Source organism: Pantherophis guttatus, chromosome 1 (genome assembly GCF_059756535.1).
Source record: "Pantherophis guttatus breed Tessera chromosome 1, ASM5975653v1, whole genome shotgun sequence".
Taxonomy (NCBI): domain Eukaryota; kingdom Metazoa; phylum Chordata; class Lepidosauria; order Squamata; family Colubridae; genus Pantherophis; species Pantherophis guttatus.
In genome coordinates this window covers 232644068-232716156 of record NC_142063.1, presented here as the reverse complement: position 1 = coordinate 232716156, position 72089 = coordinate 232644068, and the positions used below count along the sequence as shown (strand labels likewise).

The 72089-nt window shown below is 37.3% G+C and overlaps 1 protein-coding gene across 1 annotated transcript; it reads left to right on the top strand.

Moving 5' to 3' along the window:
* The first annotated feature begins 22002 nt into the window (after positions 1 to 22002).
* ELOVL4 (ELOVL fatty acid elongase 4) lies at positions 22003 to 64717 on the top strand. Its single transcript, XM_034431853.3, has 6 exons — positions 22003 to 22507; positions 41513 to 41700; positions 45542 to 45622; positions 60154 to 60325; positions 62157 to 62284; positions 63829 to 64717. Exons 1-6 carry the CDS (start codon positions 22423 to 22425, stop codon positions 64114 to 64116), a joined length of 942 nt encoding a protein of 313 aa, XP_034287744.2. The 5' UTR covers positions 22003 to 22422; the 3' UTR covers positions 64117 to 64717.
* Positions 64718 to 72089: the final 7372 nt, after the last annotated feature.

Below are 72089 nucleotides of genomic sequence, written 5' to 3'. Positions count from 1 at the left end.
GTTTGCAGTAATAATAGGTATCTCAGTCTCCATTGTTTTGGTCTAAAGCTTTCACTATACAGCAGGGGTGTCAAACTCAACTTCATTCAGGGCCACATCAGGGCTGTGGTTGACCTTGGGGGGGCAGGTGGGTGGGGCTGACTGGGTGGACATGGACAGCTTGATGCCACTCACTGGGCGTGGCCAACTGGGTGGGCGTAGCCAGCTAGGTGGACATGGTCAGCTTGCTCCCCAAACTGCTGGCATGTTTCCTCTTTGTACTGGGTAGACTGGGCTGAAGCGACGTGGGTAGATTGGGCCAAAGTGACACGGGCCAGCCCCTTACATTTTCCAGGGCAGTCCTGCAGGCAGGATGCGACCACATTATAGGCCAAATACGGCCCATGGGCCTTGAGTTTGACAATCCTGCTATACAGTCTTATACTTGCAGTTACATATTATAATCTCCAGAAGTCATGAAAGATGACATCTACCTCTGTAACCTTGGTCAATAATGAACTGAAAGTATAACATATGTTTATTCTTGAAAACGTTTTGTGAATTTAGGAATAATAGATGGATTCTTTCTATAAAGGCTACAGTATTTATGCTTCTGTGCATCTGAAAGAGAAAGTAGTTAAAGATGATCTAAAGCATTTTTCATACCAATTGCTTTTATATAAATTATAAATTACAAATTATAAATATAAAGATTTGGGGGTGGGGGTGGAGTCAATGTCTCCAAAACCAAAACATCTCTCTCAGCAATTTCAAAGTTGAAAAATTAATGGGAAGCCATATCATACAATATCTGAATGAATTAAAGATCAAGATTATCAGAAGTAAAAAGATGGAATATAAAGTTAATTTGTTTGATGGCAATTAAAACAATATGTTTTTATAAACCTTTAATAACCCTTGGTTGACTTTTTGTTGAAAAATTGATGATGTATGGATTTGTATACAGATAAGGTATGGGTTATGGGAAGAAGAGATATTTCTTATAAAATGTGTCTTTTTTTCCCCACTTCTTATTCTTTTTTTGTATTTAATTTGTATTTTCTTTTCCTATTGTAATTAAAATGTTCAATAAAAATTGTGGGGGATGGTGGGAGAAATATATGTGCACTTTTTAAAATTAAAAGTCTTTTAAATAGAAAAATAGGGACTGGGTCATTCTAAACAAGATGGGTGGACAGTTATCAGCAGATAAATAAGGGCAGGGAGGTCTTATGTTTCACTGGCCCTGATCTACAGGGTTAATCCGGTCAGACTAATTTTAACTCTTCCTGCAATGGTGCTCCAGGTTTTCTTCTGGAACTCCATCTCCCAGAATTTCTCAGTAAACTAAGGTGCATCCTGGAATCAGTGCCTAGGGAGAGGCCACATACAAATGATACAATCCAAGGCACCAGCCATCTGCCCACTTCAGGAAACTACAAAACTCTCAGCCAAACTGCTCACCAGAACCTTAAAGAAAACCCCAAGTTCTCTCTGGACTCCATAGGATCCATAAGTCTCCTGGGATAGGCTAATTGAACAGGGCCCATCTCCCTGCAGAGAGGGATGACATCAATATATCAAAAAGCTTTATCACATTCTTTTTTGGTAGTATAGGTAATTCTCATTTAGCAACCATAATTAGGAGTGGCAGCTCTGTCGTTAACTGAAGGAGTTGCTAAGTGGTAAATCATATGACTGTGATTGTACTTTCCTTTTCCCCATTCCCTCAGCATTTGGAAAGCTCACCCCAATGCTAGGATAGCTGGCTTGCAGCTGCTGCCTATAACTCAGGGGTAGAGAACTTCAGGAGGCTGCAACTATCGTAATTTTTGTTTTTGTGCATTGTTTGTATGTATTGGGTTTTTACTTTCGTAAACTACTCAGAGTCACTGAGAGTGAGTGGGCGGCCATATAAATTCTCTTAAATAAATTAATAAATAAATACATGCCAGTTGCAAGTGCTCAAATTTTTATCACGTGACCACAGAGACACTGGGATGGTTGTAAGTATGTGGAGCATTTGTGAGTCACTTTTTTCAGTGCCATTGCAACTTTGAACATTCATTGAACAAATAGCATTATCAATAGCACTTAGAGTTACATACCATCCCATTGTGCTTTACAGCACTCTATGGCTTTTTACAATGTCAACATATTGCCCCCAACAATCTGAGTCCTCATTTTACCGACCTCGGAAGAATGGAAGGCTGAGTCAACTATGAGCCCATCAGGATTGAACTCCAGACTGTTGGCAGAGTTAGCCTGCAATATTGTATTCTAACTACTGTCCTACCAGAGCTCCTAAAGGGTCATAAGTTGAACACTACCTGTAATTTAAGTTGTGAACTCTTTTTTTTTATTATTTTGAATTTGTATACCGCCCTTCTCCCTGAGGACTCAGGGCGGTGAACAGCCAAATAAAAACATCAAATACAAATATTAAAATACAGTTAAATATATATATATATATATATATATATATAAATTTGGCCCCATTAATTAAAACGATAAACAATATCAATAGTATCTCCATATGTTTGGGAATAATTCCAAACAAAGATTCTAATGAACAGTGGAATATGTTCTCAACTTCAAAAGAATTTCTTAAATGTTTCCGTGGCCTGCAGTACATGAGAAATCAAAAAGATTACAAGCAGCTAATGCCTCATCCCTTATGCAATGTATTCAATGCTGTTTCTTAGAAACATCCTGTGTCCCAATTGCAATGAAATACAAAATAAAAACTGTTTCTAACACAAATATAAATGTCTCATGATAATGTTGCAAGATCCAATCTGGGTCGGTCACTTGGACCAGAGATTTAGTCTTTCGAGCTTTGGGTCTCGTGCTGGAGCCCATCTTCAGGGAACTTCTCTCTACTGTGCTTTGGGCTATTCTATTCTATGCTTTGCATTTATGCGATCTGTTTCTAACAATTCTGGTTCTGAGACAAATTCCCTTCTAATGTTGGGCACCTAAGGAAATCCATGATAATAAAACCAATATTAAATTTCTAGGAGGTGTGTAGAAGCTCCAACTTCTGATATCATGTTTTGACTATCTGCAGTGAGGAATGGCATATATGAAGTACTGTAATGAGAGAAAGGTGGGAGGGAGATTAGCAAGGAAACAAAGAGACCAGAGCTGCAATCATTGCAGTATGTGAATGTGTGTATGTATTTATGTATTTATCTATTTCGTAAATCTGCTCACTCATAGTATACTGAACTCCATTAAAAGGATAACACACCTTTGCTGCCTAATGATACCCTTTAAAGTTCCAGAAGCAGCTTGGCTTTTCCTGAGGCTCTGATGGGTTTCAGTGAGGTTTTGGTTACAGCCTACAATTGGCATATAACCAAGTCCTTCCATTGGATTTTTCCTATGAGGACTTTCATTGTTAATGAATCCCGAAGTTGTCCCAAGGTGCTTTTTCAAAAGGCAACTGGACTTTGTTTATCCTTGAAGATGTTTTGCTTCTCATCCAAGAAGCTTCTTCAGTTCAGACTGAAAGGTGGAAGATGGAAATATTTATATTCCTTGGCCGCTAGCACTCTTTCTGAGAGTTGTTGAGGCCACTTTGTGGTTTATCTGTGTCCATGGGGTCACCTGAATAGTGGGTGTGGAACCTTCTTGGAAATGCTGAAAGGATTCTGTTGCAAACAGGAGATAGGTGGTGCCATATCCCTCCCCCTCTGTTGAGAGAGGGCTGTTCAGTCTTAATGTAGATGGCCTCTTTGACTCCCCTTTCAAACAGTGGTCCTCTCTGTTCAGAATGTGGACTTTGCTGTCTTCAAAAGAGTGGCCTTTATCTTTTAAATGCAGATGGATGCTGAATCAAACCCCCATCAGGGTTTATTCGTGTATATTATGTCATGCATTTGTGAAGTGGTTGTTTTGTTTCTCCAATGTACAGAACTGTACATGTCTCACTGTATTGTAATGCATTAGGAAAAACAAAGTCCAGTTGCCTTTTAAAAAAGCATTTTAGGACAACGATGACCTGGATGACTGAGAATCTCCATAGACAAATCCCAAAATACTCTGCGTAATTTGGGAAAATGAAATGTCCAGGACACCTAAAGCACTGTTGGTGGAAGATGAAAAGTAAATCTAACCAAGCAGGAATGAGTCTGCATTGCAATAACAGTAGTAAAACATAGTTATTTCTCCACTGTTATTGTATCTACACATTGTTGCTCAGCGGCCCTCTTTAAAGAGATTTATCCCTTGCTTGGGTGAGACAAGAACCATCTCACACCAGGCTATTGTGAGAAATATTGGTGGATCTGGTAGATAAATGCGAAAGACTTTCAAAAAATTTTTGTTTAAGGAAGAAGGAATGAGTCGTTGGTTGTAGTGGTACAGTTCTCCCCATTATCACAAAAAAAAAAAAAAAAAAATAGGGGGGGTTTAAATTTTGGAGGTTATGCATCTGAACCAATGGTGGGTTGGTACTGGTTCGCCCCAGTAGCGGTGGTGGCAGGAGGCTCCACCCACCGACCCACCTGGACACTTCTGTGCATGCATAGAAGCATCGCACACATGAGCAAACCGATAGCAAACTAAATTGAAATCCACTACTGAGCTGAATCCGAACTTATGTGTCTAGCTGCTATTGCAGGTGTGCATGCTGAACAGTAGAAGTAATAATAGTGTTATTTATTTATTAAAACTCCAGAAGCATTACAATAAAACTTATTTTTAAAAATCAATTACGGTTTTACAAAAAAGGCAAATAGTGGTAAAATATCTACCATATATTATACCATTGTATAATATATACCTGTACCTATACAGTAGAAACTCTGATCATGAACGCTTCTGACCATAACTAAATTGGGTTCTGACCAAAAAATTCACAATTTTTTTTTGCAGCCAATTTCCCCTTTCTCACCATTTTTTTTTTTTTTTTGTAAGTGCCATATTTCCAAAATTAGGTTTGGGTCACGAGCAAATCAGTTTGCGACCAAAGTTATGGAACAAATTACGGTCGTGACCAGAGGTTCTACTATATAAGCAAAAACAAAAAGAATAAAAAAAAAATACTTTCCAAAAAGGGTGGGGGGGAAATCTTACACTAAAGTAAAAAAAAAAAAAAACATGATAACAAAGCAAACCACCTAAGTATTTAATGTACGTGTTTATAAAAGAAAAGAAATCAAACTATTAAAATTACTTTTTATTTGTTTATCATATTTAGAAACCCATCGATCTCCCTCTTAGAAGGGCCCTGAGTTTCTACATGACTTTCTTCCATTTTTCAAAGTTGTAACTGAGTTGAATTGAATCTATATCACATAGAATTATACTGTCCAGCCTTGATTCTCTGTTGATTCAAAAGGTCGAGAATAGACAAATCTCATTAAACCAACATTTAGAGTCAGGGATATAAATATTCTCCCACAAATACATCATTAATTCTTTCCCACTATCCAAACATGATGTAACCATTGTTTTTCACAGCTTGAAAGATTCCAAAATTATGATACATACTGTCTCTTTTTTAAAAAAAAATTATTAATACAAACAAACAAACAAACCTACAAACCAAAAAAACCCAAACAAAAATAGATATTTACATCTTCTTTTCAACATCTTCGCATCGGTAATCTATATTTATTTATTTATTTATTTATTTATTTATTTATTTATTTAGTTAGTTAGTTAGTTAGTTAGTTAGTTAGTTAGTTATTTTATTTCTATACTGCCCTTCTCCCGAAGGACTCAGGGCGGTGTACAGCCTAATTAAAAACACAAAGACAGACAAAATTTAAAAATAATTAAAATTATTAAATAATAGGCCCAATTTATAAAACCCTGAATTTAAAACCCCATTTAAAACCAATTAAAATCTTTACATTGATAGCCCAGCCTGGCGGAACAACATGGTTTTGAGGGCACAGCGAAACACACAGAGATCAGAGATTTTACAAATTCCTGGGGGCAGATCATTCCAAAGGGCAGGGGCTCCCACAGAAAAGGCCCTCCCCCTGGGTGTCACCAGCTGACATAATTTGGCTGATGGCACCCTGAGGAGATTTATACATTTTGTCTTTCTTATCTTAATCTATCTCTTATACATATATTCCTAGTATATCATATATGTCTTTTTTTTAAAAAAGTGGTATCTTTAGCCCTTAACTGCCCTTGAAAAACCTGGTTTACTCCATACAATCATAATTGTAACAGTAGCAGTAGTAGTTCTCTTAGGCACTAATAAGCAAGTGGAACACAAATATAGATTAAAATAACAATTGAAATAATAATAATTTAATTATAATATCATATTATATGATATAAAAGATATATCTTTTTCCATTTTGTAGTTTTAACATATTTTATATGCTGTTTTAATGTTTGATTGGGAGCTTCGTAGAGTTGGTTAGAAGGTGGGCAGGTACATAAATGTTTTAAATGAATAAAATAATATACAGGTGAAACTCAAAAAATTAGAATATTGTGCAAAAGTTCATTTATTTCAGTAATGCAACTTAAAAGATGAAACTAATATATGAGATAAGACTCATTATATGCAAAGCGAGATAGTTCAAGCCTTGATTTGTCATAAGTTTGATGATTATGGCTTACAGCTCATGAAAACCCCAAATTCACAATCTCAGAAAATTAGAATATTACATGAAATCAATAAAACCAATTGTACATAGAACAATATCGGACCTCTGAAAAATATAAGCATGCATATGTACTCAGTACTTGGTTTGGGCCCCTTTTGCATCAATTACTGCCTCAATGCGGTGTGGCATGGATGCTATCAGCCTGTGGCACTGCTGAGGTGTTATGGAAGACCAGGATGCTTCAATAGCGGCCTTCTGCTCTTCTGCATTGTTTGGTCTCATGTCTCTGATCTTTCTCTTGGCAATGCCCCATAGAGTCTCTATGGGGTTCAGGTCAGGCGAATTTGCTGGCCAATCAAGCACAGTAATCCCATGGTCATTGAACCAGGTTTTGGTACTTTTGGCAGTGTGGGCAGGTGCCAAGTCCTGCTGGAAAATGAAGTCAGCATCCCCATAAAACCCGTTTGCGGAAGGAAGCATGAAGTGTTCTAAAATTTCCTGGTAGATGGCTGCGTTGACCCTGGACTTAATGAAGCACAGTGGACCAACACCAGCAGATGACATGGCTCCCCAAATCAACACAGACTGTGGAAACTTCACACTGGACTTCAAGCATCTTGCAGTGTGTGCCTCTCCATTCTTCTCCCAGACTCTGGAGGTCCTTGGTTTCCAAATGAGATGCAAAAGTTGCTCTCATCAGAAAAAAGGACTTTGGATCACTGAGCAACAGACCAGTTCTTTTTGTCTTTAGCCCAGGTAAGACGCTTCTGACGTTGTTTGTTGTTCAGGAGCGGCTTGACAGGAGGAATATGACATTTGAAGCCCATGTCCAGGATCCGTCGGTGTGTGGTGGCTCTTGATGCACTGACTCCAGCCTCAGTCCACTCCTTGTGACAGTCCCCAACACTTTTGAATGGCCTTTTCAATCCTCTCCAGGCTGCGGTCATCCCTGCTGCTTGTGCACCTTTTTCTTCCACACTTTTTCCTTCCACATAACTTTCTATTAATGTGCTTTGATACAGCCCTTTGGGAACATCCAGCTTCTTTTGCAATTACCTTTTGAGGCTTTCCCTCCTTATGGAGGGTGTCAATGATGGTTTTCTGCACAACTGTCAGGTCAGTAGTCTTTCCCATGATTGTGATTCCTACTGAACCAGACTGAGAGACCATTTAAAGGCTCAGGAACCCTTTGCAGGTGTTATGGCTTAATTAACTGATTAGAGTGGGACACTTTGAGCCTAGAATATGGTACCTTTTCACAATATTCTAATTTTCTGAGATTGTGAATTTGGGGTTTTCATGAGCTGTAAGCCATAATCATCAAAAATTACCGAAAAATCATTGTGCAAGCTGCAGAGTAGGGCATCAAGCACATTGTTACAATACCTTCTCTTCTGCCTCCATTTTAGGAAGTCACAAGGATAGATGATGATCCAGCTGAATGCCATCAGAAAATACATGTCAGCCCAAATAATCCAAAACAGGCAAATCTAGAATTTATTTCTCCAGTTTGGCAGTAATAGTGGTGACAAATCATGTCAATATACAATCTGGATTGGTCACCGGGACCAGTGGTTTAGTCTTCTGAGCTTTTGGTCTTATGTTGGAGCCTGCACGAGTCTGAAAGCTCAGAAGAGTAAAGCTCTGGTTCCATTGAATATTGCTCCTGCAATATTATCCTGGGACACACGTGTTTGCCTTCAATCCTGTCATGTTTATTCCCTGCCATAATATAAATTGGAATGTTGCATCCAGTTGTGATCGGCATGATATAAAAAAGATGTTGGGAGTACAGAGAAGATCAACAAAGAAGGCAGTTGAAGAAATTGGATATGTCTATTTAATGAAAAGAAGGACTAGGGGTGACATGATGGCAGTGTTCCAATATCTAAAGGGCTGACATAAAGAAGAGAGGTTCAACCTATTCTCCAAAGCACCCAAAGGCAGGACAAAAAGCAATGGATGGAAACTAATCAAGCAAAAAGCAATCTAAAACTAAGGAGAAATTTCCTGACAGTAACAACAATTAATCCCTGGAACGGCTTGCCTTCAAAAGTTGTGGGTGCTCCAACACGGCAAGTTTTTAAGAAGAGATTGGACAATCATTTGTCTGAAATAGTATAGGATTTCGTGACTGAACAGAGAGTTGGACTAGAAGACCTCCAAGGTCCCTTCTGACTCGGTTATTCTATTATCTGATTCTTGGAATGCCTTGACCATGCCTTCACAAGGATTAGAACATCCGAAAGTTAAAAAGTATTTATTTATATTGTGTGGGGTGTGTGTATGTGGAATAAGAGTATTCTAAGGTTTTAGACTGAGGATGGGAAAGATCATCCTATTGTACACAAGTGTTCCATATCAAGGACGGGACAAAACAGATTGTAATCCTCTAATGACTAAAAATAAATGCTTGTTCAATCCTGTATTATATACTCAACCATTTCATGGCAATAAAAAGTTTTATCTACCATGTAAACATTGCTATCCAGTTCCTTCTTGCCAATCTCCCAGTGAAATCATTATTATTAAAATAAGCCTACAAAAGATTTGTCATGTCTACTTTATTTTTAACAAAACAAATTCTGAAAATAATGGTGGTTGAGTGGGTGTGTTTGATATACAAGGACTGAAAACTGTAGCCCCTCTGGAGATACTGCCATGACCTCTAGGTCCACTTATTCAAAGGGTCTTAGGCCACAGGAAGAGATCTGCTTCTACCTTAAAGGAAGAAAAAGTCTCTAAATAAATGTTTTGCAATGGAATCATATTAGAATTAGAATTCTTTATTGGCCAAGTGTGATTGGACACACAAGGAATTTGTCTTCGTTCTCTCTATGCTCTCAGGGAACATAAAAAGAAAAGATACATTCGTCAAGAATCATAAGGTACAACACTTAATGATAGTCATAGGATACAAAAAAGCAATCAAATCATACTAGGAAACAATCAATATAAATCGTAAGAATACAAGCAACAAAGTTACAGTCATACAGTCATACGTGGGAAGAGATGGGTGATAGGAATGATGAGAAGATTAATAGTAATGCAGACTTAGTGAATAGTTTGAAACTGTTGAGGGAATTATTTGTTTAGCAGGGTGATAGTGTTCGGGAAAAAAACTGTTCACACCAGTTGTTCTGGTGTGCAGTGCTCTATAGGGTTGTTTTGAGGGTAGGAGTTGAAACAGTTTATATCCAGGATGCGAGGGGTCTGTAAATATTTTCACAGCCCTTTTTTGATTTGTGCAGTATACAGATCCTCAATGGAAGGCAGCTTGGTAGTAATGGTTTTTTCTGCAGTTCTAATTATCCTCTGAAGTTTGTGTCTGTCTTGTTGGGTTGCAGAACCAAACCAGACAGTTATAAAGGTGCAGATGACAGACTCAATAATTCCTCTGTAGAACTGTATCAGCAGCTCCTTGGGCAGTTTGAGCTTTCTGAGATGGCGCAGAAAGAACATTCTTTGTTGTGCTTTTTTGATGATGTTTTTTTTTATGTTAGGTATCCGTTTCAGCTCTTGAGATATGATAGAACCTAGAAATGTGAAGGTCTCTACTGTTGATACTGTGTTGTCTAGCATTGTAAGAGGTGGTAGTATGGGAGGGTTTCTCCTAAAGTCTACCACCCTTTCTACGATTTTGAGTGTGTTCAGTTCCATATAGAATTAGCCTAGCCTAGCCTAGCCTAGCCTAGCCTAGCCTAGCCTAGCCTAGCCTAGCCTAGCCTAGCCTAGCCTAGAATAGAATAGAATAGAATAGAATAGAATAGAATAGAATAGAATAGAATAGAATAGAATAGAATAGAATAACAGAGTTGGAAGGGACCTTGGAGGTATTCTAATCCAACCCCCTGTTTAGGCAGGAAACCTTACACCACTTCAGACAAATGGTTATCTAATGTCTTCTTAAAAACTTCCAGTGTTGGAGCGTTTACAACTTCTGGAGGCAAGTTGTTCCACTGATCAATTGTTCTGTCAAGAAATTTCTCCTTAGTTCTAAGTTGCTTATCTCCTTGATTAGTTTCCACCCATTGTTTCTTGTTCTACCCTCAGGTGCTTTGGAGTATAGTTTGATTGCCTCTTCTTTGTGGCAACCCTGAGATATCGGAATACTGCTATCATGTCACCCCAGTCCTTCTTTTCATAAGACTAGACATATCCAGTTCTAGCAACCATTCTTTATATGTTTTATTCTCCAGACCCCTAATCATCTTTGTTGCTCTTCTCTGCACTCTTTCTAGAGTCTCAACATCTTTTTTACATCGTGACAACCAAAATTGGATGCAGTATTCCAAGTGTGGCCTTCTCAAGGCATTATAAAGTGTATGAACGCTTCACGTGATCTTGATTCTGTCCCTCTGTTTATGCAGCTTAGAATTATGTTGGCTTTTTTGGCAGCTGCAGCACACTGCTGGCTCATATTTAAGTGATTATCCACTAGGACTCCAAGATCCCCCTCATAGTCACCACTATTAAGCAAGGTACCACATATACCGTACCTGTGCATTTTGTTTTTCTTGCCTAAATGTAGAACCTTACTTTTTTCACCATTTAATTTTATTTTGTTGGATAGCACCCAATGTTCAAGTCTGTCAAGATCCTTCTGTATCTTAAGCCTATCTTCTGGAGTGTTGGTTATTCCTGCTACCTTTGCAAATTTGATGAGTTCCCCATATATCCCCTTGTCCAAATCATTGATGAATACATTGAAGAGTACTGGGCCTAAAACAGAGCTCTGGAGTATCCCATTGCTTACCTCCCTCCATGTAGATGCAGTTCCATTGAGGACTACATGTTGAGTCCAGTTGGTCAGCCAGTACAAATCCATCTGGTGGTGATGCTGTCTAACCCACATTTTTCTGTTTTATCAAGTAGTAGGTTATGGTCTACTTTGTCAAATGCCTTACTGAAGTCCAAGTAAATTATTTCGACAGCATTCCTCTGTTCCACTAGTTTTGTCACTTTGTCAAAGAATGCAATAAGATTAGTCTGGCAGGATCTGTTTTTGACAAACCCATGTTGGCTTTTGGTTATTACCATATTTTTCAGACTTTAAAACATACCGGAGTATAAGATGCAGGAGGGAAGAGGAAAACAAGGGGAAAAAAGTTTTTGGCCTCCTCAGCCCCCAGGAGCACTCTGCAGGCCTCCCAAACTCTCTGCACATTCCATTTTTGCAAAAAAAAGGGCCCATTTTTCACAAAAACGGGACACGCAGAGGGTTTGGGAGACCTGCAGAGTGCTCCTGGGGGCTGGGGAGGGCAAAAACATGATGTGTGGGGGATTTGGGAGGCAAAAAACAGGTCCACAAAAAGGTTAGCCATCACTGCTCTAGGTGTTTACTACAGGCCACCCAACCAAGCTGAGGAAATAGACAAAATTTTCACCAATCAGTTAACTGAGGTGTGCAGGAAAAACACCACTGTAATAATGGAGGATTTTAACCACCCTGACATCAACTGGGAAGCAAACACTACAAGGAGTGGGAGATCAAAGAGGTTCCTGACATGCCCAGTTGACAACTTTATCTGCCAAAAGGTGCAGAAGGGAACTTAGCTACACTTCTTACTAATAGAGAAAAAATGGTTGAAGTAGTGGAAGTTGTAGGAATTTTAGGAGAGTGACCATGTCATATTAGAATTCACCATAATGCAGGCACAAAGACAGAATAGTATATTAGCCTTTAAGAGAGCAAATTTCAATGGACTAAGAGAGAGAATAGGAAGGATTCCATGGTTTGAAATCTTAAAGGGAAAAACAGTACAGGATGCTCGGGATACTCTAAAAAATGAGATAAACAAAGCAATACCACAGAAAAGGGACAACAAGAGACTCTAAATGAGACCAGCATGGCTGCCCAAAGAGCTCTCTGACGAACTGAATGACAAATATAAGTGAGGAACAAGAAAGGACAAGTATAAAAACATGAAAAGAGGGGTATATTATTAGACCAGTATACCAGCAAATAGCCCCAAAGATGGAGTCAGGAAGCTCAGAATGAACTAAGGATTGTAACAATTGCCAAAGAAAGAAAGAAAAAGAAAGGAAGGAAGGAAGGAAGGAAGGAAGGAAGGAAGGAAGGAAGGAAGGAAGGAAGAAAGAAAGAAAGAAAGAAAGAAAGAAAGAAAGAAAGAAAGAAAGAAAGAAAGAAAGAAAGAAAGAAGGAAAGAAAGGAAAGAAAGAAAGAGGATCCCGGAAATTACAGACCAATCAGCTTGCCATCAATACCTGGGAAAATCTTGGAAAAGATAATCAAGCAGCAGATTTATGTGCATCTAGAACTGAACAAGGCATTACTGGAAACCAGCATGGGTTTGTTAAAAAAGATCATGCCAGACAAACCATATTGCCTTCTGATAAAGTGACTGAACTGGACTTAGAACATTAAGGCAGGGACCCTTGGTCACTCCTCCTTTCCCACCAGCCACCTGCCTCAGCCCATTTACAGTCAGCTTTTCTCCTCTGCTGGCCCTCCCCTGGCCATTCTCCACAGCCAATGGGCCCCTGGCCTTCCACCCCTTGCCCTTTGTCCCTGCCCATTCAGCCAGACACCATTTGACTGTGCCTTTGGCTGCACGGGACAAATAGCCCCCAGCCAATCAGGTGGCAGGCAGAAGCAAAGGTGCTGAGGGGGCAGTGTATGATTGGCAGTGTGCGATCGCAAGGGCTGGTGGGGAGGCAGTGTGCGATGCAATTTTTTTTTAAAGTACTGTTGGCTGCTCTGCAAGTTTTGGGGCCTTGCAGATTTGTCAACAGGACTGGAAAGAGAGGGAGTGGCAGTGAGAGTAGCAACCGCCAGGGCCACTGGGGGGAGAGGACAGACAGTGTGTTGAGAGGGACCAGGAAGGGAGGGAGGGGCACCTCAAGAGGGCTTCACAAAGACAGCTTGGCTTGCAACTCAGTCAGCTCCAACGAAAGAGGGAAGGAGGAGCAAGGCCAGCGCAGCTTCTGGCTTTGCAGGGGGCATGTGGGGAGGGTGTAGGCAAACAGCAAGGCCGGCACAGCCTCTGGCATTGCAGGGGGCTGGGGGGGGCACAGCAGGTGAATGGAGCACATGGCTTGGGGGCAGCTGAACTGTCTATTAGGCCTCAGACCGGAGTGGCAATGGCAGGGTTCCCCCAAGCCATGCACTACCTCTATTCACCTGCCAAAGCTCCCTCATGACCCTGCAATCACAGAAGCCATGCTAGCCTTGCCATTCACCTGCACATCTCCCCCATGCCCTCTGTAATTGCAGACTTGTGGAGAAGCCAGTGTTTTTATAAAAACTCTTGCATCGCACACTGCCCCCCCTGCATTCTCCCATCGCCAATAGTACACTGCCCCCGCAGCAGCATTGCTTCTGCCTGCCACCTGATTGGCTGGAGCCTAATTGTCCTGCACAGCCAAAGGCCAAAGGGGCGGAGGGCCAGGGGCCCATTGGCCATGGAGAATGGCCAGGGGAGGGCCAATGGAGGAAAAAAGCTGCCTGTAAATGGGATGGGGTGGGTGGCTGGGGGTGAAGGAGGTGCGGCCAAGAGTCCATGCCTAAACATCCCATTCTGACTGAACTAGTGGATCAGGGAAATCCTGTGGATATAGTATTCTTGGGACTTCAGTAAGGCATTTGACAAGGTAGACCACAACCTATGTCTTGATAAGATAGAACAGTATTGGATAGACAGAACCACCACCAGATAGATTCACAGTTGCTCAACAACCGCACTCGGCATGTAGTCCTCAACAGAGCTACTGTACATCTACGTGAAGGGAAGCATGCAGTGGGGTAACCTCAAGGTTCTGTCTCAAGGCCTGGTGCTCTTCAACATCTTCATAAATATCTAGATGAAGGGAAACTCATCAGATTTGCGGACAACAACAAGCTAGGGAAAATTGCCAACACTTGGCAACAATTGGAAGGTAAACTTAAAATTCAGTGGGATCTTGTCAGACTTGAGCATTGGGCCCTATCCAGCAAGATGCAGTTTGGTGATGAGAAAAGTGAGATCCTGCACTTAGGCAGGAAAAACGAAATGCACAGGTATAGAGTAGGAGATACCTGGCTCAACAGTAGTAACAGTGAGAGGGATTTACCGGTAGATGTCCTGGTGGATCACTGCTTAAGTATGAGCCAGCAGTGTGCTGCAGTTGCCAAAAAAACTAATGCAGTCTTAGGCTACAACAACAGAGAGACAGCATCAAGATCACATGAAATGATCGTACCAGTTTGGAATACTTTGTCCAGTTCTGGTCACCACAATTCAAAAAAAGATGTGGAGGCCCTAGAAAGTGCAGAGAAGAGCAACAAAGATAAGGAATCTAGAGGCTGAATCATATGAGGAACAGAAAAGAGAACCAGGTGTGTTTAGCCTAATAAAGAGAAGGCTCGGGGAAGACATATAGCAGTCTTCCAATACTTGAAGGACTGTCACAGGGAAAAGTGTGTCAATTTATTCTCGATAGCACCTTAGAGAAAGATAAGAAGCAATGAGTAGAAACTTATTAGAGGGAGATTCAACCTGGAAATAAGGACGGATTTCCTGACAGTAAAAATGATGAATCAATGGAACAGCTTATCTCTTGGAGTTGTGGGTGCTCCATCCCTGGAGATTTTCAAGAAAAGATTGGACAACCATTTGTCCACAATGGTATAAGGACTCCTGTTCTTGGGCAGGGTGTTGGACTAAAGGCCTCCAAGCTCCCTTCCACCCTATGATTCTATGAAAACTCAGTTCTGGATCAAATAGAGTGCTAGTAAAGAGCTCTTAAGTGTACTTAAACATAACACTAACCTTGAAAATCCAAAATAGTCCAGATGCACTGGTCTGGACTAAAATCAGGAGACAATGAGAAGAATCAAAGACACCTGCCAACAGACTATTTTAATAATCCAAGTATGATTGACTATGTCTCATCAAAGTGGTGTCTACTCTTAACAACCACGTAGACAGAAACATGTCCAGATGGGATGGCACTCTTGTTCTGTATTCCTGTCAGACATCTTTCCAGATAATGAAGTTAGGCTCACTTATCAATCATTGCAGATATCATCTTTCTTTCCTTTCTTGAAAAGAGGGGACTGTATTTGCTTTTCTCTAATCCTCTCCAGTCCCAAATTCTTCTGACAGACATATGGCAGAGGTCCCAACCACTTCCTTCAGTATTCTAAACTGCATTTCCCCAGGGCCTGGGAATTTCAAGGCATTCAATATAGCTAGTAGATATTTCATACCATGCTTCCAACATTGGGGTAAATTGAGTAAAAGTGTTTTTCTTTGGTTAATGACATAGAAACCCATTACCCAACAGGGACATTTAAATAAAATATTTTCTGATAAGCAGGTTTGGGTAACGAAGGGGGAAAAAATGGGAAGCATTGGTTTACACATTCTTACTAAAGTACCCCACCTCACTGTGTTCATTTACTGGTATGTTGTGGGTTGGTTTTGATTTTTTTTTTCAAACACCTTTTTCTTTCATCTTTTAATAGACTAGTATTTTTTAGACTAGTCCTGTGTCTTTAACACTCTTAAGAAAATTATTTTGAGAGAACTATTTGAAGTGCTGCCAATAATTTGCCTGTGTTTATAGCCTTGATCTGGTCTTGAGATGGAGACATTCATGGCCATCTTAATTAAGGTAAAGTGAATGTTACAACAGGGGAGGGAAAACATTAGGATCATTGCTTGCTGCCAGTTGAATTACTTGTCAAGCTTTATGCAATATAGCCGTATGGATTAGGGTAACTAATTGGCAATGGCAAGTCTTTACCACCTATGATTAGGAGTAGCTGTGGGAAGAGCTTGTGGGATTGGTGGCCTTTTATGACAGCAACATAGGCAAGGATTATAAAACTCAGAACATTCAGGACAGAAGGAGGAGATGATTGCAATGGTAGTGATGACTATGATAAGGTTGAAGCAAGCTGTAAATGGGTATCTGGAGAAACAATGTTGCCCAAATTGGGCTATTGTACAAGATAGCTCCATATAGTCCATCTATCCTGGTCATAAACTCTACATTCAACTACATGCAACTTCATTATGCAGTTATGGGATGGCCAAGAAAATATATTTCCATTGCATTCTTAATTGATAATTTTACACTAAAACTTAGTTTCAGTGTAAAAATGCATCAGTCCTTATTGCTGTCTTAGGTACTTAAGGTACATCAGTGTCCATGATACTCAGTCATAAAGGAAAACATTTAGATGGAGCTCCCTCCTCACAAGCTGTAGACACACATAGGATAGCTTTGGATAGGTATTTTTATTATTGGCAATAAGCAAAGGTTATTCAGGCTACCATTAGGTTTTAGATCAGGGACTCATCATAATCTTTTCTGTACCTTTCCTTTTTTTATTAGCACTATTTTTCACTGAAGTGAGGAATGTGTTTTTTCCCAGGTCTTCTTTCAATGCAACTTGGAATAAGTTCTTTAGTAAAGGGTTGAACACTGTTTATTCCTTTCCTTCTACAGGAAGGAAAGGAGCGAATCATAATGATACCAATAGAGAATGATACCAATAGAGAATAATGAAAAATATTCGTTATTATAGAGAATAATGATACCAATAGAGAATAAGTATCATCACCATCATCTGGTCATATGATTATTATTACTTTGTTGTTTTGCATGTACACTGAGAGCTTATGCATGGGAGACGAATTCCTTGTGTGTCTAATCACATTTGGCCAATAAAGAATTCCATTCCATTCCATTCCATTCCATTCCATTCCATTCCACTACCTCTCCTTCCTTATTTGTCTTATCTTCTACAACTTCCTTTGCATTTGAATTCATCTTTGTGTTATGGAGGAGCCTCACTATACAGTATATCCCTCACTAATCCCTTTCCTTTTTTATTTTCTTTCTTACTCTTTTCCTGTCTTATGTCCTACATTAAGTACTGGCAAATTTGTCAAGGAAACCCTCCTTAGATCTCTCTTTTTATTTCCATTACTGGCCTGTCTCTCTGCTTCTTTTTTATTTATTTATTTAAAATCTTTGACAGAATTGCCCTCTCACAATTTGTTTCCGGTTTAAATTCTATAGCTTTTCCAAACTATATCAATCAGGATTTTGGACTGGTCGTTCAACTGAACTAATAGCTCAGGTATCGAATGATACTCTGGTGTATCAGTGTCCAGTTCTACTACAGTCCTTGGGCTTTACTCACTGTGTGCTTTAAGTCTTTTGTGTCCTTCCATTCTAGGCAGTGGTACACAGCAATACTCAAGCCTTGGCTTCTATAGCAACAGGATAAGTGAAACCAGGAGATTGTTAACTTCTTGTTAACTATCAAGAGGGCTATTACAGATTATGTCAAGAGGGCTATTACTGATTATATGATTATAAATTATAGCTGTGGCTGAGGCAGTACACATCTAAATACCATGAGTATTTATGGGGAGCATTAATGCAACAATGCTGCTCTCCTCGTGGACAAAATAATTTCCGTATGTTTCTGCCTAGGCCTCTTTGTTGCAATCTTCTTAACTGATTTTATTTATGCATTCATTATATTTATATCCCATCTTACCTTCAGGAGCTCAAAGCTGTATACATAACTTTTCTTCCTCCAATTTATTTGTTGTCACATCAATCATTTATAAGATAGGTTGAGTTGAGAGTTAATATTTAGGCCTGTATGAATCTGAAATTTTCCAGTCCTCATTTATTATCTTATAAACTACTAATCACACTGCACACAGCTTAACCAGAAATATCTAGTTTAGCAAAACAAATAAAAACAATTTTAACTTGTAATTTAAAAGACTGCAATTCTTGAGGTTATACAAATATATCTTTGGAAGATATTTCAAAAAATGGAGGGGCAGGTTTTACTAATCCTCTGCATAATATTTTAAAGGAAAAAAGATCAAGAATATGGACCTTGAAGCAGATTTTAAAGTTAGGCAGGTTTATATTTAAGAATGACCTTGATATATTCTAGTCCAGGGGTCAGCAACCTGCAGCTCTGGAGCCACATGTTGCTCTTTCACTCCTCTGCTGCGGCTCCCTGTCACTCAAAATATGCGTCACAACCACCAATGTGCGACACCTGCCAGCACGAGATTTATTGAGCTTTTCAACCCCCGGTAGGCCAACCATGGATAAATCCAAGAAAAGAAAAGTTTCAGAAGAAAACAGAACATTTAATTTCAACTACATATGCTTGTTTTGTGGCCGCTCAAGAAATAGTCAGGCATGGGAAGGGTTTTGTGGCTCCCGGTGTTTTCTTTTCTGTGGGAAATGGGTCCAAATGGCTCTTTGAGTGTTAAAGGTTGCAGACCCCTGTTCTTGTTCATATACATTTAGTTTAATTGACATTATCAGAGCAAAAATGTACTTTGAATAGTGTATTTTGGCTGAAATCTGAACCATCTGAAATTTTCAGTGATAGCATTGATATTACCTAAATATCACTAGACTAGAATAAATGTGGAAAGATCATACGTATCCATGGGAAGATATACTAGAAAACAGAATTATTTCCATAAGAATATAGAAATCTAATGTGGTTACTATTAAACCTTTTAATTTAAAGGAACATTAGACAAACTAACCAATATCTGATTACACCATTTAATATGCTTCTGCTGCTGTGCAATTGGAATTCGACATTGTATTGTGTATCTGCCCAGTTTAGATAAAGGCAAAAACCCCACATATCAAGATATATATATAGCACTATTCTGGTGATTAAAAACCCAGTGTTTATTTGCACAATGTTGTTGTATGTGTGTGTGTGTAGAAAATGCATATACAAACACACACAGGATTTTATCATGAACCTGATTATGATTGTTATGTTGATTGAAGTATTACTATACTGTCATGATTGAATGGTTTTACATCTTAAAGGCTTACATGGACACGCCACGTAACTGAGCAGCAGCATCCAAATAATCCAAATTACATTGCATATTTAATGGAATTTATTGCTTTAAGATGTGAAAATAATTAATGTCTTAGACTGTAATCCTAGCTACATGATATTGATTTCTTAAGAATCAAGAATTACATCAACATAGTGGTCCCCCTACTAGATTTTTGCAGAGGGACTAGATTCTGAGAGGCCCAAATCAAGAAGAAAGCTGCTCAAAGTAAAGTGGAATAAAATTGATTTAAAGTTGAAGCAAATGCTTCGCAAAAGAATCATAAACAGCCATTACCAGCTTCCTCTTCCTCAACCGTTCTGATGGGCCAGGTGTACTTCTTTCCACCAATAAACACTGGCGAGAGGCAAAAATGCAGAGATTAAATAATCCTGGCAAACTGCTCCATTGCTTCTTTGCCAGGCCAGCAAGTTTCAAAACAAGGCATAAATTCAAGCATGTTTCACTAGTCCTACATTACACCAATTTTGATGAATAAAGGTGGGCTGTCTATTCCCTTCCTATCTCAAATTAAGGTATTGTTATTAATGTTTAAAGTCCTAAACAGCTCGGGGTACCTAAATGAGCCCCTTTAAGACACCGAGGCAATGATTTTAGTTTAGTTTAATTATATTTATATACCACCCTTCTCCCGAGGGACTCAGGGCCGTGAACAGCCATGGTAAAAACAATGTACAACAAAAATTAAAAGCTTATTAAAATAATTCAATAATTCGGCCAAATTTAAAACATTCAACTAAAATCATTTTAAAACCCCTATCAAAACCCAATTTAAAAACCTTTATCCTGTCAGACCAGCTTGCTGGAATAATAGGGTCTTCAGAGCGCGACGGAAGGCATGGAGGTCGGGGATCCTTCGTATGTCCAGGGGCAGTTCATTCCATAGGGCCGGGGCCCTCACAGAGAAGGCTCTCCCCCTGGGGGTCACCAGCCTACACTGTTTGGCTGACGGCACCCTGAGGAGGCCCTCTCTGTGGGAGCGTATTGGTTGGTGGAGGCAATCAGTGGCAGAATGCGGTCCTGTAGGTAACCAGGTCCTAAGCCATGGAGCGCTTTAAAGGTGGTAACCAACACCTTGAAGCGCACCCGGAAGACCACCGGGAGCCAGTGCAGCTCGCGCAAGATGGGTGTTACATGGGAGCGACGAGTTGCCCCCATTATTACTCGCACGGCTGCATTCTGGACCAGCTGGAGCCTCCGGGTGCTCCTCAAGGGGAGCCCCATGTAGAGAGCATTACAATACTCCAGCCGGGAAGTGACAAGGGCATGAGTGACTGTGCGCAGGTGTCCCAATCCAAAAGGGATGCAACTGGGAGATCAGGTGAACCTGATAAAAAGCCCCCCTGGCCACAGCCGTCATATGATAGTCCAAGGACAGCCATGAGTCCAGGCCCTCTCTGAGGGGGGTAAGATCTCATCCCCAATAGCCAGTAATGGTGTCACTGGCCTTATCGGGCCGTCAGGAGCCACAGCCACTCAGTCTTGGAGGGGTTGAGTCTGAGCCTGTTCCTCCCCATTCAGATCCGCACGGCCTCCAGGCAGTGGGACATCACGTCAAGGGCATCATTGGGGTGGCCTGGGGTTGAAATGTACAACTGCGTGTCATTGGCATACAGTTGACACTTCACCCCAAAGCCACGGATGATCTCACCCAGCGGCTTCACATAAATGTTAAACAGAAGGTGCCTATATTTTTTGATGGGTGCCTATATTTTTCTATTTATTTTACATGACTGAAATCCCAAAGGCCTATTGGCTGTGCCCCACAGTAAAAAAAATCCAAATGTACATCAACAACGAAGAAAAACAAGGATCAACTGCAAGATTGGCGCCCTCCTTCACTTGGAACCAAAAGCATCTTGAAATAAAATAGATTTAATCTGTTTATAGAGAACTGCGGAGAAGGGGAAGGCTGCGTATACTTTGTGGAGAGAGTATTCCATAAAGTGGTGTTGGAGGGGGGGGAAGGCTATTCCATGCCGTGCCCCCCAGAATGGGAACGGAACTTCCTTTCAGCTGGCTTTTTCTCAGTGACAGGACCAGGTGGCATTAAATTCTGGTATATCATTGCCCTGTGTATCATATTTGGGAGCTGTGCCATTTAAAGGCTTTAAAGGTTTAAGTTTAGGTGGAGCCAAAGCGAGTGGGCGGAAGGATGAAACATATCCTTTCTAAGAAGATGTTCTAGGGCTTTTGCCAAGACAGTATTTGTCCACAGATGTATTGTATCTTTTATGGTCTGTTGCCTTTCATAAGATCAGAGACGATCAGAGGAGGTGAAGCATTCATACAGAAGGGATCTGGCAACCCCCCAAAGGTTCCCCCCTCCCTCTCCCCCCACCACAAAGGGGGGGGGGCAGCTGGCCTCAGTTTCCCGATTGGCAAGGCCGCCTGGGCCTCAGCAATCCCGCGAGCCTTCGCAAGATACCGCAAAGTACCTTGAGGACCCGGGGCTCCACCTCCAACCCTAAGTGAAGACGGCCGGGATTGACCCGGGCATCCCTTGCGTGAATCGACTCTCCAAGATGCACAGGCGGGCGCCTGCGCCGGGAGATGCCACCCGGAAAGAGGGGGCGGGAAAAAGAGAGGCGTCACGTGCGTAAGCGCTTACGGTCCATGCCCAAAGGTGCTGCAGCCTGGCTTCGGCGCCGGTTCTTCTGCCTTTGCCATCTCTCTGCCCCGGGCATGGGTGTCGTCCCCGGAGAGGCGGAGCTTGAAGATAGACACCCAGAGACAGAGATTTAAATTTCATTTCCACCTGGAAGGAGGGGAGCAGCAGCAGCAGCAGCAGCCCCGGCCGAGAGCCAAAGACTCGCTTGTGCTGAGCTGACCTAAGCTAAGCCTGCCGGTTTCTTCTTCTTCTTCTTCTTTTTTTTTTTTTGCTGCTGCTGCTGCTGCTGCTGCCGCTGCCGGCCGCTGCTACGACTGCTGCAAAGTCGCCCGCTCGCCTGCCTGCCTGCCTGCCTGCCAGCTGGCCAGCCATGGGTCACTCCGGAGAGCCGGGCCTCATAGCCAACGTAGTGAACGACACCTTGGAGTTCTACCGCTGGACCTGGAGCATCCGAGGTAAAAGCAAGCGCCAATCCCCCCCCCCCCTTTCTTATTTATGGTTAAGCCTTTCCTCTCAGCCGCCTCCCGATGCGCCGGCACTTGGCCTGCTTTCCCGTTAGCGCTCCTGGCTATGCAGCACCTGCTTGTCTCTTCTCCACCTCCTGCAATCCGCATCCGCCGGCCCGGCTGCTGCTGCTGCTGCCGCCTTCTCTGCCTTCCTCATTACCTTCCCATCCAGGCTTTCAAGAGGGGACTCCTCCTGCCCCATTCCCCAAAATTCCTCCTTGGCTTGTCACTGTCACACAACGGTCAAAATGGCTCCGTCTCTTTCTCTCTCTCTCTCTCTCTTTCTTTTATCTTGTCTAACTCAAACGGAATCCTTTTACAAGACATTGGAAGAGGGGGGGCTTTTTCCTCATCCCCCACATTTGGGGGTGGGGGTGGGGAACCCTAAGTCATAAGTAGAGAAGAAACAGCCTTACCATTTCAGTTTGTGGCCAGGGATGATGTTCTGTCTCCTTTTTTAATATATATATATATAAAAAAAATGTTTGGAAAGTGCTTACTCTAAGTGTAACATCTGAAATATGCTTACCATAACTCCACCAGTCACAAATCTCATGACTATGGAGGTGCCAAGTTGACTGGCTACGCTGATTGGGAGTGACTGAAAGTGGATAGTCAATACATCTGAAAACTGGTGGCCAATGCAAATTGGGGGAAATGAGACTAAAAGTATGATCTAGTGGCATCCTTTGCACTGTAAAAGGAATGTGCCGTTAATAAATCTTAAGAGATTTTCTTTCTTCTTTCTCCCTCCTCTCTCCCTCCCCCTTCTTTTTTGTCTTTCTATCTGTTTGCCTTTTTTTATGGAAATCAGATCATTCCTGATAATACATTACAAATTTCATGGTGTGGTTCGTTAAGTCTAATCCCAAACTAACAGTTTATTTCAAAAAGGGAATGAAAAGTATAAAAATTAGCTAATAGATTTCTATCAAATGTGTCTAATGATATAGAAGGTATAATTTAGGATTGGCATGGCAGGTGCAAGAAGATAGTAGAACAAGGTGATCACATGGCTTGTTTATTCTGAAGAATAACTTTTTGTTCAGTGGGCTTTAACCCCAGATAAATTACCTAAAGTGCAGCCTTAGATTGCTTCTTGTCTTATGCATCAGCAAACAGCTTTGTTCTGCATGCATGATAAATGAAACAGTACATGGATAACTGGATGTTTGACATTTTCATGCTTATGGCTGCAGATGGTATGCATACATATTCTTCAGGAGCCAGGATTGCATTTTATATTCGAGTGGCCAATACCTAATTTTAAATGCTAGGATGATTCTGCAACATACTGTATGGATTTCACTATAGGGAATAATAAAATTCATACTGTGTGGGTTATAAATTTTGAGAATTCATAGGTAAATGCTGGCACTTATTGGACAATGCCATTCTCACTTCAGAAACTTTGTTTTGTGTACCATCTGCCCAATTATTCTCTATTATCTTTTGCTTTTAGTCATACTTCAGATATAATCATCCAACATCAACACTAATCCAAAACTTTAAACATTGAATGTGTTTACACAGAGCCACTTTCTTTCTTGTTACAAGGCACAGTTATGTAACAAGTTATTTCTTACAAGGCACAGCTATATTAGTTATTTGTGAAAACAAATTGTTAATTGTATGGAATTATCAACTTTTTAAATAACTGCTTTACCTCGTGATTGTTACTTTGTACTCCATACTACATAGCCAAAATCTCACTGAACTATAACAATTCTAAACTTTCAAGAATGGTACAATTTGGACTTCTGCTAAAAAAAAACACCACTTTATTACTTCCTTCTCTTTAGAAAGCCTAGCTGTCATCTGGATAAATTAGAAAATGTTGCCTAACATCTCGTGCTGAGCGGACTAATTTGTACTACATTAAGTAATAAGGCAATATCTAAGACTGGTATATGTATATCTGGCATTATCTGATGTTCCCAAAGAACTTTATGTTTAATTACCATGATTAAAACACATTTCTCAGTGTATTGGTTATCTTGAAGCTCTTGAAATGAGGTGGATATAATTTAGATGGAGAAAAGCATAGAACTTCCATTGTATTCCTAGGCAGAGGAATGGGCTGGATCTAGCAAACTCTTATTGCAAGAAACTTTTTTTTTTTTTTTTTTTTTTTGTCTATGAGAGACTTTTGATCCAATAAAACATTTTCACTGCTTGAAGTGGGCAAGTAATCATACTTATTCAGCTACTCCTTCCCTTTGCGATCCTCTGAAAGCCTGCTCCAGAGATTTGGAGAGCTTCCAGAAAATAAAGGAAATGGTGGTATGGTTGTAGAGGGTAGGATATTTACAAAAAATCTTTCCTTCCATTCTGAAGGTGAAAGCAGGCAGAGCAGGTCTAAAGCTGGTAGAAAAAAAAACTCTAGATTCATTATGAAGGAATTATATTAGTAATATGATTAGTTTCAGGGCATTAGGGTATGTGTGTCTCTATAGTCATTAAGGGATGTGTATGTGTGTCTAGTATTCAAAACTATTTGATCTGTTCAGTAGAGTTAGAAAAATACAATGATTTCATAATGCTATGGGAAGTGTTACATGTCTTCTGTTTATATCACTGACAGTAATAACGTGATTGCTTCCTATTATTCTAAATAACAATGTTGGCCTTTATTAACTTTGCCCAGTCTCTTAATACTCTTAATACTCTTTTAGACATTATCATCATTTACTTAATTGTTAACAATAATTCCATTAATTATTCCTATTATCATTGTTATATATTTTTAACAAGGGGCTTGGCAAAGGGGATAGGACAAATAGTTTTCTTAACTCTTCCCAGTGAGTTTTTTTTTTTTTTAATTTAGGATTTCATTTTCTTAACTGCTATCCTTTGTTATCAATTTTACTTTGTCTAAATTTTCTTTTGGAAAAAGAGTGGATCAAATGCTTCTATTTCTTCTCTCCTCTAATCTAACTATGGATTTGCTCCTACGGTTCTTTTTATTTATTGTGAGAGAGTTTAGAAAAGTAAACTAATCTGAATTAAGCTTCTGTTGGACAGATGGTAGCTTTGGTCCTTCAGACAGTTTTTTGGATTCCAACCTTCTACTTTTAACCAAAAAAGAAAGAAAAGAAACACAGTCCATATAATCTTCTGAAAACAAAATACCCAAAGAATCTGACCACAGTAATGTGTCGTTCTTTGAACCTGATTACAGGATTCTCTGATAATAGCAATGGTGCTGCCAAATGGATGAATCAGTATACCTAGTGCTGTACCACAGCATTTTCAATCAACAACATCTTGAAATTATACCACGCTTTTCTGGCCTTGCCCAGCACCCTATCATAAAGGCCTGGCCATGTTTGGCTATTGCTCAACTCATGGAATATTTCACCACATTGCAAATATCCCTGCACAGCCACATTGCACAACAAATGAAGAAATTGTATTCTCACTAAGACACCTACACAGTTTCTCTCCATTGTTTTCAACATTCTTATAGTTCTAAAATCAGATTCTCAAATTATTCCTTCCCAACTCTAATCAGATGCTGGAGGGCCAATTCATGCAACTGTGCTCTCACTAAGTTGTGGGGGTGAGGTGATGGTGTAATAATTGGAAGTTAGTTACAAAGAATGTGTCATGATTCCGCTTCCCTGCAATTTCAGCCTATCTTCCATGCTTAGATTTTGGTCTAGGCCTAAAATGGCATCTCAAGTAATTATTGTACTTCCTAACCTTTTTATGACGAAATAGAAGGGATGAAAGTGAATCCAACATGAGAACTTTCTTCTTCTGAATCTAGTATATAATTTCTGTATTTTACGTCTTGTCCAAATCTAGAGATAGCTCATTTTTTTAATTTTCAAATTTATTTATTTATTTCCCAGGGTTTCTGTAAATTAAAAACTTGCAGGGTGCGGATAATCAAAAAGTATTGGGGAAAATATTTGATGGTTTACACATTATGTCAGTAATGTAATCCTGTGGATTTGTAACATTATTGAAATGATACAACAGATTGATGGCCCCAAAAAACCTTTTGAAAAACATAGGTCGTCTATGTTTAAAACTGACACAACATAATATATAAAAACATTTAAGAGTTTTTTATAAGATCCCTTTCAGTAGTATTAAGACCAGATAACCAAAATTCTAAGCAATATCAGAAGTCATTCTAAAATTAGCTTCAAGAATGAATAAGTAAGCTATAGGCAACAATATAAGTCAAAATGACTTTTCCAAAAAATTAACAATAAAAATGAAACTGTGTTCTGCAAGAAAAGTGACATTCATGGTGAATGTCATCCAATTAATTGCCTCATTACTAATATCAAATTAACCTGTTTTCTATTTTAAAAATCATAAAGATTGTAACATCCAAAATGTAGGTACTAACTACAGTTAGAGATAATGTGGTTAGGCTATCAGAGTAGAAACCAGGGCACTGTTGAGTTCTAATCCTGCCTTAGGCATGAAAGCAGGCTGGGTGACCTTGAGACAGTCCCCCCCTCCCTCCCTCCTCTCCCCCCTCTCTCAGCACAACTCACCTCAGCAACAACAGGGTTGTTATTGTGGGCAAAATAGGAGGAGAATTGAATATTAGATATGTTCACCATCTTGTGTTGTTTATAAAAATAATCAAGGCAGGATGTAAATAATATAAATAAACAGCAAATAAAATGTCTAACTTCTATCAGTGAGGACCATTAGGCTGAAGTTATGCAGGACATAAATATTCAAACTATTCTCCATCAGATAATGCCACACTAAGGATATTTTGCCCCAAAATATTTCTGAACCCTTCTCTTATTAAACTCTAGGCATGGATCAAAGTTAGAGAGTTCTAACTTAAAAGTTAATGTGGTACTCCAGCTGCAGAACCTTTCCCATTCATTTCAATCAAAACACACAAGCATTTGTTTGTACACATCACTTTCCCTTTTTCTGCATCAAAATGAAAGGAATGGCACATATGAAAAAGATGTATATGTTACACTTGATGATGACAGTGAGACTTCTAGATAGTTTTTACTGCCATGGAGAAACTATGTATGGGGATCAAAGCTTGGGGACCAAAAACAATACCTGAAGCATTTCTGTACATATATTTTGTGTACAGCAGCTTTACCCTTTTGAGTTCAATCAGTTGCATTTTGCAAAGAATTGTTCTGGGGATGGATGCCCAATTTCTTTTTCAGATGAAAACAAGACTAGCATTAATGGCACTGTCCAAGTGCTAGATTAACTAGTACTGATGTGCAAATTTACCCTCCCATCTCTCTCTCTCTTTTTTTTTTTTTTGGGTACTTTTCAGAGTAAATAGTGGATTATCTATATTTTTTATCCAAGAGGTTGCACAATACTTTGTGATGACAGATATGCCTTTCTTCTTGATTTTCTTTTGAAGGTAGCTTATGAATGAAGCTTTTTCTTCAGGGAAATGCATGTCTGAGGCTAATTTGTGCAAAACATTATTGTGGCACTTTGTAAAATATAATATTTTATTCATTTATTTAATGTACTTAGTACATTACTCCATGAAAATATTTGTAAATGTGCATATGTTGATTATTTATTTCTGCTAATTTTGCAGAATTGTCTCATTTTGAATATTTAATTTAAAATTGTTTACTGCAAGGACAATATACTCTTAAGTTCATTTAAATTCACTTCTAAGTTTCCAACGTCAGGAAAAACCCAGTAAAATACAGTAATCTTTCTCTCAAAATATCTATGGAGATTCTCAGTCATCCAGGCAAGTGGTGGGATTCAGCTAGTTCGCATCACTTCGGGAGAACCGGTTGTTAACTTTCTGAGCAGTTTGGCAAACTGGTTGTTGGAAGAAATCATTAGGGCAGAGAACCAGTTGTTAAATTACTTGAATCCCACCACTGCATCCACGTCATGGTTGTCCCAAAGAGACTTTAAAGAGAAAGTCCGGTTGCCTCTTGAAAAAGGGTTTCTCTAAAAAAGCTTGATACTTTTGTCTCTCAAAGGTGCTTTTTCAAAAGGCAACTGGACTTTATTTGTTTTTTCTTGAAGACATTTTTTTTGTTCAGTTGCCTTTTGAAAAAGCACCTTTGAGACAACTATGACCTGGATGACTGAGAATCTCCATAGACATTGATACTTTTGTGCACACCATCAGCAAGCATGCAAAATATGCTACAACTTAAATGACTTCTCATACTACTGATTTCTGACCATTATAAAATAGTTTTATATATGCACATTATACCTATAACCACATGTATTTGGCCATGAGTCATATGATAATAACCCTTCTGAGAATTATTAAGATTGCTCTGTTCTTTTCTGTTCTGTGCTGAAATCATTTGTTCTTATTGTTCTCTTTGAATTGGGTAGAGGTTTGGATCTTCTTTTAATTTGGGTTTCTGCTCAACAGCTCAAACCATTCAGCTATAACATGCAATAGCAACATTTTACATAAGAAGCCTAGACTGAACTATTTCCAACGAGAGAAAGAACACACATTCGGGATCTCTTTATTTCTACTGAGAGCAGCTGAAAGAACTTGAAAATCTTGAGAATAATTTCCACTATTATAAATATTGAACAAAATGCATGCCTTGGGAAACCAAGAGTTAGTATCATGCCACCATGAATTATTTCTTAGAAAAATTGTAAGCTGATTTCTTAGCTTTTGTGAACATGCTAAACATTGCACTAAGGGGGGCTAGTGCAAATACTAAACTTTATTTGATTGATGTGCAATTAATTGGATCTAATTAAATTGAATTGAATTGCAATTAATAAATGCAGTTAATATAATTGGCCCACAGTATTTAATGATTTTTGCTTTGTCCCAGTAAAAAGTACTTTTCAGCAGTGAACACTGAAAGGGCTTTATGAAGACCTTGGTAGGCAACTTTTACATGCCTGATATCAAATGGTCCTGTGCATGTTTCCTCAGGAGTAGTTCCCATTATATTTACTTGACCTTTTTCTGAACTAATGTGGAACATAATTTGCTAATCGTTATCTAGGTACTCAAATGTTTTTCAGTTTTTTCAGATGTCTTTTTATTAGTGTACTACATTAGCCTGTTGAAGTATAGAATGCCACAGAAAATTCAAATGAAATGTTACGATTTTTAAATATTGCTTGATTCCTATGATAACAAAAGAGTGTCTTCTTTCTTAACAAGTTGGAAAGGAGAAGAGTAAGTTCAAGGCTTTACAAAGTCAATCCATTTTCAAATTCCTAAGCAAAGGCCAAAGATGGAAAATAAAAAAAGATGGAAAATAAAGCTAATTTATGTATTATCTAAATAATAAAAGATAAATAATTGAAAGCTTGTGTTGTTGTGTTCATATTATTCGTATAACATCAGCTTTATTTTAACCCAATGAGCTAGTCTGGTCATGCAAGACCTGTGCAGACGTAACAGAATCCAGTAGCAATAACAATAGCACTTAGACTTATATACCCCTCCATAGTGCTTTATAGCACTTGCTGAGCGGTTTACAATATCAGCATATTGCCCCCAACAATCTGGGTCCTCATTTTATCAACCTTGGAAGGCTGGAAGGCTTGAGCCAGTCAGGATCGAACTCCATGCTGTGGGCAGAGTTAGCCTGTAATTCTGCATTCTAACCACTGTACCACCAGGGCTCTTGCAGAATCTAATCCTCATCTCAGAATGTTTAAGAGTTTCATGTGGTCCATGACTGTGGGTTGCCCACCCATTTAAAAAGTATGGATGGAGAGGTACATCATAAAATCTCCATATTCCCTCTGCCACTTTATTATAATTAGCTTGTGATATACATGCATAAAACATAAAGCCAGAATTTATTTAATATTAATGAAGAAGCTTGAGACAAAATGGTAAGGCAAAAATTAGTATTAGATAACTCAACTCTGTTTTCTTGCTCCTCCAACAACTTTTTTTTTTTTAATTTGATTTATATGCCGCCCTTCTCCAGAGACTCAGGGCAGCTTACAGTGCGTTAAGCAATAGCCTTCATACTTTTGTATATTTATACAAAGTCAGCTTATTGCCCCCACAAACTGGGTCCTCAATTTACCTACTTTAGAAAGGATGGAAGGCTGAGTCAACTTGGCTTCCAAGTTTCAATTTATTAGAGAGATAATGTGGAATACCATCTGATAAATGAACAAATCACACCTAACATTCTGCTCATCTTTTCAGTGAAGATAACATCTATATTCAGCAGTATGAAACTAACTGCTGGACTAGATAAAGGAAATGATTGATCTATGAATGACTCATTTATACTGACTAAGCAATATATAAATGTATGTAGTACATTTTAATTATAGTATAAGGTTCCTCATCCTGAGGTATCTTACAACTATTATTAAAATCAGTCATAGACACGGCCTTTGTTGTGGTTTGCTAAGAAATATTAAGTTATAGCAAAATATGTTAATTAGAAGCAAACCACACCTCTTGAATTTATTCATCTAAAAGTTTATTATATATTGTATTAAAGCTGATCCAAATTTTTGTAGAATTTCTTTTTTAAACCAGACTCATCTGGCATGCAAAATTGCTATGCATGGGTTTTTCCTCACTATACCATGTATATTTCTGGCTGATGGGTATGATTTAAACATTAAATGTTTAAAAACAAGCTGCAGCAAACCTCAGGCTCCTGAACATACTTCATTATCTAGCACATCCACAAAAAAGAATGTGAATATTTTTATTTTTGTTTGATGACTAGAAGCAAGCTAATTTCTTTGTAACCATCGGTTTATTTTTTACTATTATTACCATATTGAGTGGTCACCACCATTTTGCACTGAGATAATTCACAAAGTGTGGGTTATCAAAAAAATGGAATCAAAGCTTCAGAGTTTTTGTTTGAGGCCAAGTTGGAACAGAGGATTTATTCATATACACACGGGGCTAGATTTATTCACCATTGTCTTGTGTTACATTGGAATGAAATTTCTAGCAAGAAGGTTGAGTTCACACGCTCACTACCTTCTTACTTTTGGTTTAGCACGTTATGTAAACTAAACTGCTCTGAGGAGAATATGTATATGCATATTCACTTGGGATAATTCTGTATTCATCCACTAAAATGGTATTAATAATTATTAACTAATTATTATTATTAATAATTCAGAATCTATTTTCAGCAAATATGCATTGGAACATATATGCATACTTACAGGAAGTTTGTATTTCCTATAGAAGCTATACATGCGTATTTTAATGGTTCGGCATGTTTGATGCTGGAATTTCTCAGCAGTAAAACTGGGATACATCTATAGAGAGTTCTACATGAAACAACCTATCTGGATTTCACTCAGAATTCCAAGCAAGTTATGGAGGCAGAAACAGTACTGATCAGTTAGGTAGTTATCATTAACATCAGGATCTAGGTGGGTCCCTTCTGATTCTTTTAGACTCTTCATGGTGTTTAATACCACCAACCATGGAATCCTCTGGTCTCTTTCAAGGATTGGGAAAGGGACATTTGTTTTCATTTGCTATTTAAGTAGGAAGCCAAGCCACAGCCAGGAGGGACCTTTGCCCAACTTTGACTGCTGCTCCAGGTATAGTCGTACTTGGATTAGAATGTTCCAGAGAGAGGTAAGTAGACAAGCCTCACAGTAAAGTTATCCCACTGCTATATGAGCAGGCAATTCTGACCTGTGGTGCTGGAAGAAGTGCTCATGTCCTTGGTTACTCAGAGCTGTCTTCTATGCCATTTAACATCTACATGAAACCAATAGTGGAGGTGAGTGTCATCAATATACTAATAACATCCACCAGTAGATTTCCCTCTGGGCTGAGCTAGAAATGCTAAGGAAGTCCTGAACCAGTTCCTGGAGGCTGTGAGGAACTGGATATAGCAAAACAGCTTCGATTAACTCTTTCAATGATGAACTGGCTGTCCATTAACAGGTGAACAAGAGAACAATAGAGGAATCATCAATAAATAATGTGGCACTCTAACAACTCTGGTTACCCTAACAACACTACCGTGTTTTCCCGAAAATAAGACCCTGGTTTATATTTTTTTGAACCCTGAAATAAGCGCTTGGCCTTATTGCCATGCGCTCAAAAGCCCAATTAGGCTTATTATCAGGGGATGTCTTATTTTGGGGGAAACAGGATAGTTACTCTGGATTGATATAGAAAATATGAACTTTCGCTTGTAAATGCATATCTGTTCCTATACATATTTGCTGAAATAGTATGGTATGAGACATTGTCTTTGGAACATTCTAATCCAAGTAGGATCTTAAAGGGAACAACAATCAAAATTGGACAATGGTCCCCCTGGTCATAGCTTGGGCTTCCTATTTAAATAGTACATGAAAGCTTATTCAAACTTAATCACCTTTCATTTGGATTATTGCAACATGCTCCGTGTGGGGCTGCCATTGCGGATAATCTAGAAGCTTGTAGCTGGTATAAAACACCAGACTAGAAGACTATCTGGTCAATCCCAACAGTGCAGAAATCCTATTTTAAAATCATTGCCTGGGGTTCTGGTAGAATTCCAGGCCTAATTAAAAATACTAGTTATTCATCTTAATGCCACAAACAGTGCAATATCATTTTAATTGGGCAATATCTTGTCATAAAGAATCTGCTTCTGTATCATCAGTATAATCTGCTGAGGGAGCTCCTATTATCTGAGGTACGTAGAATGTAGACATAGTAGCTCCTACTTTCTGAGGTACCATAGGGTGTAGACACAGTAGCAAACCTTCTCTGAAGTAGCCACTTATGAAATAAAATAATAAAATAAAATATATAATAAAATATTGATCAGGGAACAGCTGTGTCAAGATAAAATTACATCACAGGTATTTATTGGCATGAGTGCTTCTGGTTCTTTTAAAAAATGAGGGGCAATCATAGAAATGTTTATCATTAAGAGGTTTTTTTTTCTCCAATGAGCTAATTTAGGTTATAATAATCATGTATAATTTATTGTGAAGATTTATTACTGCTACTGCATATTAGGCCCAATTGTTCAGAAGTGTAAAAAAATGTTCTTATAAATTACATGTAAAATTATTTAGGGGGTGCTAGTTGAAACTTGTAAAACTTTGTTTGCAAATATTCATTTCTGCCTGTGAAATGAATACAATACTGTCATGAATCATCTGGATATAATCTTTTTATTACAAATTTCCAGTGGAATTACAAAATTAATGGAAAGAATTGGAAAATATGTAAGCAGAATTTGTATAGTATTCCATCTCAGGGAACCTCTGCATTGACCTGTAATATCTGCTGAGAGGAACTCAACAATTTAAAAAAAGCAGTTCCTGAGAAAAGCAAACTCTACCTAGAGATGTATTTACAGTAAATGTTTCCCTCTTAGTTATTCAACTGCAGACATTAGAAGAGGTCACGCTGATTGAATAAAAAGGTGTGCTAGATTGGCCCTGTAAATGTCTTTGTGCTAAAAATAGCAGCCATAGCTATTAATACTTGGTAAAGCTCCACATGTGAATTAGCAAGTAGAAGTTTATGGTTAGGAATTTATTTACTTCAATTAAAATTGAACCAACAAACATTGATTTAACATTTAGCATTTATTTTATTAACTTATTTATTTAATTTATACACTATCCCAATTGTTGAAATAATTCTCAGTTTTTGGTTAGGAAAACTATATCCATGCTTAAATTTCCCCAAACTAGTAAAAATTTAAATGCTCAGTTTAAGGTTTTTATTTCTTTTGTTTGACTCATTATACTGCTTCCAAACAACTGGTAACACTACCAGCCAAACCAAATTGTTTAAATTTTCTGCCCTTTTTTAAAATGGATGAAAGGAAAAAGGTGGAAAAATACAGGAGGATTACAACTGAGAAGACCCCTTCAGTTTTATCAGTTTTATTTTTTTCATTTATCTCAAAGAGGTCAGCTGGATTTTGGAATTCCTTAACAAATTGATTATAAACAAAGACTGAATAACAAAATATAAATTGAATGTTATAAGCAATTAAATTTATTATTACTACAATATACAATCTTATTGGTTTAGGGGGCACTCATATTTCTGGTGTTATATACTGTAAATACAAAAAAACTGTTCTGCCCGGTGTAATAGGTTGAAGTTGCTTAGGAAAGAGTGAAATCCACTGGCTGGCATTATTGAATAGGAGTTTTCCATGGGATAATATTTAATCTCATCCTGTTTGTGTAGTCTGAAACATTGCTTATCATGATAAGCAATCCGAACACAGTGGATTGCTTCAAACAAAAAATAATTTTAGTATACTTGAGAAAGATATTTATCATAAAGAAAGTAATAATTGGAAAATTAAAACTAATTCAGAGAATATATTTTCTGTATTTTTTATTTTACTTTATAAAAAGATAACAAAAATGCAAAAGATAAACAATTATAATAACTATTAGGTACAGTATGCTCAGTGGAATACTTCACTTGGAATTTAGTGTTGAGAAATAGTTGTGGTAAACCATTGGGAAGTGAATTAAGATAAATTAGGTAATTTATCATGTAACATGATTCATGTCCAAACTTCCAGCCCTACGTAGATATTAGCTTGGAAGTGATTAGGATTTGGGTAGCATGTAGAAGCTGTGGTACAGAGACTGAATATTACGAAGCCTTATAGACTAACCACCACCATGTTAGAAGTGAGGCATAGTCAACATGCATTTCGAAAAAGCCAGTCTTTCCATCCCATAGTCTTCCGAATCCAATTTAAAAGATCCCAAGCAGTTTTATCTACTCAAACTGAGGAGTGCTATGACAAAAGGTGTGTTTATAATTTGTAAATTTATACAATTTTCCAGAAACGCCAACCAATTCTAGCCAAGAGTTGAGCAGGCACAGTCCATCAGACTTTGCTTGTCAATCATTAACTCACCTTCTGAGTTAATGATGTGTTAATGCTTAAACACTCATCCTTTCCCTGTTTTCATATTTGTTTGGTTTGTAAATTTTTTTTGGAGATGATACTATTTTTGTGGGGACAAAATTATTTTCTACTTATCTTTTCCCAATATTATTTTGACTTGTTTGAGTTTCTGCTTGGTTTATAAAGAGAGGAGTTTCCATAGGAGTCCATGGCTCTCTTTGCTTCTGTTCTTCTGTAAGTTTTTGTAAACATATTTTATATTCAGAAATTTATTGGGCAAGTAAACCTAATGATCCTCATTTTCTCATGATTACCGTACTTGTGTCCACAAAATCAGTTTTAGTTATATATTTTATCAATATTTTATTTATTGTATTTAGTGTTAAAATAATTTTAGCATATAAAATTAAGCAATAAAATTAAGCATGCTAGGTTTAAAAAACAATCCAGTTTAAAGACATTTTAAAATATTAATATTTAAAAATTTATTTCCAACATAATATTTCACAAATGTTTTAAGCATAAAATTTGTTGATTGATGCTTCATTCTCCTCAGGCAGTCAAACAAAATGTTCCTTGGCACATATTCAGTATCACAACTTTTAAAAGAAGGTAGTCTTTCACAGTTTTGATACATCATATCAAAAGAGAAAGTACTTTTGAAAAAAGTACTTTCCATCCCAACTGCAACTATTTGACACTCACTCACATGGGATACAATAGAAATACTCTTTAGTTATAATTCATAACTCATCATGCAATCAGGAGTGAGAGCAGAGGTGGGTTTCAGCAGGTTCTGACCAGTTCTGGAGAACCGGTAGTGGAAATTTTGAGTAGTTCAGAGAACCAGTAAATACCACCTCTGATCGGGAGGAAATGGGAATTTTGCAGTAACCTTCCCCTGGAATGAGGAGGGAATGGAGATTTTTTTTTTTTTAATTTGATTTATATGCCGCCCTTCTCCGGAGATTCAGGGCGGCTTACAATGCGTTAAGCAATAGCCTTCATACTTTTGTATATTTATACAAAGTCAGCTTATTGCCCCCACAAACTGGGTCCTCATTTAACCTACCTTAGAAAGGATGGAAGGCTGAGTCAACCTTGAGCCTGGTAAGAATTGAACCTGCAGAAATTGCAGGCAGCTGTGTTAATAACAGGGTGCATTAAACCACTGTACTACCAAGTATCCTTCCCCTGCCATGCCCACCAAGTCTACAGGAAGCCAAACTCCGATGGCAACATAGAATAAAAATCTATACATTCATACCTGCATTTGAATTATAAAAAGTGGATGCCATCTATTTTCCATCTGTTGAAAAATAGTGCAAACTGTTATCAGATATGTCACAGTTTTATTCCTCAGACTAAAACCAAATGGATTGGGATTCCTTCCTGTCTGTTTGCTTTGTTATAACTTATAGGCCTATTTACCTATTGCATTGAGGGGATTCAGGATACTAGTTCATCTTGAATTCTACAGGTAGTCCTTGACTTATTGCAGTGTCTTGTGATTGTGTGTTATGGTAGTTTTGCCAAAAACTGGCACTTACTTCCATTGGTTTCTTTAATGACCACTGCATTTGCTTAACAATGTTTGCAAAAGACGTAAAAACAGTGACCAACCTGTTTTACAACCATAATGACATATGAGACAGTAATGGTCAGGCTTTATTACAATCATGCATCAAGGAATACATGTATGACAGCATATGTGATACCCTGCTGATTTTTGTCTAAAATAGAAAATTTTAGCACAGGAATATAGTAAGGAAAATTATGGAAAAAGGATAACTGTAGGAAACTGGAACAGTGACAAAAGTTTGATATATACCTGGGGAAAAGGTCTGTCAGATGAGAGCAAGAAGAATCCATGTTAATTCTATTTTAATATTTCTTATATTTAAAAGTATTTATAGTTAAGATTTTTTTAAAAAAAATTATGAACAGAGCAACTCTGCTGTTACATTAAAATGGGTATGCTAAATATAAGAAAAATTTCCTAGAAACTAAGCGATAAAGATACTAAAATAGACAGTAATGTAGCTGCTTCTTTGAAACAGTTGAAATCTATTCTTTGAAAGAAATAACAGCAAGCACAGAGAAATGCAGTGTTGACATGTTGGACTGAGTAACTCTGTGTCTGTCAGCTAATACTGAAGAAAACTCTTGATTGATTTAGCAGTTCCAGAAATAATCCCTAGAAATTGTAATGACTATTGCAGTTCAACAATGAGCAGGAGCCCTGTTTGGAAAGTCTAAGATAAATCAATGTACTTAGAGGAGTTCTTTACTTCCAGCAAATAAGGCTCATTATTCATTCAGTTATCATATTTATATAGCCACCTATCTCACAAAATGTGACTTTATTCCTCTATTCATGTACTTGGAATAAGTACTGAGCTTGGCATTTATTCCTTAGTAAATATTTATATAATTAAGCTTTAAGTTCCAAAACGAATAGGCTATCTGAACTCTCATTTTTACTCTAACAAGGTCAATTCAACTTTACAAGCTGCTTTGTTTGCTCAACAGAAAAGTAAAGTGCAAATGTATCCCCTGCATTATAAGAGTTCCCTAGGTCAAAATTATGTTTTGACTACATCTGTTGACTGAGTGATGATCGGAAGAAGATTTATCATCATCTGTGACAGCAAAGGAAGTCGCAAAATGAATGCGATTGAATACTAGCACCTGATACATATTTTTTTATCAGTTGCTGTGAACACAGAATAATAGATTACAATGTACATTTTCTTTCCCTTTGTAGTTGAGACATTGATAACTTAAATCATGTTCCTGTTTTTCCCTTAGAATATTGTGGCCCCACCTTATACACCTTTGGATGGATCTGTGTAGCTTTTAGGTGCTCAAAATCTGTCAAGTCCCTGTGGACAGGATATTCCTTATGTAATGTTAGGCCTGCAGCAGTTGATAATTGCTTAACATAATTCCTTGGACTTGAGCTCTTCTGTTCAAGGGAAGAAAAACAGTCTGTGCAAAATATGTTCATCAATTTCCTTTTTACTTCCCCCAAGCTGTCATTTTTTTCACCTCTGCTGCCTCCCCAAAGAAAGGAATATTTAATATTGTGTTAAGGAACAAAGGAAGCAAACAGTTTCTGTAGTTTCTGAAAATATCAAGTGACAAGCTTATATTTAGACAGATCGATCCTATGGAGATCAGAAGGGGGAGAAATTTGTGATGAGAAAACTGCCAGACTTATTTCAGATGAAATCAAAGGAGGCAAATAATTCTTCTTTTTATGTTTCAGTGCCAGTTGTTGTTACTACTGTCTTTGTTTCTCATTCTAATGGGAAACAATTCTAATGGGGCCCATTCTAATCGGTCAAAAATTTACTGTATAATACCTATAGTAGAGCTGATATTTTTTCAACCTGCCTAATTTTTCCTTATTATCTTTGGAGCCTGAGAATAGTTATGGGCAGTGGTGAAATCCAAAATTTTTTTTACTAACAGTTCTGTGAGCGTGGCTTGGTGGGCGTGGTGTATCTTGGTGGACGTGACAGGGGAAGGATACTGCAAAATCTCCATTCCTATCCCATTCCAGGGAAAGGATACTGCAAAATCTCCATTCCCACTCCACTCTGGGGCCATCCAGAGGTGGTATTTACCAGTTCTCTGAACTACTCAAAATTTCCGCTACCAGTTCTCTGAACTGCTCAAAATTTCCACTACCGGTTCTCCAGAACCTGTCAGAACCTGCTGGATTTCACCCCTGGTTATGGCAGAGACAACTATTGCTGTAACAAAGAAGCCACCAGACTTCAGCTAATTCTGGAACTGAGTACATCACATCACATGAGCCTTGGTGTAAACTTCAAACCACAGATTGGCCTCCCCCAGCAATTTTCCCTGTGAATCTGTCCCAATGAATGTGTATGTCAAATTATAAAGAAATTTTGTGTGTTTCATTCATACATATTTATATTCCTTCATGTATATTTACATACCTCTTCCTCAGCAGCTCCTTTTGGATATCATCAGGTGTATCAGGATAGATATGTAGTCAGCTGAACAAAATTAGTTTTAAAAAGGTCCCTTTTGCAGCTAAAAGAAAGGATACAACTTACATTTTCCACAGAGTCAATCAAAACTGTATGTAACAGTTGTACATTTGTATGTAGACTTCAGCTCGGTTTATAGAAATACTTTTAGTCAAACCTAATAGGCATAATCCTGAATTGTTTTGTAAATTTCACTTGAAAAGTCGATATTCAAGTAACGAGATTTTTCTGCTAAAAGGCTTATCTAAAAAAAGTCCCAGCTGCATAGGGGAATCAAAGAAAGTTGCAACTTTCTCCCATTCCTCTTTAATCTATCAATGGGTGACATAATGTGAGAAATAGAGGGTGGGAAAGGAAGAGAAGAGACAGAAATAATATCATAAAACAGAGCAGGCACTATCTATGGAATGACAATTCAGCCCAAGGGAAGAAATGTTTCAAAGAATTCAAAGAGACTCCACCTTAATTAATTCATTATAAATTAGGCTGGGAATTCCTATTACAGTTTCCGGGATTATACATTGACTCCAGATTAACAATCCGTGTTTTTCATGATTCCTTGATCTTGCCCAGATGCATGGAATTTGACAGCAATTTCTGTTTGAGAGGTGACTACAGCATTTTCTTCCAGCAATATTTGTTGAGCGCAATCTATCATTTCTTCTTTCTCAAATACAGTAATTTTGATTTCTCGTATCCCAATTCGATTGTGTGAACTGTTATCAGTTTTATCAAATCTCCATCCTCCTCCAGAACTCACATAGCATAATCAAAGCATGTGAAGATTATTAGCAAGGTAATCCTACTACTATAGGCACCCAGGTATAGCATTATTCAGTCCCAATCTGTCTTTTTTTTCACCGTTTATGTTAATGGTGTGCTATTGATGTCTTTCCATTTCTATTAGGATTATATATATTAATGCCTTAACTTTTTCTTCCTGGATACTCTCAGAATTTATATCCCCTCCTGCTACAGTTAGTTTCAAACATGTGTCAAAGGAAGTCCTCTTTAAGCAAGTCCAATGGAATGTCGAAGAATGACTATTCTTCCAAGCATTTTTCCCCTCCACGAATTGATGATGATGAAATTATCCATTCATTCATGTCTGACTCTTAACAATTCTGTGGGCCAGATCTCTCTACATCTTTTGATCTTGTACTACTTCTTTGAGTTGTTTTATGCTCAGGCTAGTGTCAGCTTTGATGGGGCTCCGCCAATCAGCATGTAGTAATCCTCAGATAAAATTATTCAGTATTATGTGCATGTACGTTTTATGAATTGATCTCTGACCTTTGAACTTCTTGTGCTCTGTAGTGACCAATGGGACTTTTAAAAAGACAGTCAGCTTGTCAAATAATTTACTGATGCAAATGGTAACGCATGTTCAGGCTACAAATACCGTGTCACTTGGTTTCACATTGTTGGAAGAAAAAATGTAGTTTAGTTCATGATATGTATTCTTAAATATGCGATAGAAAAACAAAAGGTCTTACCTCTCAAATCAGTTCAACAGAATATGACAGTTCTAATGTTAAAAACAGAGTTAATACTCTAAAATGATCTGTATGTATAAATATCAATGCATGTAAACCCAGCTCACAGGATTGGTCCTTGGATTAAATGTTACACACCAAGCCTTTGTTTAAATGTATAAAAAAACGACTGTGAATACAAGTCGTAAAGCCACTTAAATATTTGTGGTACTCATTTGTAACATTTATAATGTAACCAAAAACATAAAACTCTTAGTTTGCAATTTTGTCCATATGACTTAGCATTGCAATGGTAATATCAGTTTTCCAAAGCAACATTGTTTTGTGACTAAAACAAAAACCCATAGAGAGGCAGCCTGAATTTGCAAGAGTATCAAACATCTTTGGAAAAAATAAATCCTCAGAGAGGAAGCAAAAATTGACACATAGCCTACAGAATTATTGTCCCATCAAAAAAGGGGAGGAAACCGAAATCTAGGGGAAAGAGGGAAAATGCCACTGATTGGCTAAAACAATTACACTCCAGGCTCCCCATGTATGTGAATTTGTTTTAAAACAGGATGCAAAAGCCAATTATTCTCAGACATATTCTTTCTGTTTTCCTTCCAGATAAACGTGTTGAAAACTGGCCTATGATGCAAACACCTTTTCCAACCTTGATAATAAGCACATTATACCTCCTCGCTGTTTGGCTTGGGCCTAAATGGATGAAGACAAGAGAGCCTTTCCAGTTTCGCTTTTTGTTGATTTTTTACAACTTTGGAATGGTCCTACTTAACTTCTATATTTTCAAAGAGGTACGACTGCTTTCATGCTGTACATGGATAAGGACACACATTAGATAGGTCTGTAATGCACATATAAAGATAGCTACATATAAGTCCGGTCTTATACTTGTCTTCTCAGAAGTCAGCGCCATTGACTACAATATGTATAATTGCAAGAGAGTACTATTTAGGACTACAGCCAGATTTGCTATAGGTAGTCCTCAATTTACAACCTGTTGCTTGGTCACCATTCAAACTTCCAATGGATGTACCAAGGGGATACTTACATGGATTTCAAGTTCCAATGTGCCCACCCCACACAATCATGTTACCGTACTTCAGGCAAATGGCTACTAAGCCACATTTACAGTCACTTACAGCATCCCTCAATCACATGACTGCATATTACAATGGTTTTGCTGAAAACCAGCATTTACTTCCATTTTTGGATAAACCATGCCTTAGCAAACCTTTGGTTCTCACTTAAATGATTGCGGCAAAAAAGATAATTAAGTCACACCAGTCACATGACTCACCCACTTTACAACCTGTCATGAATTACGGTTGCGATGGGCAGTCATAACTGGAGGACAACCTGTTCTTGTGACTCATTATTTCAGGTGAAAATACAAATATTTGGCCAGCCTGATTTGCATTTAAAAGGTGGATGTTTCTGCATTCAGTTATCGATTTCATTGTTATCAATGTCAGTTTTTTTTTTTTTTTTTTAAATTTGATTTATATGCCGCCCTTCTCCGAAGACTCAGAGCGGCTTACAATGTGCTCAGCAATATCATTGACATTGTTGAGTGAAATGCAGGAGTGTGCAGAGTCGAAGTTTGTGAACTGGCTTCTTACTGCGCAGGACAAGAAACAATATTAAATCCCTTCAATAACGCCCATTCGAAACTCAGGAACATGCATGAATTATTTAGCACTACCAATTATGTTAAGTCCTGACATGATTTATTTGGTTTTAGCTTAGCATAGTTACATAAATCTATGTAAACCATGGTTTATAGTGTAGAATTATGTGAGAATTCATTTCCTATGGTTAATTTCAACAAACCCTTGTTGAAGGTAACACAAATATAGAGGTAGTATCAGGTCTGCAACAATAGCAAAGCACAGTATAAGCAGACAGTGGTTGCAATTGCATCTTGCAGAGTATGCAAAAGCATAACAAATTTGCTTCCACTAGAACCAGACATCCTGAGCCATCTACCAGAAGAGCAAGTGGCTATGGCTGTCTCAGCAATCCATCTTCTACCAGCTGAGCAGACAAATCTAGGGCTGCTCTTAGTCTCCAGCATTAAAAAAAATCTTGCCTGACTCTTGAAAGAAACATTAGATAATTAAATGTTTAGATAATTAGATGTTTATCTTGGGTTTTTTTTAAAAAAAAAAATATGATGTGATAAACAATCATTTTGGAACGTTAGCATCAATTTTTGGTGAAGGTTTTTGTGTGTGTGTGTTTCTTCTTCTCTTTTTTTCCCCCACGAAGATTCCTGATATGTTTTTATTTGTTCTAAACATTTTATGTGGTGATGATAAAAGAGATTGTATGAGCTGCATTTAGGACCAGACCTATGAGATGCTCCCCCCCCCAAAGACATGTGAATTGCTTAAAGAGCCCTTATGAAAACATTTACATCATGCTGAATTGACCCTGAATAGCAACAGGGAGAAGAACCAGTCACAAACCTGTAGTTCAGTAAACTAAATAATTGCTATTCTCTGCCCATATTTCAGAGGTACTATAACACACTAACGTAGTACGAAGGAGTAAATAATGAGAAGTTCACTCAGATGGGTTTATCAAAAACATTCCATTGCCATGTTGTTATTTACACTGCGTTTTCCTTTGTCTTGTCTTTGAAATGTAGTAGGCCAGAGGTATATATAAACTGTGGTTCTGCTTTGCTGGGAGCTGGATGTACACTGTACTGATCCCTGCTTAATCAGTTCAAAGTGATTTGGTTGCTTTAGGGACAGAGGTTTCGTCCATAACAATGTATAGAGCCAATTACTGTGTAGGCAGTAGGAAGAGCCTCAGAATTCTATAACATTGCGCACAATGTCTCATATCCTAGTTATGGTGTCATTATCATATCATGTTGTTTAATCCAAAAACAACAAACAAAAACAAACATACATAGTGCACTAAGTAGCTGGAATAGTAGATGGCTGGAATACCAATACGAGGAGTAATCGCTATCAAAGTGTACCTGTTCATGGTCTATAATGTCATTTGGTAAGATATCCAGACAGCTGTATCACTGATAGTTTATACCAAACTTAGCATGAACCCACCCATATATAAAGGCAACAGTCCGGTATTGTGCTTGTATAATGAGACAGGTATGATCCCTCACTAATACATTCAATGTCCAGTTTTATTGCAGTAATTATTACTACACTCCTTCTAAATTATTGATGTGAAGGCGGGGCTGCACTTCATCCCAGAGTATTAAGAAGCTTGCTTTTGCTCAGATCCTGTTACAGCAGTAATCCTCTTTCTGCTGAGTAATCTGGACATAAGGGGAAGGGCTTTGCCAAAGGAACAAGTTGCGTGAAGCACCCTTTGCCAACCTGGTGCCTTCTAGCAGCATTCAGGAACTTCCTAGAAGTTAAGACAGGGATTAGCAGTATTTTTCAAGCTAAAGGACATGCTTGGTTTTTTTTAATGCTATGCTGAAAGCCACTTCCAAAAACCGTGAAGGACCAGGAGAAGGAATATGCTTAGGACAAAAACTTAAGTTTGATTTGGTTTGAATATCGACAGACAGATCTAATTTCATATATATAAATTCAAGTAATACAGTTGTTGGGTTAAGGCATAATAACAAGTGTTAGTGTTAAAGTGTTAGTGTTGAAAGTCTTATATAGCTTAGAAACTGAACTGCAACAGAATAAGGATTACATTTGGCCAGTAGTCTCTTTTGCCTCTGATAGCTGTCTTTTTCCAATCCAATAAAAGAGAATATTTGTAGCTCATGTTTGAAATAAGGGGCCCTTGGTGCTCTCTGAGCTTGCTTGTTTTCTTGCAGACTTTCATTACCCAAACTAGGTAACATCATCAGTGCTGTCAGTGCTACCTAGTTCCCTAGTTTGGGTAATGAAATATCTGCAAGAAAACAACTAAGCTGAGAAAGCACCAAGAACACTTCCCCCCCCCCCCAATCATTTGGATGCTTCCACTTATGGTATTTGTAGGCTTTTATTTATTTTATTTATTTATTTTTAATTTGATTTATATGCCGCCCTTCTCCGGAGACTCAGGGCGGCTTACAATGCGTTAAGCAATAGCCTTCATTCTTTTGTATATTTTTTTATACGAAGTCAGCTTATTGCCCCCACAAACTGGGTCCTCATTTCACCTACCTTAGAAAGGATGGAAGGCTGAGTCAACCTTGAGCCTTGGAGAGATTCGAACCAGCAGAAATTGCAGGCAGCTGTGTTAATAACAGGGTGCACTAAACCACTGTACTATCAAGGCTCCTGAGGTGTTTGAGGTGTTCTTGCTTTCTTTTGTGGTCATAATTGTAAGATGCCTTAAGTCTTCAGTGGAATAGAAAAAAAAATCCAAGAACTAAGTTAAATGAATAAATAACATAAGTTTCATGTTCTCTCACACCAAAAGCTTTGATGATGGTGCTCCATGGTACCTCCATAGGGATTAGGTACCCCAGATCAAAGGAAGCAGCCTAGGATTTACAGGGCACATTGAGTTTAAGTGCCCCTTTGAGAGGAAAAGGAGAGCAGAAATTGAAACCGAAGCTTTATTAAAGGATGCTAGTTAGTTTAGAAAGGTTGTTTTTAAGTGACAAATTTTTGCATTGTTAATTTGTTGAATTCCTTCTTTCAGCTGTTTTTGTCATCAAGAGCTCGAGGATACAGCTATATCTGCCAGTCTGTGGATTACTCAGATAATGAATACGAAGTTAGGGTGAGTAGTAATAACAATTCTTCCTATATCACTTAAATTATTTTTATAGGTTAATATTACTATGTCTCTTCCTGTCCTTCTAGTGAAAAACTATTTCAGCACACAGATAATGTAAGAGCTCTTGTAAGAGCTACGCTACATGTTACTTTCAAGAAGTTTTTTAAAGTGTGTGTAAACTGATCACCTTATTTTAAAGAAACATGCAGGACCTTATAAAAATTGGGATTCTTCCCTTGTTTCCAGCCATATCTCCTCCCAACTCTCCCCTCCCCCTCAATTTTAAATTTAAAATTATACTCCCTAACTTTTTCTATATACTTCAAATTGGTTTAAGTACTATATGAGAAATACCATGAAACAGGTAAAATGTCCTGCTTCTGGAAATATGTGTTTTTATTGCTTAGGAACAAATAATATCCCCTATACTTAAGAACTGCAAGTTAATGTGTGCAGGTTAAAAGGTATATCATCTAAATATCATCAACTGAGAAAATGGGAAACGTCTCTAATGTGATTTATTTTGCAACTAAGTCACATTTTCTTATTATTGAAGGCAATTTGCCTTAGCCAATTTGTCCTTAATTTACATTAATTTAAGTTATTAATTTAGCAACCATTCAACATCATAATGGCACCCCAAAAAAGTGATTTTACAACTAGTTCTCACATTTACGACTGTTGCAGCACGTCACGTGACCAAAATTTGGTTGCTTGTCAACCAGCATGTATTTGCAATAGTTGCAGTGTTCCAGAGTGATGTAATCACCATTTGTGCCAGCTGGTTTTCAGCAAGCGAAGTCAATGGGGGGAAGCCAGGTTTGCTTAACAATCGTGTTATTTGCTTAACAACTGCAAGGATTGGCTTAACACCTATGGCAAAAAAAAAGGTCACAATACAGGTAGTCCGGAGCCCAAAATTTATGTTGCTAAGTCAGGCATTTGTTCAATGAGTTTTGCCCCATTTTACGACTTTCTTGCCACAGTTGTTAAGTGAATCACTGCAGTTAATAAGTTAGTAACCTGGTGGTTAAGTGAACCTGGCTTCCCCACTGACTTTGCTTGTCAGAAGTTCACAAAAGATGATCACATGACCCTGGGACACACCAACCGTCATAAATATCAACCAGTTGTCAAGCATCTGCATTTTGATCACATGACCATGGGGATGCTGCAACAGTCGTAAGTGTGAAAAATGGTCATAAGTCACTTTTTTTCAGTGCTGATGTAACTTTAAACAGTCATTGAATGAACTTTTGTAAATCGAGGACTTACCTGTATTGAACCCTGACTCACTTAATGGCTGCCTTGCTTAGCAATGGAAATTCTGACTGAAAATCAAGAACTATCTATACTGTATTCATACAGCTTTCCAGAGCCCTTTGTTCCAATTAATGGAGACACATAATAATTCACACTGATTTTCTTAGAATTTCATGGACTGCCTCTGATCTGAAGACATCTGAGATTATTCTGAGAACAGTAAGAGACAACTCAGAGAGCTATCCCAAAGATGCAGATTCAGATTCAGATTTAAATGCTAATCATGTTTCACATCTTACAGTAAGATACTGATAGCTTCAGCCAGTTTTCATGATATCCTTGCAATTTCTCCTTAGGCTTATGATGAAAGTGTGCTGAACCATGCAGGAACCAAGTTTAGTTAGCATGTTAAGCTACAGGCTCCCAGTGTGAATCAGGCCTTCTAAGCACTGACTTTTACAAAATAATCAGAGCAAGGGATATCAACAGCAGGCAACCTTATATTTTCAAAGGAAGAGAATGCACTTTTACTGGATGCATGAAAAATGACTGCTTCCAGTTTATTATGCACGCAGCAAGGTTGTAAGAATCCTAAAAGTTTATTTGGCTAAAAAAAATTTTTTTTAATTTGATTTATATGCCGCTCTTCTCCGGAGACTCAGGGCGGCTTACAATGCGTTAAGCAATAGCCTTCATACTTTTATATATTTATACAAAGTCAGCTTATTGCCCCCACAAACTGGGTCCTCATTTTACCTACCTTAGAAAGGATGGAAGGCTGAGTCAACCTTGAGCCTGGTGAGATTCAAACTTACAGTAATTGCAGACAGCTGGTGTTAATCACAATGCTATCAGTCTGCTGAGCCACCAGGCCCTTCATATTCAATATTGCCTATTTTTATTTTATTTTTTTAATAATTTATTTCCTTCTAGAAATTAATGACAATCACAACTATTATCACTTCTTTACCAATTGATAATATAATACTGTGTTTCCTCAAAAATAAGACCTAGTATTATATTTTTTTTTCCACCAAAAAAGGTACTAGGTCTTATTTTGTGGGGGGGATGTCGTCCACTGACTCACCTCACTTGCGCACGTCACCCCCGGCCTCCTTTTCGCTGTCAGAGGCCTTGCACGCCTCAGTCCATTTCTTCTGCATTCAGCAAGGCTTTCCTGAACACTTCTATAGCCGATAACAGAGCTCCGGATCGATCCAGAGCTCTGTTATCAGCTACAAAGGCCTTCAGGAGAGAACATATAAATGTGAGACTATTAATTTGGTGGCATTTGTTTTTATTCGATTTCTTAAATATTTTTGAGGCAGATAATACTAAAGCTTGACGATAAGAAATATTCCGTGATCAAGAATTCTCTCCTCAATGTTGTGTTTAAATGTTGTGTTTTTATAGCCATCTGTCTTTTCAGAAACTAGGTAAAGGGATGTGTGAAGCAAAATTCTACAAAAAAATAGTTTTTTTTTAAAAAAAACTCTGCAAATTCCAGCATCATTCTAGCCTTTAGTTAAATCAGCTACAGTAATAGCAGTAATAGCAGACATATTAGGGACATATAACATCACACCAACCATCACTGTGACGTATCACTTCTGCAGTAGCTTAACAACACTAAAAATTTCTGGTACAAACAAGGTAGGCTTTCAAAGAAGGCTTTCAGTTAAAAAATACCTCACACTAATAATCAATGCACTCTCTCTGTCTCTCTCTGTGTATGTGTGTGTGTGTGCTGTACATACATAAACATATATATATATGCATGTATCTGTATGTGGAGAGAGAGAGAGAGAAACACAAGTTTGATGCATCACACCTATATATATATACATATGCATATGCATTTTATACACACACATACACACATGTCTGAGCATGAGCCACCAAGCAACTAATTCTACTATAGAAGTAATAAACACAGAAACAAAATAAACTTTTTATTTTTAGCATAAAGAGAATAAAATAAGAGAACCCAAAGACAAAAAGAGCTAATTAGTTAAAATAAGTTTAAATGTAAAAAAAAAAATCCTTAGCAGACATAGTATAGAGGTTATGGGCCTCTTAATCATAGTAAACAAAATATTTTTATATCATTTGGGGGTCTTAGCAAACTGTACATATATGCTTGTTGACAATAGTCTCATATTTCTGCTCTTATTTGGTTAGGTTATTTAGAATGTTTTATGTACGTAGAATGTTGACATGCTTACAGTCTTTGTGAGTAGTTTATACTATATTTAATTGAAGACAACAACAGAATATAATAAGCACTTTCAATTTTTTTTCTAGTGTGGATGTTTATTCAATAATCTGTGGTCTGAGGAGGCCACAATTTTACTCACTCATTAGAGATACAATGAATTGGTGCAAGATAGGGCAATTAGTAGGCCGAAATTAGGGGAAAGACCTGAGGTTGTATCTCTTGGGTCCATTATGAGAAAATTGATATCCTGCGATACTGGTTGTATAATGTCTGCTTCCCCAGTCATGGATTTATCCCAGTCAGAAATTGTGTATTCCAGAGTATACTTATTGTAATGTCAGGCATGAAAGACTAGGTCAACATGTGAAAGTTCAATTAAACTGATTTATTACTAAAGCCTATGCACATAGGCTTTAGCAATAAATAACTAACAATCCAACTAACAATCAACATGCTTGGAGACTCCACATAAAAGAACTAGGAGCACACAATAGTAGATAGAATCTCCATCTGCTCACCCGTGGCCTTGCCCATGTAGGGGTTAATTGGCTGCCAGGAATAGTGGTTTCTCCCTGCCACCTCTTTAACCAATCTCTTTATACTCTTTGAATCATTTGGCTGCTGGGCTCCCTACATGCCACTTGTATTCAATTTAGTGAACTTTTCCCAGGGAGTCCACTGGGGATTGCAAACTGTCTATTCACACCTGGCAAATGTAAATTGTTTTGTTCTCATTGGTGACACTGATTATTTTTCTAGCTTTGAGCAACTGCTTAAGAAGTGCTTTGAGATTTATTGTTTTATTTATTTTCTTCTCAGATGAAAAGTAGGATAATAACAGTTGTTTATAGTGTCTACCTATAATATTGCTAATTGAATTGTTTGCATTTCTCTTTAAAACTGACATTTTCTGAGCAACTAGTACATAAAAAACAAAATATATGTAATTGAGCACTAAAGGCTTTACATATTTTTAAGGTTCTTAGGCAGAAAGATGTTAATGTCATTTTATATCTAATAATATGTTAGCAGTGCAGGTAACATCAAAGTCAATGCAGTCATTTTTATGATTTTTAAAAAGACTTTTCAGAACTTGTTCTTAATTAACATGTAAGACATTAGCTTCATTCTTTCTGACTACCCAGGGTCTTCCTGTTTCACATGTGAAGAAAACAACATGTTTTACATGTTTCAGTTTTTTATATATAATTGTTGTTTGTATAAGTCACAGTTTTATTTCTTTTAATATATTTGTAATAACTCAATATCCTTCGATATTTACTCATTTCCTAGCTGAATAATTTATATGACATTTGTTTGTGTGTGTGTTTGTGTGTAAATCTAATACAAACTAAAAGAAAGAAAATAGAATAGAAAAGGGTAAAAAGTGCAAGGAAAAAAGTAACAAAATAGTGTAATAGAAAAATAAAAAAGAAATATATAAAGTAGTACTTCCAATTTTCATCACAATAAGTATAAACAAATGTAGTAATTCTTCACTCTCGCTAAGGTTACAAACATTTCTTTCTTCATACCCTATGCTATGTCTTATCTATAAACAAATCTTGCAGACCTTTATAGGATTCCTGTACCTAAAATCTTTAGTCCCCTCTAGTGTTCACTTTTTGAAAACATGAAATTTTTTATCCACCTTATGTCTTGTAAAAAACAAAACAGGATCTATAAAGAGGATGTGGTGTTGCCTTAGAGATAAGAAATAACTACATCTGTATAGAAATGCAAAACAGAATGAAAACTTTCTTGAACTCATTTGAGTTAATATAAAAGAAAAAAGGATTTATACTTTTTTAATATAAAAGAAAAAAGAAATGATATTGCCAAAGGTGTATACTACAGACCAACCAACCAAATGAAATAGATGAACTTTTTGCTAATTAGTTAGCTAGAGTATGCTGGAAACACCCTACAGGTATTTTCACTACCCTGACATCAACTGGGAGATTAAGTCTATAGTAAATGGGAGATCAAACAAGTTTCTGACAAATCTAGCAGACAACTTTGTCACCCAAAAAATGGAGGAGGGAACTAGAGGGTCCACTATACTGGATTTAATCATTACTAACAGAGGTAAAATGATAGAGGGGTTGAAATTGTGGGGACTTTGGGGGAGAGTGATGATATCATATTGGAATTCAACATAATGCAGGCATACATACTAAAACAAAGTCAAACTAATGTCTTATGAATGAATGAATGAATGAATGAATGAATGAATGAATGAATGAATGAATGAATGAAACAAACTAAGCTATTAGTAGAAGCCAACACTGGTTTGGCAAAAACAAACCATGCTAGACAAACCTTACTGCATTCTTCAACAAAATGCCTAAATTATTTGATCAACAAAATGCTGTGGACATAGTATACTAGTATATTTGGACTTTGGCAAGGCATTTGACAAAGTAGACTACAGCCTACTTCTTGGTAAGATACTGTGGGATAGACAGCATCACCACCAGATGAATTTGTAACTGGCTGACCAACTGCATTCAACTGTAGTTCGCAATGGAACTACATTGACATGGAGGGAAGCATGAAGTGGGTTACCCAAAGGTTCTGTCTTAGGCCCAGTACCCTTCAACATCTTCATAAACAATTTAGATGAGGAGATAGAAGGGGAACTCATCAAATTTGGAGATGACACCAAGCTGGAATAGCCAACACTTTAGAAGACAGACTCAAGATCCAGGAAGATCTTGACAGACTGGGCTCTATCCAACAAAATGCAATTCAGTGGTGAGAAAAGCAAGGTTTTACACTTATTCAGGAAAAAACCAAATGCACAGGTGTAGAATGGGCTCAACCTATCTGGCTCAACCACAGTACCTGTGAAGGGATTTAGGAGTTCTAGTGGATCACCACTTAAGTATGAGCCCGCAGTGTGCTGCAGCTGCCAAAAAAGCCATGGAGTTTTAGGCTGCACCAATAGAGAGATAGTATCAAGATCACATTAAGTGCTGTTATTGCTTAATACTGCATTGGAATACTGTGTCTAGTTTGGTCACCACAATACAAAAAAGAGGTTGAGATTCTAGAAAGAGTGCAAAGAAGAGCAACAAAGATAATTATGGGACTGGAGACTAAAGCATATGATAAACAATTGCAGGAACAGGGTATGTCTAGTCTAACAAAGAGAAGGACTAGGGGCAACATGATATCAATCTTCCAATATTTGAGGGGCAGTCACAGACAAGAGGGGATTGACCTATTTTCTAAAGCACCTGAAGGCAGGACAAAAATTATGAAATGGAAACAAGCTAGAATTAAGGAGAAATTTCCTGGCAGTGACAACAATTAATTAGTGGAATAGCTTGCCTCCAGAAGTTATGGTGCTCTATCACTTGATGTTTTTAAGAGATTGGATAGCCATTTGTCATGAATGATATAGAGGCTCCTGCTTGCACAGGGGTTGGACTAGAAGACCTCTAAGGTCCCTTCCAACTCAGATATTCTATATTTCCATGAGATGCTGTTTGTATTTGATAATTAATTCCAAAATTATTGTAAAAGTTTTCATATGCCAATTTTATCTGAACCCTTAGTCCATTTATAACTTTCTAGGATCAAAATCTTATTTAGCTTTTTGCTGTTTATTTCAAATTCTTTAAATTCCTATGCCTACAATTGAATTTTTATTTTCTTCAGGATTAAAGGCAGCCTCACCCAGTGTGTTCAAATTTGTCTTTCTGAAGGGCTTTAAAACAGCTTAGCAATAGTTAATGAACAATTTCTGAAAGTGATTAGAAAGTGAGGTTTGTGAACTTAGGTTCCTTCAAAAGTCTCTATAATGATTGCAACAAGATGGCTAGTTCCATCACCTTCCTGTACTCAAACTCACAGAAAACTGCTGTCCTACAGTCTCATGTTGAGCAGCCAACCTGAATACATGATCTCCTGTCCTCTCTTTATCTAGAAAACTTTCAAGAACTTTCACTACTCACTAGTAGTTTTTTGGTCTTTACCATGGTTGTTGACTGTGCTTTCACAGAACTGTCTTCAGATCGCCATATTTCCTTTGATTTATTGAGATTTTTTCAAAGCATTTGGTATCAATTACCATCTTAGAGAAGTGACGCAAATGATGTGCGATGATACTTTGAACTTTGTGCCTTTGCAAAATCTCACATTGTTGCAGCTTTTATCCTGTATATGGACAGAGATATGTGGGGTTCAGGGAACAGTTGCATGCAATGTTGTCTGATATTAACCCATCTGATGTGTTTTATCACCTATGCCAATTCTTTATGTCAAAGATTTACCTGGCTGTTTGTATATCTTACTCTTCTGTTAGAATTGTTTAGACAGGTTTACTCTGAAGAAAAGAGCAAGATACACCATTACATACATTATAAGACAATTCCTTTATATAAATAGTAGTGATAGTGATAGTGATAACACATATCTCAGATAGTGATAACACATATCTCAGTTGTTGTTTTTTTAATTTCTATGTCCTAATTTCTAATTTCTACTTTATTAAGGAAGTCTGATCTGGGCTGCATCTGTACCATTACTAGATGGCAGCAAAAAGCTAAAATTATTTGTTTGCTGCCACCTAATCATTATCCAGACATTTGCAGACCAAACTTGGTAGCCCTGTCTTAATCATTCTTGACACAGATTATGTTCTTTAGAAGATGCTAGTACTTTCCACAATAAATTGGTTGATAATAATGTAAATTTTATTTTTACATTTGTGGGTTGTAGAATTTATTTTCAACAGCATACTTTTCATAGCTTCAAAATGAAGGCACCAATCTAAAAATATATTCCATATTGAATAGCAATAGCACTTAGATTTATATACTGCTTCATAGTGCTTTACAGCACTCTCTAAACAGTTTACAGAGTCAACATATTGTCCCCAACAATGTGGATCCTCATTTTACCAACCTCAGTTCGATGGAAGGCTGAGTCAACCTTGAGCCAGTCAGAATCGAACTCCTGACAGTAGGCAGAGTTAGCCTGCAGTACTGCATTCTAACCACTGCATCACCACAGCTCTCATTGAATACATGAATACTGAATATACTCCATATTGAAAATTAAAAATATATTCCATACTGAGAGTGGAGGTTATGCAACAGTTGAATTGAATTGAATATAAATCAGTGTCAGTGTTTTTCAATCTGAGCAACTTTAAGGTATATGGACTTCAACTTCCAGAATTTCCTGGCCAGCCTGGGAAACACTGGAAACACATTTTAAAATTACTGAGGTTGAGAAACATTTTTCAAATAATCCAATACTACATTATTCCTGAATATTCACACATGGTTTCTCACAATCCTCTTATCTTCATAGTAATGTATGAGGAAGTGAAATTGAAGGAGGAGGTGGCTGGACCAAAGATAATGAGTGCCCAGTATAATTAAGTGGGATCTAAACTTAGGTTCCCCTAGCCCTAGTAAAACTCTCTATATAGAAGGGAGCAATTCTTCTTATATGGAGAATTCTCTAATAGTGAATAATGTGAACAAATATAGCATTAACAACAGTTTTGAAAATCAGTATTACAGACATTTAAGACAAGTGGCAACCATTCAGTATCTGATTTAAAATAAATTAGGGAAACCGTGCAGGACACCTGAGGTCAAAGGAAGTATTTGGCTTTTCTACTGTATAATTTTTTTATTATTATTATTTTGATTTATATGCCACCCTTCTCCGGAGACTCAGGGCGGCTTACAAGGCATTAAGCAATAGCCTTCACACTTTTGTATATTTTATACAAAGTCAGCTTATTGCCCCCACAAACTGGGTCCTCATTTTACCTACCTTAGAAAGGATGGAAGGTTGAGTCAACCTTGAACCTGGTGAGAATTGAACTCGCAGTAATTGCAGGCAGCTGGAAGCTAAATACTACCTTTTAACAGTAGCATTAGTCTGCTGCGCCACTCAGGCTCTTATAATGACGTAACCAGTGTGTTTCTGCTTTTCCTTCATGTTGTATCTTTGTGTTTTGTGGATATGTGTGCCTTAGACAGCATAAATAGACTGTGCATGCTTTGCTTTGGGTCACATGACCAGGAGGGAGGGGTTTAAAAGGGAGCAATTGTGGTTTTCTCCACAATGAATTTCTTGGGTTTGTTGTTGTTTAACTCAATGTTTATCATACTTCTCTCTCCAAACCATAGTTCGTTGTGTTTCTTGGAGAGTTACCTTGCTGATGAACAGACGTACAGATAAAGTCCTGAACTTCCTTATATAATTTATTTCCAACATTTTTTAGGTTGGAAAGAATAATTTAAGCAAAATCAAAAACTGCATTCCTTACAGTGATATCAGGAATCATCCAAAGTATAAATATAAACTTTGAAAATACAGGGCCCAATTTGATATGGGGAAAAAAGTTAGCAAACTAATAGTCGTGTTTGAAAGAGAGGCTGATCAAACTACAATTTGCAGAGACAGAGGAAGAGTAAGAGAAAAATTTCCCTGATGTATTCATCTGAGGAAGGTAAATGGCAGTTTCCTTCCTTCCTTCCTTCCTTCCTTCCTTCCTTCCTTCCTTCCTTCCTCCCTCCTTCCCTCCCTCCCTCCCTCCCTCCCTTCCGCCATGCGGTACCATGCCTACCAATTCTGCATAGCATACAAACAGAAACAGGAAATTTAAAACAACAAATCACAATGGGACTAAAGTGATACTCCTCATCTGAGAGTACCACTATTGTCACCTTGTATTTTGTGATTTTTTTTAACAGGCCTAAAGTTAATGTCCCCCAAATGTCCCATCAAACTACCCTGCTAAAAAAATCATCAGGAGTTGTTGCTTAGTATGTGGGGGTTATTGCAGATGCCAGCAGACCGAACTCCTTTGGGGATGGGACTCTAAGCCAGCCTTCTCTCCCTGATCCCAACAAACAAGTTGTCAGTATAAAACTCAAAGGGATTTGCAGTGAGCTAATATACAGTTTCAAAAATAATGTTCCATGGTTTGCTGATGTATTTTTAATGACAAACCAATGATGGAAATCATGCCCTTCTAACAAAAAAAACAGCAAGAAGCCAGTCAACCACATAATTCTTTGCAGTGAGCAAATGCACCTAAAATACCTATTTTTTTTGTGTGGGCTGTATCTTGCCTCCAGTCTCAGATGCACTCTACCTTTTAATACCAGTTGATGAAAAAATACAAATGGAAAGAGTCTGCTGTTGTGCTTGGCTGGTTCCCTTAGGCATTGAATTGGCAATTGTGGGAACAGAGTGCTAAACTGGAAGATTTTGATCTGAACCAACACGTATGCTTTACAGTAACATTTAATGATGGCTCTCTTTACATTTGAAAAAAAAAATGGGATGTATTAATATTGCAGGATCCAATCTCCATCGGACCAGACGTTTTGTCTGTTGTATGTGGCTTTTTAGATGTTGATTGGGGTGTTGATGGCTGGCTATTAAGTCATTGGCTGTTATTTGCTTGTGCTGCCAAGCCCTCACCTCCTTAGCTGGTGGTCAATCATAGCCAGCCATCAACACCCCAATCAACATCTAAAAAGCCATATAACAGGCGTCATATAAATACCACACACAGAACAGCCCAAAGCATACACTCTGTTAGGAAGAAGTTCCCTGAAGGTGGGCTCCAGCATGAGTCTGAAAGCTTGGAAGATTGGTCCCGGTGACCGTCCCAGATTGGAAACTGCAACATTTGTGTATTAATATTGTTAGCTATGAAATACTGTTTTAGAAAGCAGGGAGAGATTATACTTCTGCTTTTTCAAATAGCAGCAGAATATCAACTTTCTAGATTTTTTTTTTTAATTTGATTTATATGCCGCCCTTCTCCGGAGCCTCAGGGCAGCTTACAATGCGTTAAGCAATAGCCTTCATACTTTTGTATATTTATACAAAGTCACCTTATTGCCCCCATAATCTGTGTAATAACTGGGTCTAGTTATTACACAGATTTCTGTGTAATAACTGGAAAACGTTATTTGTTTATTCACATGCTTTTCATTCTGTCTTTCCAGGCAACCTAGTTCAGGCCAGTTTACAGACATATAAAAATATTATTTCAGTTCAATAATAAAACCGACCTAGAACAAGGATATATGAACATCTGAACAGTACGACAATAAAACAAATTTAGTATTTTTTAAAAAATCAACTTGAAACCAATGCTCACTGTTATAGAATCATTCATTCAAAAGTTGAGAATGATAAAATTATTATGTAGATGATAAGTTTTAAGCTCTGAAGTATGTTGAACAGCATCATCCCAATTAAAAACTACAGTACTTAAAACTGAAAAATGTTAAGGAATTATAAGACATGTGAATGATAGGCAAAGCAACAAATAGGGTCTCTGATACCAATCTTAATTTTAAAAAATTGTTTATACAAATGTAGTAAACCTTTAGATCAGGGCTGGGCAATTTATTTTCCCAAGGGGCCACATGGGGACTGTTGTGGAGGGCCGAACCAATGTACACACTGATTTGATGTCTTCAAACTTTGTCACCTCAACTGTTCTACATGAGGGGTGAGCCCTGCATAAGGGCTCTCTCTCTCTCTCTCCTCCCCTTCCCATGGCCACCAGCTGATTGAAGGGGTGCACAGCAATTGCGCAGAGTAGGCCTGACGCGGATGCTTTTCCTGCCCCCTGCAGTACATTTATTTACATTTAATTTCTGATTTCCAATTGACGTCATGTGAGCCAGACGGGGATAGTCAAAAGGCAGATATGTCACAGGGGTGATAAAATGCCCAGCTATGCCAGAAATGCATTAATCCTACTGCAATTAATACAAAATAAGAGAATATCTTATTCTGAATATTATACTAGTACAACACAACCTGTTCTAAATGCATGTAGGTACTCCTTGACTTATGACCATTTGTTTACCAGCTGTTCAAAGATATAGTGGTGCTGAAAAAAGTGACTTGCAACCACTCTTTGTGCTTATGACCATCGCAGTACCTCTATGGTCATGTGATCAAATCATCATGACTGACTTAATGATCATCTCCCTGAACAATGAAAGTTTCAGTCCTAATTGTGGTCATAAGCCTGTAGTCCTGACAAGTGCCCAAGAAGCCATTTGTGTAAAGTCATGAACTGCCTTTCAAAGCAGCTCAACCGTAATAGGGTATTATGACTAGGCAAGGTATTAATGCATGACTGACTGAAGGCAAAATCATGCAGTGTGCTTCTAAAGAACGGGGAGCAGCAGGAACCAATTGTTTATAATGTTTTCCTGAAATAAAATAATCAGAATTAAATAGAATTGTCTTCTGAGACATGGAATACTTAGGAAAGATTCATCCATTTATCAGTATACTTTTCATAATCCCATGATTAGGATTAACTGTGTCTTCATTGTGCTATTAAATGATATTTGAATAGTATTACAAACACAACCTGAGGTGGGAGAGTAATTGCAACAGTGTCCATAGTAAATCTTGATGATAGCAAAATGACAACATGGGTGCAGTAGCATTGTACAGATTTTTGCCATTACTTACTTGCATGCCAACATCTGATGCAGGTGTACAAGTTCTGACATTAGAATGATGCTATTGCACACATTTTGCCATTTTGTCCCTTCTTGTGTCCCCTGTAGGTTCCCAAGCCTGGTTGTTTCTTCTAGTCATGTGTTACAAATGACTTGAGTTGAAAGGACACAGTCAAGTGATCTAGACCAGTTAAGGTGTTGTTCCATGGGGACAACGTGAACTATAACTTTTATATTTTTAAGAAAAAGAGAGCCATCAATTGTCCACTGTGGAAAGACTCACATTTTAGAGATACTGCTTAAATAACACCTTATATTCTCTACTCTTACTCCATATTTTTCAGAAATATTTATAGATCCTGAAAGTTTTAAACGTGTGTAGTGTGTTAGAATTCTTTTTTTAAAAAAATATTGTTTCACATAGTGATACCGTGTTACATATAAACATCACTCCTACTCACTTTATTTATAAATTAAGAGCACTGATTTATTATATTCTGAGCAGAAACTGAAAAGTAGTAAATGTTTAAGTGGTTAATCTTGGTTCATAACAGTTAAGAAGTTATAACCACAACGATTAGAACACTGAAATATCTTTAATTTCATTAGAGAAAAGACAGTATCTGTTTACTGTATGCCTGTAACCTTGTATGTATGTATGTAAAAATGTATGCTTTTAATGTTTAAATAGGACAGACTATAGAAAGAATAGATTTATAGTGTAACTTTAGAGAAAGAGATAAATCTACAATTATACTTATAACTGCTGTAAAGAAGATCAGAAACCACTCCTTTATATCTTTTTTCTTTTCTATTTTTCTTCTACCTTTTTTCTTTATTTTTTGAACTTCAGCTCTTTTATGTCTTCCTTTTTCGTTTTTACTCTATTTTTGTTTGTATTTTTCTCTTGTTTTGAAACTTTCAATAACATTATTTATTTATTTATTTTTATTTACTATGTAATTTATATGCTGCCCATCTTGTTGTCCAGAGTAATGCCAGGTGACTTACAAATAATAAAAATAGCAATATAAAAACAAATTATATACACACATTATCCCTCCTTCCCTTCTCTCTCTCACACACACACATACACACAGAGGATTATCTTTTGAGAGAGTGAGAGAATATTTGTGAATGTGTAAATGAAAATAAGAATATTAATCATATTTCTGCACTTGTAGTATAAGATGGCTAGGCCTGATGAAGTTGTGTGCATATCTAATTTTATCTTAATTTCCAAGTCACACTGCTTGTTCCATAAGAAGACTTCAAATGGCTAAAATCAGGAGAATGTGGGAGATCTTTTTAAAAAGACTTTTTTAGGAGAATAAAGTACAAAATGGTTTCACATCTCTTGTCTTAACATGACAAAATAATGTTTAACTCTTCATTTAAATACCTACTAACTGAGACAAACAATCAAGGAGAAGAGATAAATATTGTGTAAATTGTGCAGGTAAATTAACCCAGAAGATCAAATTAAGTAATTAAAACTTCCATAGTGACCCACATCCTATGCTACGTGGTGCATTGGTCTGATCTTGTCTTTATATTCTTCTTTCATTTCACAGATAGCAGGAGCTTTATGGTGGTACTACATATCAAAAGGGATTGAGTATCTGGACACAATATTCTTCATCCTAAGAAAGAAATTTAATCAAATTAGTTTTCTTCATGTCTATCACCATTTCACTATGTTTACTTTATGGTGGGTTGGCATCAAATGGGTTGCAGGAGGACAAGGTGAGTAAACTTGTCTACTAAGTGGAAAGTAAATATTGAAAAGAAAATGAATATTCATATAGAGTATTAACATATAAATATTTTCTATACTACAGTTATAAAAATGAGTATGTCTTAATTCTGTGGTGCTAATAGTTTAAAGGTATATTCTTTCTTGTCTGGGAAATGAGGGGGAGTAAAAATATATTACTATAGTCTTGTGAAACGCTTTTCACACTGGCATAAGTGCATGATTCAGATTTTAAATCCATATTCTTCCCCTTGTGTTTAAGTCTATGAACTGCATGAAGCAACAGATAGATCTAACTTGCTTAACTAAAATTCTGCAACTACAGGCAGATAAATTTTTTGACTGTGCCTTGCTTAATTTAGCAGGGTGATGAAAGAATCTAGTCAACCAAGTCATAATAAATTCAATAAGACTTCCATTTTATGCTTAGAACATCTGTATTTATTTTATTCTTGTGCACTGTGAAAACTAGTTTTAACTGCTTCGTTTTACTCTGTGGATAAAAATTGTACATAAAGATTATATCAGGCTGTAATACATATCACACTTTCTTTTCATTTTTTCTTTATGGTTCCTTAAGTCATACAACTCTCTTTCTTTAAATCAGAATCTTGGCCTTAGCTTGCATTTTCTGTCTTTAATTATGCATGTTTCCCTGTGTATACATTTCCATAGATTGCCCTATAAATTAGATATTTCATGCTCTTATTAAATAATAAATTCATAATTTCTATTATATGGTATAACCGTTCATATGATTTTGCAGTCCCTATATACTTTATAGTTGTAAACTATAACAGTTTGAAAGGATGTACATTTACCCAAAATCAACAATCCATCCAGTACAAGTCTAGAAAAATGAGTCATCACAAATATCAGTTTTCTGACATGATCAAGTTTTACATTTGTGTGTTCAATCCAGCACAAGAAAACTGTGGAGATTATCTCTTTGCTAAGTCATTAGTAGAGCTAGTTCTCCACTTACAACCATTCATTTAGTGACTGTTCAAAGTTACAACAGCACTGAAAAAAATGACTTAGGACTGTTTTTCACAACGTAGGACTGTTGCAACAACTCCACGGTCACATGATTCAAATTTGGATGCTTGGCAACTGGTTCATATTTATGTCATGTGTCCCAGGGTCATGTGATCATCTTTTGCGACTGTCTAACATGCAAAGTCAATGGGGAATCCAGATTCACTTAACAACTGTGTTACTAATTTAACAATTGCAGTGATTCACTTGTGGCAAAACTCACTTAACAAATGTTTTGCTTAGCAACATAAATTTTGGGCTCAATTGTGGTCGTAAGTCAAGGACTATCTGTACAACTAGGAGTATGGAAGAGTTATTCATTGCTTAGCCTCTATTGGACTGAAAATGGACATGTAATCACCAAACATTTCTACTCTTAGTTGTGCTGTGTGTAGTAAAATTACAAACTAAGTTTTTCAGGCATACATATCACATAGAACAAGTGACGTGGGAATATGATTCCATTTTTCGATATTTGTCGCAGTTTATGGTTGCAATGAAATTGTAGCAATGCATACAAGCTATAGAGTGCCTACCTATAGAGTCCCTTAGGTGGGCTTTTACGTGAATAACAGAGGAATCTCTTACTTTTTTTTTTTCTTGTCCTTTGATCTACTCCTGAGAAATTATAACTTTTTAAAACTATAAGAAGAAATGATGAGGGAAACTGATATTGAGGCACTGTGCTTTCTTCTCCTTGGTGAGAAAAATGTAAATATCATTGAATATTGAATACCTTAATGATTTACGTAATGTGCTTCTTTTGTTTCTTCTACCCAACAGCATTTTTTGGAGCTCATATAAATGCTTTCATTCATGTTGTCATGTACATGTACTATGGACTAGCTGCCTGTGGCCCAAAGTTCCAAAAGTACCTTTGGTGGAAACGATACTTGACCATAATGCAATTAGTAAGTAATGTTTGTTTTTTTAAAAAAATCTATCAGTTCTTTTTTAAATTGGGTCTTTTCAGTGTCAGAACTTTGAAAGTAATAAGTACATAGACACCACTTTTAGAGAGGGTCTTTTCCAACATGAGGAAACTCACATAAAGGAAGAAACCCCCTACCACAAGCTATTGCCATCAGCATAAGATACTCACCTAGAGTTCTTATAGCTGTTCTCCCTTTTCCCATACAATCACTCCTCATTTAGTGACTGCCCTCCATTCCAATAATCATGTCATTAATCAAAATAATAATCACTAAGTGAGCATGTATTGATAGAAAAAGATCACTAGTTGATGCTGTTTCATTCAAATAAAATTCTGCCCTACAAGTCCTGTGACTGATCCATTGTTTCCTCCCTACCAACTTTCAGGGTGGTGATATTGCTTAAATAAGCTATCTCTTCCTGAGCTGCTTTTCTTCACAGGGCAGAACCTCCCTAAAAAATGCTAATCACAAGTTAATAAGCTCAGGTCTGTGACTTTAATTAGTTGAGTAGAACCCTCCAGCCAACTGTGCTACTGCCTGAAACTGATCATTTTTTTACCATTGTATTTGTGAATGATTGCTAACCAAGATAGTCACTAAACAAGGAGTGGCCGTATGCAGAGTATATTTCTTAAGAATAATGGGAGAAAGCTTATACATAATAATCATTTAAATCTGCTAAATATAAGTACAGTTCATATAACACACACAACTCTAGTACGCTCTCAATTCTCAGTAAAAAAATAATCCTAGTGACTTTTTTCTCCAATAAATATGAATGCATGTGCAAATCTGTGTATCTATAGACATATTGGCCCCGGACAGCACTCTAAAAGCGGGCAAGACCTTGAAAATAAACTATTTATTTATTTACTTACTTACTTAAGAAAATTTATATGACCACTCAGCTTGCTCTCAGTGACTCTGGGCAGCTTACAAGGATAAAAGTCCAATACAAAAACAACAATAAAAAAAAAACACACACAATAGCCCCACTCCATACTCCTGGCAGCAATACAAAAGCAAGCTTAGGGTTCCAAGTCATGTTCAGTCAGCTTGCTAGCCTCTTCCTCCTCTCACTTCTAATTCATATTCAGGGGATTCATGTCTGCAAAGAAGACCTGCTCTATCTAGAGTGGTGACCTCTATCAGTCTGATTTTTCAGAGATACTCTGGTGGAGAGCCTCTGTAGATAGAGGAGACCTTGCAGATGTTTCCTTCTCCTGGGGAACTTCAAGAGGAAGGCAGGAATCACAGGTTCATCCCTTTTGAAGCAATGGTGGCAATCATTTCCCTGTTTCAACAGCATCTTCCTTCATTGCATTCTCAGCAACATCATGTAAAATGATCCTCCTTCCTTTAGTTCGCAGATAATTAGAGAGCCCATCATGGTTTTAAGTAAATAAAGAAATGTATGAATGATATTCAGACACATTTTCAAGGGGGGAAAAGCTCACATAAACTCTTAACAGAAATTTAATAATCAGGATTAATGGACCTTCTGTTATTCTACCTTTCAGCTTCAGTTCCATGTGGCTATTGGCCACACCGCCCTGTCTATTTATATTGATTGTCCCTTTCCTAAATGGATGCACTGGGGTGTCATTTTCTATGCCAGCACTTTTATTGTTCTGTTTGGTAACTTCTACTATCGGACATACAAGATGCCCAAGCAGCCCAAGGAGCTCAAGCAAAAAGAAAAGAATGGCAAGATCACCAACGGCGTAATAGCAAATGGTACAAGCAAGCCGGAAAATGGTGCAATTATGGAAAATGGAAAAGTGCAGAAGAAAACCAAAGGAGAGTAACTTGATTCAAGCCTTAAACATTGCGAGCAGTGAGGATTCTTCAATCTGATAATAAAAGAAAAGGAAATACTGTCCTGTCTTTACCAATTGACCTTTAGGTTGTTGAAGAGATAGAAAACATTATTTATGAAGATTGTTTTAACAACAAAAATCCTATTGTAATTATGTAATTATTGAGATTCATTAACTTTATGTAAACTTTTAGACTGCAGGTGTTGGTAATGTAAGAAAGAATTGCTGAAATATTCTTTACTGTCAATCCAGTGGTTAAAATTGCAATTAACCATGGATACAATTGATTTATTGAAACAGACATCTTTTCGAAAAAGAGAGCTTACAAATTGTACCATTTCTAATCAATGTTTTAAGCAAAAGAAAAAAGTGGGGAAAAAAACCCTCAATGAAAATATGGAGAGGGAAGTTTGCTCTCTCTTTTAATAATTTGTAGTTTCTTCATCTAAATTATACAGTATTGCTGTATTAGGTTGTTCTAATTTTCCCCTTATGTCTGTTACATTGTTGTTCATTGTGTGAAAATACACCTACCTCTTTATTTGGTAAAAAAATAACAACTACTATTAAATATTCATTTCTGAAATAAGGAGCCCGTAATATATTATTTAGAAAAAACATTTGTCTCCCATTAACAAAATGTACTATTTATTAACAAGCATAAAACCACATTTGAACATATTTAACGATTCTTGTATCCAATTGCAAGAAATGCATGGGGTTGATGCTTTTTGAATGGTTGGATGTACATAGTGGGTGGATCAAGGATAGAACTCAATTTTTACTTTGCTGATGGCCTACTTATTAACCATGGGACAAATTCAATATAAAGAGGAGAGAGATTCGTAATTATAAAGAACTTTGCATTTGAAGGCTTGAAATCCACAGTTTACTGGAATTTAATTGTGGCAGCAAGTACTTCAATGCCATGACCAGATGCACTGAACCTATATTGTTGTGAACTGTTTATTCACACAATAATCTTGCTCTTTGGTACTGTAAAACCTCCAGACTCATGTGTTTAAAACAGGCTCTGTGCATGTAATGATGGTTCTTGCAATCGCATCCCTGCAAGAACAATAACTGTCTGGTAAGATTCTATCCTTTCCATATCAGCTTCTCTAAGTCTTATTTCCATGGATGCTCTTCTCATTCCTTCTGCTGCACCATTGTGGCTTCTCTCTAAAGTTTGAGAGGGTACCTCAAGCTCTTCTCTACTATGAACTGCATACATTATATTGCACTACAATGAAGAAAGTTCAACAATGACTCTTCATTCGCACAACCAGGGCAATTTGGAGAGAAGTCATGATTTGCTCCAGCTTGGAGTGACTTGGAGGGAGAGCTGCATCACCCAGAAGGTCTTTAGATTTCTCCATTCTAAATACAAGAGCCAATCCTCATGTATTTTTCAGAAACAGTTCTTTCTAGCAGCATATTTTATATCATGGAAATAAAGTTATTTAGTTGAGATACAAGCTCACAGAATATTCTGTTTTATTTTACCTGTCTTGTATTGTCTACAATAAACAACAGGAAAACAAAATCACATTTCTTGATATCCATAATGTCTCTGACTTGAAATTTTTCAAAATTAAAGATAATTTAAATGTTTAGGTAAATAGCTTGGCTTTGAAGGTAGTAACAGATTAACCTTTAGACTTGTATCCATAGTAATCCAATTTAGCAATAAAATACTGATGAGCTTCAGTCCTCTCATACATACTCTGCAATAAGTCTGTATAAATTCCATTTTACTTCTATGATCTAAACTGATGTGAGACCACATACTAATAACTTGAATTACTGTTGGTTTCAGTGAGGGGGCATTACAGTTTTTTATTGGTTCTTTAGTTCCTTCACTAAAGTTCCTTAGTTCTTCCACTGAAATCAGTAGGATGTCCAATTTTAGCTAGAGAGACTTACCATATTTTTCGGAATATAAGACGCACCAGAGTATAAGACGCACCTTAGTTTTGGGGGAGGAAAATAAGAAAAAAGCTTGATTATTGGGTGGATTGGCCTCCCGGAATACCCCCAATCAACTGTTCTCAGAGGTGAATTTTAGCAACAGGTTCATTGGTTGTGAGCTCTGTGCCTTGCTTTTTTTTTCAGCCTCTGAAATTTCTGAAACTCCGTCTCAGAAAAAACTTTTTTTTCTGCCTCTGAAAGCCTTCAAATCAGAGTTTCAGAAAAAAAGCCTCTGTTTCAGAGGCTTTTTTTTCTGAAGCTCTGTTTCGGAGGCTTTTTTCTGAAGCTTCATTTCAGAGGCTTTTTTCAGCCTCTGAAACCTCCATTTGAGAGGCTGGGTGGGGCTACATTTGGAGTATAAGACGCACCCAGATTTTCACCCTCTTTTTTTGTGGGAAAAAGATGTGTCTTATACTCCGAAAAATATGGTAGGTGTCAGGAAATAAAGTAAAATTTGTTTAGATATATTCTGTCCTTTTAGTATATTATAATTTCATTATGGTGTGGTATAGTGTTCTGTCATAATTCAGATTGAGTAATTATTTTTATCCAATGGCAAAGTATTCAAAAGTATAGTTAAGCATGATTATCGTAAATCTTGCTACATATTTTCAGCCAGATTTCATCTGACATAATTTGTTACATATCTACATCTCCATGTATTATATGTATTCTAAATTCATATGCATGAGTACAACTTGAGTTTTGCAACTGAAATTCTTGATCATTTAGTTCTTGTACATAAGGCCCAAGTTGATGAATTACACCTGCAGTAAGTTCTTTCTTGTCATGCTTGAGTTTGTGAAACACTATTCTGCAGTGGCTAAGATTTAGGATTATTCCATTTTCATTTATTTATTTTTCTTAAATTTTTGTACATGTGTACATAATTTGTATATTGCCCATGAAGGTAGTCCTCAACTTATGACAGAGTGCTTAGCAACCATTCAAAGTTACAAAAGACCCCTTCCCAAAAGATACTTATGACACAGTTCTGAAGTTTTGACAGCCACACACATACCCATGATCACATGACTGCATATTGGTCATTCCGCAACTAGCCTGCATTTACGGCATTAACTTCTGATTTTTGGCAAAGCCAACCCATAGTGAACAATGGGTTTGCTTTACAACTGTGTTGTTCACTTTACGACAGGGGTGTCAAACCGTATTTCTTCAAGGGCTGGATCAGCATTGTAGTTGTCCTCTACAGCAGGCCAGCCAGGGGCAACGGAGATGGGACGGCCACCTCCTGCAGCACCCTGCCGGCCAAAATGGGCCATAAGGTGATGGCACGCAGCCCCTCAGGCCCTGTTTTCAGTCTGGGCTGCCTCCTGCAGCACCCTGCTGACCAAAACACAGCACGGGGTCCCCCGTGGCCCATTTTTGCTAGCAGAGGCTCCACAGTCCAGTTCTTTGCTATTTCCAGATTGGCCCCACAGGCTTGATCTGACCCAGGGGCCTTGAGTTTGACACCCCTGCTTTACAACCACAACCTACAACTGTAGTGTGGACAGGTTCTACTATGGATCTTGAGTCAAAGACTACCAGTATTGATGTACAACAGCTAGAAAGCCATCCATTGACCATTTATTTGTGAATTTGCCTAAAAAGACAAAATTTGTATTTGTTGATTTGATTTTATTATTTACTTTCTCATGAAAATTCAGTTCTACTAAATATCAATAAATGAGGAGCAAAGGACCATTTGGGCCCAATAGAGACCTTCAAAGGACATCTTATAGATAACTCTCCATAAATGTATCTCATGGAAAGGTTTGCCTGTTGAACAAAACAGCTTGATGGCAAACCATGACCCTGGCACCAGCTCTACCCTATCAGGTTATTCCCTTTCAATGCAATTTCCCATGGTGTCTTTTCCGGGTAGGTGGGCACTTTCTAAAAACAAGCACTGGACTACAGCCTCTATTTGTGGTGTTATTTAACAATATGGGAAGGATGTAAAGCTCAAGGTTTCATTGGAAATAAAAACTATGCCACGGGTGGTAGTTTCCTAGCTACCTACTTTATACATTTGGTTTAAAATATGCCAGATTCCCATTTTGTAACTTGTTTACATTGATAAGCTCTTTTTAATGAAAAATTAAGCTAGATGGACACTTAGAGAAATATCCACAGATACCACATGACCTACCCCTAGGTTGTGATTGTTCAATATTGGAGCCTCTGTATTTCTAGGCTCCCATCATTTCTCCAGAACTTTTGAGAACAGATTTCAACTAATCTCCTAAAGTACCTATAATATCCTGTCTACTTGCTCCTTTTTCTAGAGCTTTTTTATTATTATTAATTCTCAGCCTGTGACCACATTACCTTTTCACATTCTCTTTGCCAATAGCTGGGAAGGAAAATGAAGCACAAGACATGCACAAATTGTACCTGAATATCTTTTAATCTTTCACTTTTGACAGATCAACAACTTTCCCATCTCAATAGTTAGGTGATATATGTTGGGCATGCACAGAATTGCCCGAATTAGTTTTGATACATTGCAATTTGGTTGGGAGCAATAATTCATTATTTATGTAGGACAAGTGACTATATTGCAAGGGACAATATATGCAAGGGACAAATGACTATATTGATGGCGTTGGGGGAGGGCGAGGTTAAAGCTTCACTATAACACAATATAACATGACAGAAATCATACACCAAAATACATCATGTTTACAAACAACAAAACCTGACTTCAGATTAATGGAGTTGAGAGTGCTATGCTTAACCTTGGTGTATCTGCATGTAATATGTCTGTAATGTCACCAGCTAAAATAAGTATATTTATGGTCATTTGGTTTTCAGCTAATATTTCTTCTTTATTTTTTTACTAAAAGGTAAACTAATTACACTTCTGTAACTACCCTGTTTCCCCCAAAATAAGGCATCCCCTGATAATAAGGGGATGTGCATGACAATAAGGCCAAGGGAATTTTGTTTTATGGGTATACTGTGTATATACGTAAAATGACAATAAACTTTAAACTTTATTTCAGGGTTCAAAAAATATAAGACGGCCTTATTTTCGGGGAAACACGGTGTATATTGTTAAATTGCTAGAATGATTTTTTTCCCCTTAGTACATAGCTCCTGGAAAAGTTGGAGGCAAAGGTTTGAGGTACGATTTGTTTTCTTTGTTAGTTTAAACTCTCAGGCATTTTTCATGCAGGCCTTATGGCAGGCTTTATGATAGGGAAAAAAATCAATTTGTTTTTTCCCACATACTTGCTAACAGCCACCATGTAAGAAAGCAACTATTTGTAAAAAAAAATTAACCACATGTGCAGCTGGTTCCCGTCATTTCCTCTGGTTAGGATTAGACAGACAGAGCTGGAAATCAGGTAAGACGGCAAGAGGAGCCCCGTCTTGCTCCACATGCCCCAAAATAATAAGACCTCCCCGAAAATAAGACCAAGAGCTTATTTCAGGGTTCAAAAAAATAGAAGACAGGGTCTTATTTTCAGGGAAACATGGTAGCCTTTATAAAATATGAATTAAGAAATTTGTGCTCAACAAATCCATTTGTACACATTTACACTAGTTGACCAGGTTTCCTGCCTTCACCGTCAATTAAAAAGTTACAAATTGATGTTTCATTTTTTGCATGAGAATAATTTTATTAATTTTTTAAAAAAAGAAGAGAAACTGATAAATCTAATAGAAAGTAAGGGGAAAAAAAGGAAAAATCTTAGAGAAAGCTAAAAGTGCAAAAAAGGAGGAAAAAAGAAAAGAAAGAAAAAAGATATAAGTTTTTGATCTGCTTTACGCATAATTATAAATTTACCTTTTACTCTTGTGGCTACATCATCATGCTCTTCTTTCTATAATCTATCCTTTCTAATCATCAGAACTATTAATCATATGTTCATTTTTTTTCTGTTTTATGCAAAAAAGTTTTATAAAGTGTTTCCATTCAGCAATAAACATAGATACTGTCTTTTCTCTGATCAAAAAAAAAAACCATTTCACCAACTCAACAAGTTCCATCATCTTCAACAACCATTCCTCCATTGTGGTAGTACTGAATCTTTCCATCTTTGTGCATACAGTACCGTAATGTCACAGCATCTCTCTCATTTTATCATGTACAAAAACAAGATTCCATGACTTTTTCCCAACTGTTTGTCCATCAATCCCAAAAGAAAATCTCTGCTTTCACTCGTAGACAGGTAGTCCTGGACTTACAACAATTCATTTAGTGACCGTTTGAAGTTACAACAGCACTGAAAAAAGTGACGTATGACCGTTTTTCACACTGACGACTGTTGCAGCATCCCCATGGTTACATGATCTAATGTCAGACACGTGGCAACTGACTGGTCATGTGATCACCTTTTCAACCTTCTGACAAGCAAAATCAATGGGGAAGCCAGATTCACTCAACAACTGTGCTACTAATTTAACAACTGCAGTGATTCAGTTAACAACTATGACAAGAAAGGTTGTAAAATGGACAAAATTCACTTAACAAATGTGAATTGTCACTTAGCAACGAAAAATTTTGGCTCAATTGTGGTCGTAAGTCAAGGACTATCTATATTAATTTTTAAAATCTTCTGAATGAGTATATTTGAATCCAGGATTTCTAGCTTTTTTATTCATCCACTAAACATGATAAAATGTCCCTTCTTCTTGTTCACATTTCTAACCGAAATTTGAAGTGCCTTTATACATTCTAAATAATATCTCTGTTGACATATACAAATGGCACATATTTTTAAAAGACTTCTCTTTAAAATTATAACAGAAAGTGAATTTCAATCCTTTAAGCCACATATTTTGCCATTGTTCCATCTCTATGTTATAACCAAAAAATTTAGCACACTTTATTTCATTTGTTCTTCTGTTTCAATTTTTTGGCAGCTCTATGCTTATCACTTGTACATGCATTTTATGTACAAATGTGTATTATATTTCAAATTCAGTCTTACAATGTTCAAAATAATAAATTATTTTGTCTAAAACTTTCTAATAACTGCAAATAAGGCGACATTGACAACTATATACTGTAACTCTGACTCCAGTTCCTCTTTTGATTTTATTTTACATTCCCCTAGATAAAATTCTACCTTCTCACAATAACTTAGCCATTGGTATTTGCCTATTCTTTCTCATTTATAAAATGCTTCTCATACTGAGAGCCACAAAAGTGTTTTCGGGCACATTCTGGGTCTGTATCTATTCCATATTCTCAGTATGGCAGGTCTAATGTAATGATTTTTAAAATCCACATTAACCTTGACTTTATTGTACCACAAGCATCCAGGGCCAATCAAATCTCATGTCATATCCTTCTAAATTCAAAACATCCACTCTTCCATCCAAACAAAACAGCAAGCAGCAAAATACAATTTTAAGTCAGGTAAGCCCTCCTTTTTCTTTTGCACTTGTAACCCCTTATAATATATGCAATATTTAACTCAGTTTTCCCTACTGCTACACAAATGTAGACATAAAATTCAAATGGCTGTGTTGAAAGTTTTATTACAACTGAGATTCCTAACTCTACCTAGCATGGTAGAATCTCATGGCATACCAGAATTAGTAGTTGTGGTTACACAGAAGAAAAACAAAGAATATTTCTAGTAGATAGGCAATTAAATGGGCTGGTCATTAGGCAGATCATATTAGTGATCCACAGGATTTAAAATTATGAATTTAGTGGTCCCTGAGGTCCAAAAGGTTGGTGACCGCTGATCTATACCATTTAAAATAATGGCTTTGTTCTGCTTCCTTGACTGCAAAGATTGATATGCTGAAGCAGGAATCACCATATAAATTTTGAAGAAGTGTCAGGTATGCTTCCTTCAGTATCCAGGAAAGAAAAACCCAAACTCAAGCATTTTGAAGAATTTGGTACTTTTACTGAATATGAAAAGATTAACAACCCAGGAAAAGCTGGAAGTGAGCAAAACGCGCGAAATGCATCTACTAAGCTTCTTCCCCCCCTTGTGTTTATAAATCATCAGCCAATG

Coding starts and splice junctions, on each gene's coding strand:
- ELOVL4 (XM_034431853.3), top strand. CDS start 22,423: ATGGGTCACTCCGGAGAGCCGGGCCTCATAGCCAACGTAGTGAACGAC. Junction 60,326..62,156: donor ATGGGTTGCAGGAGGACAAG/GTGAGTAAACTT, acceptor TCTACCCAACAG/CATTTTTTGGAGCTCATATA. Junction 62,285..63,828: donor ACTTGACCATAATGCAATTA/GTAAGTAATGTT, acceptor TCTACCTTTCAG/CTTCAGTTCCATGTGGCTAT.